Here is a 72,089-nt window from a genome sequence, read left to right on the forward strand (position 1 = left end):
ACTTACAAAAACTTCTACATATGAAACATTCAGGTTGAAAAATGCCGCTAAAGCAGGTGTGGCCAAATTATTCCACAAAGGGCCACAGTGGGTGCGGGTTTTCATTCCAAACCATAAAGAGGACACCTTTTCACCAATCTGGTGTCCTACAAGTGCAATCAGTGGATTACAGACTTGAGACTGGTAATGGGGTCTGTGAACACCAGGAAGGCTGCTGGCCCCGACGGAGCCTGTGCTGACCAGCTGGCTGGTGTTTTCACAAAGATTTTCAATTGTTCCCTGCAACAATCCATCATTCCATCCTGCCTGAAATCTGCCACCATTATCCCTGTCCCTAAAAAGCCAACCATGGACAGCCTGAATGACTATAGGCCTGTTGCACTCACGCCTGTGATCATGAAGTGCTTTGAAAAGTTGGTCGCCCGCCATATCAGGAATACAATCCCTCCCTCAGTTGACCCTCACATGTTTGCTTATAGAGCAAACGGGTCCACTGAGGACGCTATCGCCATACCTCTACACACAGCACTGAGCCACCTGGAGCTCCATGGGAATTACGTGAGGATGCTTTTCATTGACTATAGCTCAGCCTTCAACACTATAATACCGTACCTTCTGGCTGACAAACTCTCCCACCTTGGACTATCCTCTTCCATCTGCTGGATAAATGACTTCTTAACCAACCGACCACAAACTGTTAGATTTGGTCCCCACCTCTCTTCCTCCATTACACTGAGTACTGGCTCCCCTCAAGGCTGTGTACTGAGTCCTCTTCTGTACTTCCTGTATACATACAACTGTACACCAACCCACCAGTCTAACTCCATCATCAATTGCCGATGACACCACTGTGGTCGTGGCCGGATGATTCGCCTAAAGACGTTTCGCCGACGGACGTTTGACAGACGGACAGGTCGCCGAATGGACGTTCCACCGAACGGTCAATCGGCCGAACGGCCGTTCGGCCGAATGGAGCTTCGGCCGAGCGGAGGTTTCGCCGGCGCGCTCGCCCCGCCCCCGAATCGTGTGTGTACAAGTTTTGCAACCTCGGCCTGCGGGCCATACACGGCCTGTTAGGATTGTTAATCCGGCCCGCCGAGTAGGTAAATCAAATCCCTACGGTCATCGGAGGGGTTTCTCCCCGGGAACAGTGCTTCGTGGGCGGATTTTAATGACACATGCTGAGTTTCATTATTGAGCTCCATATATTTCCCGAGTTTGAGCACTTTAAAAATCGGCGGGGGTTCCCCCCGAGCCTATCCGAGAATAGTGCGCCATGAGCAGACTGGGTTGGACGATGCCCTGCTGAATTTCTGCAGCTCCAGAAATTTTTCAAATTTGAGCCCTACACACATTGGAGGGGTTTTTCACCGAGCACAGTGCTCTGTGGGCGGACAGGGGTGACACATGCCCCGCTGGAATCCTGAGCACCATAATTTTTTTCTAAGCGTGAGCACCACACACATCGGCGGCATTTTTTCCCGAGCGTAACCAAGGATAGTGACACGAGCGGATTGGGTTGGCTGATGTCCCGCTGAAATCCCAGGCTCCATAAATTTTTCAAAGTATGAGCACCACACATATCAACGGTTTGTTTCCCCAGTGCCTATCCGACATTTGATGTCGCAAATACAGATACTAGTATTTGTATTTAATCATTAAACGCTGTTTTTGGCTGGATTTGACCGAATTTGAGAGCATTTTGAGCCGTTTGGCGAATGGCTCTGTTCTTAAAATGGCCGACAAGCGACGACGTCGAGCTCCGTTGCCTCACAACGCGCATCGGACATCTAGTCTGTATACTCGAAGAATATGTGAATTTTCTTTGTCTTCTTTTAAATAAAATACTAGTATAAAATACAATACTAGTATTGTATATACAAATACTAGTATTTGTATTTAATCATTAAACGCATTTTGAGCTGTATGGCGAATGGTCGTATATATAGATGTGTTTTTGCCTTATCGCGACATCATCGCGACATTTTACCGAGGAATTCACTTCCCCTGGCTCGGTTCTAATGTCCAAAGAGCTCCAGTATTTGTATTTGATCATTAAATGCTGTTTTGGGATGGATTTAACATGATTGCTGTCATTATATGCCGTGTACTTGTATTTAGAAATATGCCCAGCGGGGGGCAGTACATGCCCTTGTTATTGCGGGGGGCAGTACATGCCCTTGTTATTCCTAAATGAATGTTATCTGAAACGGCCGTATATGGCCCGCGGGCCGAGGTTGAAAAACTTGTACACACACGATCCGGGGGCGGGGCGAGCGCGCCGGCGAAACCTCCGCTCGGCCGAAGCTCCGTTCGGCCGAACAGCTGTTCGGCCGATTGACCGTTCGGTGGAACGTCCATTCGGCGACCTGTCCGTCTGTCAAACGTCCGTCGGCGAAACGTCTTTAGGCGAATCATCCGAGCACCCACTGTGGTCGGATTCATCTCAGGAGGGGATGAGTCGGCCTACAGAGATGAGGTCAACAAACTGTCTTCGTGGTGCTCGGTGAAGAATCTCACACTGAACACCACAAAAACTAAAAAAAATAATCCTGGACTTTCGCAAACAGCACAGATCTGGCCCCACTCCTCATAAATGGAGTGTGTGTAGACAGGGTCCAGGCCTTTAAATTCCTGGGGGTCCACGTCACGGCTCTCCTGGTCTACAAACACCACGGCAGTAGTGAAGAAGGCCCAGAAACGACTCCATTTCCTCAGGGTACTCAGGAGGAACAACTTGGACACTAAGCTTTTTGTAACCTTCTATAGAGCCACTGTGGAGAGCATCCTGGCATACTGCATTACAGTGTGGTACGCTGGAAGCTCGGCAGCAGACAAAAAGGCCATGCAGAGCGTGATTAACACTGCCCAGAAGATCATCGGCTGCTCTCTGCCCTCACTGGAAGACATTGCCAGCCCTCGCTACCTCCGCAGAGCCGGGGACCCATACCACCCTAGTCACAACCTGTTCCAGCTGCTACCCTCTGGCAGACGCTACAGGTCTCACAAAGTACGGACAAATAGGCTTAAGGATAGTTTTTTTCCCACAGCCATCAGGACTCTGAACTTCCAGTAGCACGACACACAATCCCTTCTGTGTAATAACTTCAGGGTGAGGTAACATGAAGGACATTGGGCGGTGATCTGCCTCCTACTGGCTGACTGAAAGTAATTGAGGAGACAGTGAGAGGTAAGTGATCCGTTTTTTTTTCTTTGTTGGCATCTGCGAGGCAAACTTTTTCTGCAGTCGCCGGGATTTGGTTGCGCTCAGGGGTGATGTGATGTATCCATCACGGCAGAATGCCAACGAGTCTGAAATTATCACTTATTTGGGCCTTTTTCCGGGAAAGCGCACCTTGTGGATAAGCACTACCAATTTCGTCATACGCAGTTATCTGGGTATGATGACAATTAGGCTTTTGTCGAGTCAATGATGATGACAAAACCTATGTCCGATTATTATTGTTATTATTACAGTCAGGTGCTTCTTGTTTTCCGCAGAAATCTCATTGGTCAGTGCTGGATCGGTTGGAACAAAAACCTGCACCCACAGCGTCCCTCGGGGGCCGGTTTGCCCAACCCTGCTCTAAGGGAACAAATTTGTCCCTAGATAAGAAAAAAATCAAAGCTACGAAACATCAAATAAAAATTATCCCAAAATATAAATAAAGTTTATGTTGCCTATTTTTTCTGTGGTAGAGTTGCTTTCCCCTTTGCTATTTGCCAACACCTTGCTGGCCTCCCATTGGCTATAAGGAAGCTGCATCAGGTTAGCCTGCATGTTAGAGCTAGCCCGAGCACCGTATTCATCAAAGTGTGGGACAGGGTAGAACAGCACCGACCTGACCCGAAAACAACACGCTCCGGGCGGACGCCAGAGCCGGTCTGAGATTCAAAAGTTTCGAAACTTTTCAGACACTTTTTCATCTTTTTCCAGGACCATGGTAGAGCAGCTCTGGCCGGCTGTCAGTTTGTGATTTGTGTGCCTTTGACCCTTGTTTCTCACAGAGTTGTTTCTTGAGTTTTTCTGAGTGTGGATCTCATCTCATCTCATTTTCTGAACCGCTTTATCCTCATTAGTTTTTTCATGAATACATTTCTTTCAAATTGGTATATTCTTATCATTTTTTAAGGGTTTCAAGCAATGTTCCCTCTAATTTTTCGTTGGTCTGAGCAGAAAGTCAACCTCCCTGAGCGCACTGAGTACCAGTGTGAGCGACATCATCGGTACTCGGATGATTCGCCTAAAGACGTTTCGCCGACGGACGTTTGACAGACGGGCAGGTCGCCGAATGAACGTTCGGCGGAACGTCCATTCGGCGACCTGTCCATTTTTCATGTAAAACATGCTGTAAAACACGAAAAACATAAGTGGACAGAGCTACTGCCACTTGCTGCCGCTTAAACGGCGCCATCATGGGGAAAGGGGTAAAAAAAAAAAAAAAAAAAAAAAAAAAAAAAAAAAAAAAAAAAAAAAAAAAAAAAAAAAAAAAAAAAAAAATCCGATTTTTTTTTTTTTTTTTTTTTTTTTTTTTTACTGCGCGCCATATGATTGCTGCTGCGCAGCGAGGACGAGAGTAGTGCGCAATTGCGCACGCGCGCAGCTTAGAGGGAACACTGGTTTCAAGGGTAGTCATAAAGATCGTGTAATGAATTATACTATTTCAACGTGAAATATGTCTCTATTTACAAATAATGTAAGTTACGAAACAACTACTAGAATGAATTAATTTCATAGTAGAGGCACCAATGTGTATTTATTCATTCATTCATTTATTTTCTGCTACTTATCCTCACTAGGGTCGTGGGGGGTGCTGGAGCTTATTGCAGCTGACTTAGGGCACGAGGTAGGGGACACCCTAAATTGGTGGCCAGCCAATTGCAGGGCACGAGGCGACAGACAGCCTTTCACGCTCACACTCATACCTAGGGGTAATTTAGAATGTCCAATCAGCCTACCATGCATGTTTTTGGAATGTGGGAGGAAACTGGAGTACCCGGAGAAAACCCACGCAGGCCCAGAGAGAAGATGCAAACTCCACACAGGTGGGCCGACCTGGATTCAAACCTAGGACCCCAGAACTGTGAGGCCGACGCGCCAAACACTTAATCACAATTTCTCGGGTGGTCTCTTTGTTTAATAAATAGTACTATGGATATGATTTCTGGGTTCAGAGTCAGTGTTGGAATCAACCTTGTACCGCTTGCAGTTTCATTACAATGACTGCATGCCATCGTAGTGTGTACTAATTTAAAATTTGTGATTTTCTTTTATATTAAAACTGCTGTAGAGCTTTGTATTCATTCAGTCATCTTCCCAACGCTTATCCTCACCAGGGTTGTCTGTGTACTAGGTGGATACCTTTAATTGGTTGTTAGTCAATCGCAGGGCACAAGGAGCCGAACAACCAATCACGCACATGCACATACCGAGGGAGATTGAACTCGTCAACCACACGTGGGAGATAACAGGATTAGGTTATTAATATGAATGTTTTGGACCAAGAACTAGGTTCCCAGAGATTCCGGTAAGGAAATAATGCTTAGTAAAATAGAATAATTGTATTAATAACAAAACAATTAAAACCAGACAGTCCATATAAATCTGAATCAGTTGGTTCTGAGCACAGGCTCACCATTTTCATCCATTTGATACAGCTTAGTCTGTGTCCAATGAAGGGAATGGAAAAAATAAAATAAAACCCAACGAGGACATGGTGTGTTTTTTATCAACTCTGATGAATGCTAGCTCCAACCTTCCAGTTCACAGTCACTACAATCTGTTATGGTCCTCGACGGAGGACTCCAAAGCAGGCAATCGAAACGACTATGGCAGTGGCTATATATTTTATTGTTGAACCACACACAACTATCTATGGCACACCAAGCCTGTGCAAAAGTACAAAAGGCGTGGGTCAGGGAGAATGGTGAACTTGGAGTGGAGTCAAGAGCTGTGTGATCCGTAGCAGAAGCCAGGACAAAGATACAAGAGGGATTGGGCAAAACAGTGATTCTAGGGCAAAACAGTGATTCTAGGGCAAAACGAGAAGTTCAAAGATCAGGTAAACCAAACAGTAATCAAAATCACAAGAATGCACTAACAGTGAGCTGACAGAGACGATCCAGCAACATTGTGGAGATCTCACTGGCAGTAGTGATGATAATTTGTGGCACCTGTCTGGTGATGGATCTGTGATTGGATCGGTGGTGGGTTGTGTATTTCACACCTAGGCCTTCAGTAGTGCTATGTCTGAATCAATCCAACCATCAATAACTATTTTATGGCTATAAAACCTTTACTGCAGCTACAGCGGCTACACATAAAAAAGCATCAATAATAACCTCATAAAATTGAAATATTATTTAGGAATATAGCTACATTTTACTCAGCAAAAATACTTTTTATTTGTACACAAAATCCATCCTCCTTTCTTTCCTCAAGAATATTTCAATTACTCTGTTGTACAGATTATCCATGCGTTTCAGTTCCATCAAGAAGTTCTTTTCTATCGCCATCGAAGCAAATGCCGGCATGAGTTTTTATCAAATTTAGGGCTGAAAATGTCCGTTCCCGGTTGTGACAGGCTTGCTAGCTTCGGAGGTGTCCGACCTTTCGTAATGATGTCCATCTTTTCTTGAAAGTCTATCTTGAAAATGGCTTTGACATCAAATCTGCAACCAAATCCATTTCTTCTCCTCCTTCAGCCATTGTGAGTTGACAAAACCGCTATTCAATCAACACAAAAATATATTTTTCTGTGCAGTTCGCTGCAGATAGAGTTTTCTAGCTATGCCAAGTACAAACTTATCACTAGCCAATCATAGTTTGCGAAAACGCTGACGTTTCCCTATGCCCGCGAGATGGCCTTGGTGTCGCCAACTCGAAATCTGATTGGTTAAAGCAACAGTTTTATCTGCACTTATTTTATGCTACAGGGCCCGCAGAATTGATTGTGAAGGCCCCAGGGTCAATTTCTGAACCTGGCAACAAATAATGGCTGAAATGTGATTGGTTAAATGTTTAAATATGAAAACACACATCTGCAAGCTGCACAACCAGGGGAAAAGCAATAAGAGGAAGCTGACACACAATTTGGAATTATTTAATAAGTATTCATGAATAAAACACAATTAACATCAGTCTGTGATACAGATATTTTTTAGGCCAGCAGAGAAGCCCTTGCAGGCCCTGACGGTGTAACGATCGGGGATGGAGGACCCCAAAGCAGGCAAGTGCTGCGAGTCTGGTTTTCGAATCCTTTATTACAATCGTCCACGAGAAGGGCAAAGCACAAGAGGGGATAGCGTAGACGAGTCGTTGGTCCTAGAAGGATGGTCGGTCGCCGTGAAGTCCATCGGGAAGTCCAGAGTGGAGGGTACAAAGGACGAAGGCGAAGTCGTTGTCCGTGGTCCTTTTCTGTACTCTCTGTACACATATACGACTGTACACCAACCCACCAGTCTAACTCCATCATCAAATTTGCCGATGACACCGCTGTGGTCGGACTCATCTCAGGGGGGAGGAGTCTGCCTACAGAGATGAGCTCAACAAACTGTCTTCGTGGTGTTTGGTGAACAATCTCACGCTAAACACCACGAAAACTAAAGAAATAATAATAATAATAATCGGACATAGGCCCCTGTTGTAGTTATCACAACACAAAAAAGCCTACTTGTCATCACACGCAGTAACTGCGTGTGACGAAATTGATGGTGCTTCTCCATAAGCTAAATAATCCCGGATTTACGCAAACGCATTGGCTTTACGTGCTAGAGCAACTTCACCGCATTCTCTAGTCTAAGCAGGAAAAGGAAAAGGGACTAAGGAACTTTTGAGATGGTGTCTGGAGAGGGCGACATTAATTTATACTCGGACCAATTGAGACTATTATTACCTTTTACAAGGGTTTTTGAAAACCAAAATACAACTAGGTATTTCTTTTCACAAAAATGAATGTTTTATTTATTTGTTTTGTTTTTAACAAAAATGTTCCCACCATTTCTATATTGGGTTACACATGTTTTTGTCATATGGGAAGAAGCCGGAGAACCCAAAGGAAATGCATGCAGGGACGGAAAGAACTCAGGAATGCCGGAGCCCTTGATCTTAGAATTGTGAGGCGGATGTTCTGCACACTCCATCAATGTGCCGCCCTTGTTGTTCTTTTAGTTACTGAAATTGACTAGAATGTATACAGTATTTTCTTTATTTCTACAAATATGATTTTTTTTAATTAAATTGTATAACATTTGTGATGAGCCACATAAATATATATGGTATTCCTGAGTCTAAAGTTTTGTAAGTCTATTCTGTGTGTGCATTCTGATTGTTTTAGTGCCCCTTGTTTACTTTCTCTGTGTTTACTTGTATATAATGTCTCAGTGCCCATTCATTTTGCCTGTTGCCTGCCCCATGTGTGTCTACCAATCAACTTCGCTCAGCCACTCATGTCCTGTCCATGTCTTGCTCCTTGCCTAATCATTTTTATTGGATATAGTTTCACTTTTGCCTTTCTGCCTTTGTTGGTTTTAATCAAAATCCTGGTCCCTGTTTTTTTCTGCCTTGTTCTGTGCTCTGTCGTTTTCTCCCTCTTAAACTAAATTTAGTCCATGTTTTTGACATGGTACTTGGGGTTTCGTTTCAGTAGTTGGACTGCCAGGTGGCCCGGCAGCTTGAGTGGTTAGCAGGTCGGCCTCACAGCTCTGGGGTCCTGGGTTAAAATCCAGGTAAGTCGACCTGTGTGGAGTTTGCATGTTCTCCTGTGTGGGTTTTCTCCGGGTACTCCGGTTTCCTCTCACGTTCCAAAACTATGTATGGTAGGCTGATTGGACACTCTAAATTTCCCCTAGGTATGACTGTGAGCGTGAATAGTTGTCCGTCTCCTCGTGCCTTGCGATCGGCTGGTCACCGATTACGGGTGTCCCACGCCTCTGGCCCGAAGTCAGCTAGGATGGGCTCCAGCACCCTCCACAACCATACTGAGGATAAAAGTGGTTCAAAAAATGAATGAATGAATAGTTGGACTACCTTACGGCTCCCTGCTAAAAGGAAGTCCTTTTTTTCTGTTTTACCGATTTCCAAACTTCATTTTCGGTTGGAGTTGCCCATTTTTGAAATTCATTTCATGTTCTTTTTTATTTTAGCCTATTAACTGTGTATTGCGTAACTGAGTATTGATTATACATATGTTTTCTAACCAAGTACCCACTAGTCTTGAGAACAACAAACCAACTTTCAAGGACAGTCTGTTTATTCATCTAAAAGTTCATTTCATTCTGCATGGTGCACTTACGGAAAAATCTACTGGTCCTAGGTATTTATCAAACGCCATTAGTAATGATTTAAATTATGGCTTAAAGTGAGAGGATGTTGGCAACAAGATGAGGTATCATTCATGCATGTCCTATGCAATCAGACTGCTAGATTACTTGAATCTAGGTGCACTCAGGGGGGAGGAGAAAATGGAATAACAGAAAAAGCTTTAAAAGCTGTGAAGAATAACTTGAAAGGATTGCACTAACTCGGCACTGGAAGAACAATAGTAAATATATCAGGCGGAGGGGGGGAATAATGGTGAGCAGAGTGATGAATAAATGGAAAAGAGTTAGCAACCGATTTGCTGCTGTAAATGCAGAATCTAGGGCTCAATTGATTGAGACGTCTGTCATGATGATGGAGTGGAGGTTGTGATCAAACTTTAACGGAGCCCACTGCTCTTCAGAAATCAGAGAGAACAACATGTATTTCAAGGAGGAGACACATTTTCTGACCTTTCAAGGACAGCCAAGTTTGTATCCTGACAAATATCTCTCCTTTGGGATGAATGATGAGCCCTAATGGAAGTTTGATCTGAAATATAAAAGAATGTGACATCGCAATGATACATTTCCTCACTTGCCACAGCCATCAGAATATTTGGGGAACAAGGATATAAATGTTTTAAAGCAAAGGTCTTGCGGGTATGATAAATGGATACTTTCTTACAAGTAAAAATGTGGGAGAGGAGAGACAGGTCAAAAGTTGCAAGTTTCTGGGGAAAAAAAACTATGCAGCCAAAGTGTCATACTTACTGAGGAAATTGCATACTAGCATACTAATATAACATAAAGGAAAATTAGGGATGAGCTCTCCCCATTCGCCACATGGCGAATGGTGAATTGGAACAAAATGTGGCCGGTTGAATATATCTCATTTCCTCTCAAGGGCTGGCCCAAACTTGGAAACCATGTGAAAAGCCTTAAACTGAACCCAAAATATCCATCCATCCGTCCATCCATCCATCCATCCATCCATCCATCCATCCATCCATCCATCCATCCATCCATCCATCCATCCATCCATCCATCCATCCATCCATCCATCCATCCATCCATCCATCCATCCATCCATCCATCCATCCATCCATCCATCCATCCATCCATCCATCCATCCATCCATCCATCCATCCATCCATCTACAGTGCCTTCTAAAAGTATTCAGCCCCCTTGAATTTTCACCATATTTCAGGCTTCAAACATAAAGATATAAAGTTATTTTTTTGGTCAAGAATTAACAAGTCGGACACAATCGTGAAGTCAAACGAAATCTATTGGATATTTTATACTTTTTAACAAATAAAAAATTGAAAAGTGGAGCGAGAAAAATTATTCGGCCCCTATACTTTCAATGCAGCAAACTCATTCCAGAAATTCAATGAGGATCTCTGAATTATACAATAATGACTGATGTTGATAGGTAGAATCCACCTTTGTGTATTCATGTCTCCGTATAAATGCACCTGCTCTGTTTTAATCTCAGTGCAGATGTGCAGATGCAGAGAGCATTATGAAGACCAGGGAATACACCAGGAGAGTCCGGGATACTGCTGTGGAGAATTTAAAAGCCGGGTTTGGATAGAAAAAGATTTCCCATGCTTTAAACATCTCAAGGAGCACTGTGAAAGCAATCATATTGAAATGGATGGAGTGTCAGACCACTGCAAATCTACCAAGAGGCGCAATGATAACAAACAAAAGGTCAATGAAAGGCCTTGACTCTAAACTTTCACCTCGAACAAGACTGATCAGAGATGCAGCTAAAAAGACCCATGATCACTCTGGATGAACTGCAGCGATCTACAGCTGAGGTGGGAGAGTGTCCATAGGACAACAATCAGTCACACACTGCACAAATCTGGCCTTTATGGAAGATTGTCAAGAAGAAAGCCATTTCTCAGAGAAGTCTTGTTTACAGTTTACCACATGCCACCTGGGAGACACAGCAAACATGTGGAAGAAGGTGCTCTGGTCAGATGAAACCAAATCTAACTTTTTGACCACAATTCAAAATGATATGTTTGGCGGAAAAAACACACCATCCCCACTGTCGAACATGATAGTGGCAGCTTCATGGTTTCGGTCTGATTTTCATCAGTAACAAGGCAGAAGGTTAAAATTGATGGGAAAATGAATGGAGCCAAATACAAGACCATTCTGGAAGAAAACCTGTTGGAGTCTGCAAAAGACCTGAGACTGGGACAGAGCTTTATCTTCCAACAGGACAAAGATCCAAAAGATAAAGTCAAATCTACTATGAAATGGTTCACAAAAAAATGTATCCAGGTTTTAGAATGGCCAAGTCAAAGTCCAGACCTGAATCCAATCGAGAATCTTTCGGCAGACCTGAGGACTGCTGTTCACAAAAACTCTCTATCCAACCTCACTGAACTCAAGCTGTTTTACGAGGAAGAATGGCCAGGAATGTCAGTCTCTCGGTGTGCAAAACTGGTAGAGACATACCCCAAGTGACTTGCAGCTGTAACTGAAGCAAAAGGTGCCGCTAGAAAGTATTGCTGCAATACTGTATTGCACGCCATCCATCCATCCATCCATCCATCCATCCATCCATCCATCCATCCATCTATCTGTCTATCCATCTGTCCGTCCAGTACATATAAAATCAAGTTGCTGGCCCGGGGTCCGTGTGATTAGCATGTCGGCTTCACAGTTCTGGGGTCGAGTGTTCGATTCCAGGTCAGTCCTCCCTGTGCGGAGTTTGCATGTTCTCCCCTTGCTTGCGTGGGTTTTCTTGGGGTACTCCGTTTTCCTCCCACATCCCCAAAACATGCAGGGTAGGCAGGTTGAACATTCTAAACTGCCCCTAGGTATGCCCCCCACACTCAATATACAATCAGTTCAATAAGAACACCCTGCTGTATTGGAAGTTCTCATGGAGGCCTTTAAAACTACTACGATAGGTCAACTGTGAGAGAGATAATTTAAAAAGAAAAATCTAGAAATCATGTAGTATAATTTATTAACTAAAAATAAACACCAGAGAAAAACTAATGTTAATTTTTGGTACAGTAGCCTTTGTTTGCAATTACAAAGGTGAAACATTTCCTCTAGTTTTTCACCAGGTTTGCACACACTGAAGGAGGAATTTTGGTGCACCCTTTCACGCAGATCTCCACAGAGTTTCCATCGCAGGATGTTTAGACTCTCCCTACTAAGATTTCACTGTATTAACCAGTAACAGCAATGATAAATTTAATGCGGCTCGAAGAAAGGGCATTGTCAACTAAAAATGGATGTGTGTCCTTTGGGATTGTATCCAGGGACGCTCATTGTGGTGTAGAGTTGAACAGTGTGACAGCTACAGTTGTGGACCCGGCTAGTCTGAGAAAGGGGGCACTTTTGCAACTTTTAGAGAGGAGGAGGGCAAATAGATTGGCTAGGGTGAGGGTTGGCCTTCGTGGCTGGAAGTAAGGTATGTGGTGGCAAATTTTCACCCTCATCTGAAGAGATTTACAGTGGATGATGGTGTTAAATACTGAACTGAAATCTAAAAACAACCAATGTACTCACATGCTGTAAACAATCTTATCATCACTAGGTGAGACAGGCAAGTGAAGTTTCGTATAAAAGGCATATCCATCTATGACTTCGAGGACTTCACTTCTTGAATGTGGCAGTAAGTGTGAAACTTCATAAGTAAATTTATTATTTAATTCAATATTATTTATTCACTAGGGTCAACTGAGAGCGACTTCTTTTTTCCTATGACATCCTTGATACAACTACAAAATTATACACAAGTTCGAGAGTTCGATCCCAGACCCCAAGATACGTGGTATGGAAAATGAACGAACATTTCTATTGTTTGGCTGCTAGTTTGGAGATCAGAAAATTACCTAGAAAATAGCTTCCAATCGGTGGGAATAATTTCTGTGTAATCTTACTGAAAAAATAGCCATGTGTACATTTGTTATTGGAGATACAAACAAACATGTTAGCCACTTTACTGAAGTCAACGGAATCCTTAGTTAGGCCTAGCGAAAATCCCTAATGGATGTTATGCTTGGAGTAAAATGTCGCCACAGCTGTTTTAAAGGTCGTCAGGCCTGCAGTGTCAATAATGTCCCAAGTGGAAGCAGAACTTTGCATGAAAATATTTTTGGCGTGTTAAACTTAAATAAAGACTAATTTGGCATGGTATCCAAAACACATCGATTTATGCTGCATTTTTTTAAAATGAAATTTATTTAAGAACAGTGATCTTTCTCATGTTGGCCTTAAAAATCAAATGTAAACCCAATCTTGAATTTGACCTAGTGAGTTGCTCTTAGAATCTTCTTGCAAAAAAATGATGCTCACTTCAACTGGTTTCTGTACTCTTCTGGAAGCTTTACGATGTCTGTTACAAGCAGTGGCTAACAGTGAGAACCAATAGTGGTCTTGGCTAATATGCCAACATATTTACATCAATGGCTTGAACCACAGAAATATGATATAATAAATTTCAATATATAAATAACAAAAATAATGAACCTAACCAAATTCAGTACACACTGTAGGAGATGGTTTAGATGTCTTTAGCCCTTTTTACACTTGGTACGTAATTGTGTTCGGGATAATGGGATTGAACCTAAAATAGGATCAGCAACTATATCATCATAAGAGGTTTGTTCTAATGAGAAAAAAAATATTTGAAAAAAAATTGTGGGGGGGGGGCTCTTTTGCACATCTACTTAGATTACACCCTGGATGGTCAACCACATTGCCTGTGGTAAAAAATAATCCTAGTGAGCACTAAAATTGGGTCTTCAAAACCTTTGTGCACTTTGTGCTCTAAATTGCTTTGTGTGGACATCTTGCAACATCCGTTTAATAAATCTCAGAATCTCAATGCCAACATACATAGTATTTAGATTATTTTTTGTATGATAACATGAGGTGTGATGTCAGAAAAGTGTTTTCACCACGTCAATACTCGAATTTGACTCCCTTTGTCACATTAGTGTGTGCAGTAATATAAACAAAAACAAATAAATCTAATATAGTTTTTTTTCATAGCTCACGATGACTTACAGGCTGCATAACATTTAAAACTGAGTTCTTAAAATTCTTTAGTCTTTCAGTTGATTAAGAAAATTATTTAATTTGTCAGGAACATAGATTTGAAAGGCCACTTCTTTCCTACCACTGGTAGCGTATAAAACCTATGCATCGTCTGAGCAAGTATATTGTCAGGTTTGGCATATGCACATATATGGAAGTTACAAACTCGACATGGGCGGCAGCCAAATCAGGGATCCTTGGCGGACCGATCGCCCGCTGCAAAAACTGGCTCTTGGGACGTGTAATGTCACCTCTCTGGTTGGGAAAGAACCTGAGCTAGTGCGTGAGGTTGAGAAATTCCATTTTAGGTTTGGGTTTGTATTGTTATTTCATTGTTTTCTCCGTGTGTTCTTATGTTTTCTTCCCTACTCTTGTTTGTCCCTGCTCACTTGCCGTTCCGCTTGCACAGCTGCGCGTCATTGATAATTAGTTCTGTTTTGTCTATTTAAACCCCACAAATTATATTGTCATTTGCCGGATTGTCTGCTGATTTCGATGCTGTTGGAATCATTGTAAATAAGTTATCCTGATTTTAGTTTAGACTGTCGAAATGCTAGTTAATAGAATTAGGGATGTCTTGAGCCCTGGGGAAGTTTCACCTTATTCAACAAAGAGGAACTGCCCAGGGGTCTGCCCGCCTGTTTGAACCATTGTGTGAAGATTGCGGGAGATAGGGAAAGAGACTGTAAAGGTGTTACCTTAAAAGAGCATATGGTCATGATCAAAGAACCTTTTGTAACTGGGAGAGAACTCCCTCTTTCCTTTGATCAGCTTGAAACTTCCTGTAACTTGGACAATAAGAGACAAGGCGAGAGGAGACATCTTCAGAGTGTGTCGGAGGATTGCGACCGAGCAGTCCCCGAACCTCTCACTGCAAATAAAGTTGACTCAATTCTTTGTGTTTTTCCTTCTTTCAGATTGGTGATACAAATGTCTGGTGTTTAAACCTAACAATGCCTTGATTCAACGTTTCTTCGATCCATGTGACACTTGCCTCATTCCTCGTTTTCCCGTGTCTCCCCTTGTCAGGTTAGTTATGTTATTTCAACGCCAAGTCTTTTGTTACTTTCTATTGCCTCCAGTTTAAGTTATTAAAGTTTAGTTTGAGCTCCACTTCCCTTTTCTTGCCTGCTTCCCCGCAATTGGGTCCATTTCCCCGTTTCCTCGTCACGACGTCGAACGACGTGACATTCCAGCTCGACGTAGTCGGGCTCACCTATAGCTTGGGTTCCGGTACCACTCCTCTCAAAGGGGGTTGGTCACTCTTCCACGATGGATTTGCTCACGGTGAGAGGCGCTGAGCGGGTGTGGGCATACTTATTGCCCCCTGGCTCGGTGCCTGTATGTTGGGGTTTACCCCAGTGGACGAGAGGCTAGCATCCTTCCATCTTTGGGCGGGGGATGGAATCTGACTCTTGATTATGCGTGTGCACCAAATAGCAGTTCAGAGTACCCCCACTTTTGAAGTCCATGGAAGGGGTGCTGGAGAGTCCCTCGAAGGAGCACTCTCCAGCACCGTTTCTGCTGGTGGACTTCAATGCTCACGTGGTCAATGACAGTGAGACCTGGAGGGGAGTGATTGGGAAGAACGCCACCCTAATCGAAACCCGAGTGGTGTTCTTTTGTTGGATTTCTGCGCTTGTCGTGGATTGACAATAATGAGCACCATGTTCAAGCATAAGGGTGTCCACGTGTACACTTGGTACCAGGACACCCTAGGCCACAGTTCGATGGTCGACTTTGTTGTCGTGGCATCGGACCTGCGGCTGCATGTCTTGGACAATTGGGTAAAGACAGGGGCGGAACTATCAACCGATCACCCCCTGGTGGTGAGTTGGCCCCAATGGTGGGGCCAGATAACCATGCAGCCCGGGAGACCCAAACGTTTTGTGAGGATCTGCTGGGAACACCTGACGGAGTCCCCTGTCAGAAGGAGTTTCAATTCCCACCATTTCTCTCATGTGCAGGAAGAGGCCGGGGACATTGAGTTCGAGTGGACCATGGCCGTGCTTCTATTGCTGAGGCGGCAGACCGCCGCTGCGGCTACAAAGTGGTTGGTGCCGATAGTGGCGGCAACCCCAGAACCCGCTGATGGACACCGGTGGTAAGGGATGCCGTACGGCTGAAAAATGAGTCCTAAAAGGCCCGTTTGGCCCATGGGATTCCAGAGACAGCAGGCGGGTACCGGGTGGACAAGCGGCACGCAGCTCTGGTCGTCTCCAAGGCAAAAACCCGGGCATGGGAGGAGTTCGGTGAGGCCATGGAGAACGAATTACGGGTTGCTTCAAGGAAATTTCGGCCCACCATCCGACGTCTCAGGAGGGGGAAGCAGTGCACCATTAACACAGTGTATAGTGGGGATGGGGTGCTGCTGACATTGTCTCGGGATGTTGGGAATCGGTGGGCCGGATACTTTGAAGACCTCCGCAACTCCACCGACATGCCTTCCCATGAGGAAGCAGAGCCAGGAGACTCTGGGGCGGACTCTCTCATCTCTGGGGTTGAAGTCACTGAGGTGGTTAAAAAGCCCCTTGGTGGGAAGGCCCCGGTGGTGGATGAGATCCGCCCAGCGTTTCTGAAGGCTCTGGATGTTGTGTGGCTGTCTTGGCCTCTGCATCATCTCGTGGACATCTGGGAAAGTGCCTCTGGATTGGGAGACCGTTGTGGTGGTTCCCCTTTTTAAAAAGGGGGGGCAGAGGGTGTGTTCCAATTATCGGGGATCACACTCCTCAGCCTCCCCGGGAAGGTCTATTCTGGGGTACTGGAGAAGAGGGTATGCCGGAGGTTGAATCTCGGATTCAGTAGGAGCAGTGTGATTTTCATCCTGGCTGTGGAAGAGTGACTCAGCTCTAGACCCTCAGCAGGGTCCTAGGGGGGTGCTTGGGATTTCACCCAACCAGTCTACATGTGCTTTGTAGACTTGGAGAAGACGTTCGACCTTGTCCCCCGGGAGTATTGTGGGGGGGGTACTCCGGGACTATAGGGTTCCAGAATCTCTGTTACCTGGGGTGCGGTCCCTTTATGACCAGTGTCAGAGTCTGGTCTGTGTAGCCGGCAGTAAGTCGGATCTGTTTCAAGTGGGGTTTGGACTCCGCCAGGGCTGCCCTATGTTACCGATTCTGTTCATCACTTATATGGACAGGATATCTAAGTGCAGTTGAAGAGGTCCGGTTTGGTGGCCTCAGTATTGGAGCGTCTGCAGGGGTGCGGACTCTGCACCGGTCCGTCCTGGTGTTGAAGGAGCTGAGCCAAAAGGCAAGTCTCTATTTACCAGTCGATCTACATCCCCACCCTCATCTATGGTCACGAGCTGTGGGTCATGACCGAAAGAAAAAGATCCCGGATACAAGCGGCTGAAATGAGCTTCCTCCGCAGGCTGTCCGGACTCTGTCTTAGAGATCAGGTGAGAAGCTCGGTCATCCGGGAGGGGCTCGGAGTAGAGCCGCCTCTCCTCCAGATCGAAAGGAGCCAGATGAGTTGGCTCGGGCATCTGATCAGGATTCTCCCTGGACGCTTCCCCCGGGAGGTGTTCCGGGCACATCCCACCGGAAGGAGGTCACGGGGCCGAACTCGGACACGCTAGGGAGACTATGTCTCCCGGATGGCCTGTTTACGCCTTGGGATCCTCCCGGAAGAGTTGGACGAATTGGAAGCGAAGCTGCTGCACCTGCAACCTGACTTCGGATAAAGCGGTAGAAGATGGGAAGAGAGGAGATGAGATGCAAAACTCTAATGCTATACTAACATTGACACACTGATAATTAATTCATTCATCTATCCTCACACGGGTTGCGGGGGTTGCCCTGAGCCTGCCCCAGCTGACTGCAGCAAAAGGCAGACTACACCCTAGACTGGTCGCCAGTGAGCCGTAGGGGCACAAAGAGAGACAGGCAACCACTCACAATCACACAGCCACTCAGTGGGAATGGAACCCAAACCCCCTGCACCAAATTTAGGCGGAAGAACCACTTGACTCACACCGACAATATTTACTATTTTTCCTGTCCAATTACAAACCTTTTAGGCAAGTGGTTTCCATTTTGGCGTTACATTTGTGTGTCCTGCTGCAATTCAGACTAATTCTACAGTTACACTGACTGTTAAACGTGGAGCAATGGGGTCCGAGATAGGGGGGTAAAAGCCATGTTGCAATTTCTGATGTCATCAGGATATGCTTCAAGAACACCCTCCATTGGTAGTATGTTTAAGAAGACACAGTATAAAGAAAAGAGGTCGACACAAATAGCCAACATGTAACCAAATAGTCTGCTCATAATTTAGGACAATGCATGTTTTATTTCTGTGAAAGCAAACCACAATTTTCTACGTGATTCAACTTCAAAATTATTACGCTCTGTTTATTATGAATTTGAGGCAGTCCATCTCAACCGACCCCCCTTTCTTTCTTATTCTCATTGTCATGCAAAGTAATGGTTCCTTCACAAGGTCGGCTCTTACCTGTGATGTATAACATTAGCTACAGTTCACCGTTGCCATTTGGCAGAACAAATAAATTTGACTGCATGAAAAAGAAAAGTGCCTGCCAAATGGAGGAGATGTAGCACAGCAGATATACAGTGCATCTGAAATGTAATAAAATTGGTACATATTTTTATCCTTGCAATTTGTCTTGATACAGAAGTATTAAATATAGTAAGTGTGTTCCTATCCCGTTATATTGTGGTAAGTGTTGAATATTTTAGTTAAAAAAACTATGAAATAATAATATATCAATCATGCGAACAAGGCTGTTATATAACAAAACATAAAACTATTGAAGTGCTGGGAAGACATTCAAAAATGTACTGTTAAGTGAAGGAACAATGAGAGGAAGGAGGTTAATTTTAGAGAAGGGAATTTTTTTAACAAATGTGGATACTGCAGACATTTAAGGAACTATTTTCTTCTATTGCAGCAATTCTGTGGAAATAAGTTCTAATTATGTCTTCGAAAGCAGAAACGTCTCTTAAAATATTAAACTTAACCGTTTTAATGTCTATCAGCTCTCTTGATAAATGAGTCCAATCCCCATTCTTAAAAATGACAACATAAAATATATTAATACACACAATCAATATGAATAGCTTGAATTGAGATGAACAGGCCTTGGATAGATGTTTGATTTTTATCTTTATAAACAAAGAACACCGATTTAGCAGTTCATAGCATTTCATAGCATTTCAGGGGTACAACTGTGATAGTCACACTGTGAATGCATACGCAGACCTTTACAATATTTGAATTGGTGAACATGCATAGAGGAAGCCATAGCAACACACCCTACAGTACCAGCTTGACTGGTTTCGTTTCCATGGAAACCAATGATTGATCCCTTGAGTTATGCGGCGAGAGAAACAATATTAATGGCTGAGAAGCAGCAATGAAGGTTGGAAAGTGACGTTAGAAGTACATACCTAATCACTGTATGCAAACACACCACAAATAATATATTATAAAAAAATCAAGGAAAACAGCATCCAGAATAATTTATATTCCGCTCCTTTATAGGTGATACTCATGCTTCAGACTTTGTGGCTGTTTTCAATTGCTGCTCCTCTGATTCTGGTAGTTTTTTTTAAATTGAACATCATTTGTAAAATGTATTCATTCATTCAATTTCCATACAACTAGGGTTGTGGGGGGTGCTGGAGCATATCCCAGCTAACTACGAACACCAAGAGGGGGAGACTGAATTGGTGGCCAGCCAATCGCAGGGCACAATGAGACAGACAATCATTAGCGCTCACTATCATACCTAGGGCTAATTTCGAGTGATCTATGGTCAGACCCTCGATTTCAGAACTGTGGAGTGGACACGTTAGGCACTTGTTCACTGGGCCGCTTATAAAATGCAATCCGTAAAAAAATAAAAATATTTTTTCTTAAATTAAATCCATCCAAAGTCCACATTGCTTTCTTTTATCAAAGTATTGTGGAATGTGGATGGAGCGCACATCCTTGACTGGTCAACAGCAAATAGCAGGGCACACATAGCAATAAACATTTAGATAATGTGGAGTGTTCAAATAACGGACTAAGATTTTGTACCTTGCCCACTGGATGCAGTCCAATGAGAAGTGCTTGAGATATTCCCAATGTTTCTCGCAAGATCATGGTAAAACTTTGAATGAGACTACAGCTACAAGGCATGGGCTGCTACTTCCGATCCTCCAGGAGATAATGGGCACTGAACACATTTTTAATTACTGCTGCTACCATAATTTACCTGGACATGAATTTGCAACACATTATTTGGCAGTTGTTTCTTGTTTGGTCATTTTGAATGCAAATGGATGTTCCAAGTAAGAGGCTTTGTAGCTCTTTGAGACGAATATTGCATCAACACCATGATCTGACTGACCCAAAAGCAATGGAACACTACAACCTCAGCTAGTTTATTTATTTCTGCCTTGGCGCTATCTCACCAAAATTATTGGGCCTCTGATAAAATGTTTATTGTAGCACAAGTTCATGCTGTAGTTATGAAAAAAATCCTATTGAAAAAAAAGTAGTTTGCCCTGGTACCTCTGAAGGTAGCTGATGAAAGTATAGCCTGGGCAAGTATTTTTAAATAAAATACGTGCGAAGCAAAGAAGAGAGTGGTGTGCAAGATGGATGGATGGCTGCCACAGCCAACAGGACAACAGAAGAAGAGAACAGAATGCTTCAGACTGCACCCAGCAACAGTGGCAGTTTACTTATCCACATAACCTACCACACCTCAAGGGGTTGAGGATTATTAGTGGTAAAAGGGACATCAGATACAGCTTCTGCCTGCAAAAAAACATTTTTTTTTCTTAATGCAAACACTACCATTTCGGACTATCAGGATTAAATTAAACAACCATGTCGTATTTGTTAGATCGATTATCATCCACAAACCTATCAAAAAATCCTCATTTTCTGTATGCGAAATAAACAGTTGGGCAAGTTTACCATCAATCATGCTATGTAACCTCTCGTCAATGTCAAAATCAGTCTCATTGTTATCCTGCTCCTTAGAAACGATGCTGGCTTTTGCAGACGCTCAAACAGTGCATGCAGGCACATTTGGCCAACTGGGGCCACTTTGCTTTGTTTCTGCAGATACTCAGCTTCATCTTTTTGACTTGGCAAAGCTGGTTTTCCTATTTCTTACATATGCGAACCATCGACTGTGATTTGCAAGTTTGTCATGTCAGGTGCTATTTTCAGGTGTCCTTAGCCAAACCGTTGTTGTTTTTTTACAACACATGTATTATTGTATGTGTTCTGTCGATTTGTGAGCCATCATTGAAGTCAACTCCCCGTTGTTGATAGCAGCTTAACTCAGCCGCAGTCATTCTCTCACAGTATCATTAATATTCTATTTCGATGCTATCATGCATACATGATTGCTTACACTGAATAAAGGTCAAAAGACACTATAACATAAATACACTTAAAAAATATTACTCGCAGATACGACAAGAGCAACGACGCTGAAGTCAAAGAGATTGTTTGCAACGACATTTAACCTGTGATAACCATTTAGGGCGTTGGCCTTGCATGTGCTCGGTAACACTTAAGGCACAATTTTACAGGGAGCTAAAATTGACGAAAACTATTTACTTAACGGGGACGAGCCTTTAACATCGTCTTTTTCACCAACCCATCTCACTTTAACGTTCGCATGCTGCCCTTAGTAACGTTATCCTTTTCCATAGATAAAGCAGCGTGTAATAAGGAAATGCTCCTAGTCAGTGAAGCGGAGCACTCATCTAAGTCACACCAATTTTGGGTCTCGGTGCAAAAATATGCATAATAAGGCTCCCTGCCCATTTTGGAGAATATTTTGCACTTTGAAATGAACCTTAAGGTTGTGAAATTATGGTGGTTTAAGTGAACGATGCACTACTTTGAGTTATTAATTTTCTATTCATTTGTCCCATCTCATTTTCTGAACCGCTTAGGGTCGCGGGGAGCCTATCCCAGCTGACTCCAGGGGGGGCACACCCTGAATCGGTGGCCAGCCGATCGCAGAACACAAGGAGACAGATGGACAACCATCCACACTCACACCTATACCTAGGGACAATTTAGAGTGTCGAATCGGCCTACCGCGCATGTCTTTGAACTGGATTTGAACCCAGGTCCCCCACTGTGAGGCTGACGCGCTAACCAGTCAGCCGCTGGGTCATCCGAATTCATTTGTTTATAAATTAAATCTCCATACCATTTAATTTATCCTCTTGAGGGTCAGGGTTATGCTGAAGCCTATCTTATCCAGCTGACTATGGGTACGAGTTGGAGTACAGTCTGAACTGGTGGCGACCAGCTGCATGCCATAAGGAGAAATAAACCTTTCACACTCACAATCACACCAAAGGAGCATCAGAATACTGTGCATGTTTTTGGGATGTGGGAGGAAACCGGTGTAACCAGGCAAAACCCACACGTGCAAAGAGAAAACATGCAAACTGCACACACGAAAGCCATAGGCTTGGGGTTGGACCCTTGTTCTCAGAACTATAAGGCGGTTTGCATGTTCTCCCAAGGCCTGGTCTGTTCTCTCTACTCTGGTTTCTTCCCACATTCCAAAGACATGCATGGTAAACTGATTGGACACTCTAAAATTGCCCCTAGGTGTGAGCATGAATGGTTGTTTGTGTACTTGTTCCCTGCGATTGGCTGGCCACCAATTCAGGGTGTCCCCCACCTCCGGCCCGGAGTCTGCTTTGATAGGCTCCAGCACCCCCCACAACCCTTAGTGAGGGTGAAGCGGTTCAGAAAATGAGATGAGATGCCATGTAGGGTCATGGTGTGGTGCATAATACAGTTTATACGGATGCTGTACAACAAGCCAATTCTGCCCTCTTGTGTATAAGAACAAAATTGAACACATCACGACATAGGAAACCACACCATAGTTGCCTTGACTCACGTTTTACATGAAGAGAGAATTATTGCCGTCTCGTAAGCGATGAAGTAGTTGTTGGAACAGATTTGGGGCCTTTTGTAAAATGTGTTGCATTTGGCCCTTCTTGTTGAAATACTATTGGAAACCCATGTCTTGGGCCTTCAGAATATTTATCCATTGATTCATTTTCTGAACCGCTTATCCTCACAATGGTTGCTGGAGTCTATCCCAACCAGTGGCGGTCGGTGCATTTTCTCGTAGCCCCTTCAACGTATCAATCCAACCCTCAAAAACTATTTTATGGCTATAAAACCTCTACTGCAGCTAGAGCTGAGACACATAAAAATAATCAAGAAAGCAATGCACAAAAATGGGGTTAAATCCACTTCCTAGCAGCATTTCATGATTAAATACAAATACTGGAGCTTTTCACACATTAAAACCAGGCCAGGGGGTGATTTTCTTGGGAAAAGACAGCGATGAACGTCAATGGCGTACGGGCAAACATTGCCCGAAAATGGGGTAAAATCCAGCCGATAAAAAACATTTTTTGATTAAATACAAATACTGGAGCTTTTTAGACATCAGAACCGGGCCCGGAGTATCATTTCCCCGGTAAAAAGACAGCGATGAACGTCGATACATCCATACGTGAAATGACAAAAAATGCACTAAAATTAGGTAAAATCCACTTCCAAGCATCATTTATTGATTGAATACAAATGCTGGAGGTTTTGAGACATTACAACCAGGCCAGGGAGGTTATTTTTCCTCGGGAAAAGACAGCGATGGACGTCAATGGCGAAACGGCAAAAATTAAACTGGGGTGAAATCCACATCCTAGCAGCATTTAGTGATTAAATACAAACACTGGATCTTAAATACAAAAACTGGAGCTTTTCAGATATCAGAACCGGGCCCACAAATGAAATATTATTTAGGAATATAGCCATATTATACTCACCAAAAATTATTTTTAACTGTACACAATATCCATCCTCCTTTCTTTCTTCCTTTTTTTCTATCGCCATCGAAGCTAATGATGAAAGTCGAGCCTGTCCTGTCATATTTCCGGCATAGTCCGTTTTGAAAATGGCTTTAAATCAACACAACAATATACTATTTGCTTGTGCAGCTAAGTTAGCGCACTGAAAGTGCCGCACACACCATTTTCCCGGCTGTAACAAGCTTGCTAGCTTCGGAATTGACCGCCCTTTCTTAATGATGTCCATTTTTTCTGGAAAAGTCCGTCTGGAAAATAGCTTTGTGAGCGAATCTGCAACAGAATCCATTTGTTTTTGCTTCTGTCGGCCATTTTGGGTGGAGTTTGCGATCTCCAGGCTGCCTCACTATGACTTTGGCCCGCCTACTAGCCAATCATTGTTGGTGAAAGCAATGACATATCCCAGCCAGCAAAATGCTAATGCGTATGAAAAAGCATTGTGGGGTTGCCAACTCGAAATCTGATTGGTTAAAAGCAACAGTCTAGTTTAATGCAGCAGACCCCGCAGAACTGATTGTGAAGGCTTTGAGGCAGATCTGATCTGGCAACAAATAATGGCTGAAATGTGATTGGTTAAATGCTTCAATATAAAAACACACATCTGGAAGCAGTGCAACCAGGGGGAAAAGCAATGAAAGGAAGCTAACAGACCATTTGGAATAATAAGTATTGATGGACAAAATATAATATGATTCAGATATTTCTTAGGCCAGCAGAGAAGGCCTTGAATGCCCTGATGGCCCGCCAATGATCCCAACTAACTACGGGCACCAGGCGGGGGACACCCTGAATCGGTGGCCAGTCAATCGCACGGCACAATGAGACAAACAACCATTCAGGCTCACACTCAAACCTAGGGGCAATTTTTAGAGTGTCCAATCAGCCTACCATGCATCTTTTGAATGTGGAAGGAAACCAGAGTACCTGGAGAAAACCCACGCAAGCCCGGTGAGAACATGCAAACTCCACACAGGTGGACCGACCTGGGTTCAAATCCAGGACGGTCCACTGTGAGGGACACGCTAACCACTCAGCCGCCGGGCCGCCCGGTTTTAAAAACAATGATCAAATAAGTATTAATAATGAAAACACAAATAATGGCCTCACAGTTCTGGTGTCCTGGGTTCGAGTCCAGGTCAGTCCTCCTATGCGGAGTTTGCATGTTTTCTCTGGGCCTATGTGCGTTTTCTCCAGGTACTCTGGTTTCCTCCCAGACATGCAGGGTAGGCTGACTGAGCACTCATAATTGCGCCTTTACAGGCTTTAGGGAGTGTGCCTCCATTTTATTTCTCTCTCTTTCTAAAGGCACTCAGATCTATCAGTGTTTGTGTGCTGTTTACTAACATTGCCTGTTAACATTTCTAACATTCTGCACAAACAGCCCGGTGGGCCGAGTGGTTAGCGTGTCGGCCTCACAGCTCTGGGGTCCTGGGTTCAAATGCAGGTCACGTCCACCTGTGTGGAGTCTGCATGTTCTCCACGGGCCTGCGTGGGTTTCCTCCGGGTAGTCCGGTTTCCTCCCACATTCCAAAACCATGCATGGTAGGGTGTGAGTGTGCATGGTTGTCTGTTGCCTCGTTCCCTGCGATCGGCTGGCCACCGATTCAGGGTGTCCCCTGCCTCTGGCCCGGAGACAGCTGGGATAGGCTCCAGCACCCCCTGCAACTCTAATGAGGATAAAGCGGTTCGGAAAATGAGATGAGATTAGGTTTTTCGACTTTTCAGCTTTGAGCAACCATGTTTCACATAAAGGTCACTATTACTTTTACTCACTTTTGTTTTAATCATACTAATGCCAAGATAACTATAACTCCTAACTGGTATATTAATTCATTGCTGTCGATATATTTGACATGAAAAACACCTTTATTTGAATCAGCAAGCAAGAGAGGCATGTCTTCATTTACATTAATTTATGACTTCCCTTTTTAATGAGATACGAGAGTCCATGCTTGATTGAAAAAGAATTTAACCACTCAAGTCCCATCCAAATATCAAAGTGCTGTTAACTTTATTCGTTGGCCACCAGACAACACAGATCGGCAAGACCTCGAGTAAGAGTTTCAGCCACTTTCCTGGGGCCATTTCATTGGCCATCCTTTATCAAGATTCCAAGTATTACTGTGCTCATGAAGCTGTGAAATCTCCTCTAACACCTTAAGCCTCAGAAACAAATGGTGTCTGCATCTCCACTCACAGAAAGACAGCCTGACTAGTGTCCACACTGAATGCAAAGAAAGCCGACCCAAAACCCTCACACAAACATTACACGTGTTTATGTCTAAATGTTAATGTGACATGCCACCAATGCAATTTGTGCCACCTGCGGTCTCCCCACACGTCCCTTCAACAAAAGCGACAATTGATGTTGACAGCAGGAAGGACAAAACTAACTTGACACATCGTCGTAACCTTCCCTAAAACTAATGTCACTGTCAGGAGCATAGGGTTTTCTCAACTGACAGAAGCCATGTCCAATCTATCAAATGAGAAGCTGAAAAACTAAAGCTGACTCATGGCAAAGAGAGAGTCGCCTGGGAGTCTGGGACCCATTTAAAACAGAACAAATCGGAGTGCCCACTTGAAATGACCATACTCCAAGCTTTTGAGTCAGTGCAGCAAGTAGCCATCATCCTCATTCAGACAACAAAACATGACAGTCTGTGGTGGAGAATCCAGTCAATATGCAATACACATTGTACATTACTTTGTCACAGCAGTACACATAATTAACGGAAGCAAATTCTGCTACCTTGCGGCCTGGTGACCAAATGGTTAGCATGTCACCTCACAGTTCTGAGATCGAGGATTCAGTCCCCAGTGAATTGAATTTTATTGAAATGAAAGTCTTTATTGTCATTATAAAATTGTAATAAGATTTAAAGCTTCACCATGAAGTGCACAAATAAATAATCAATAAATAAGTAATAAATAAATAATAATAATCGGATAACCCGACATAGGCTTTGTCATCATCATTGACTCGACAAAAGCCTAATTGTCATCATACCCAGCTGCGTATGACGAAATTGGTAGTGCTTCTCCATAAGGTGCGCTTTACAGTGGGGCAAATAGGCCCAAATAAGTGATAATTTTAGCCTCTTTGGCATTCTGCCGTGATGAATACAGTCAACATAATATGTAGTCAACAATATAAATAAGTAGTCAACATTATATGTAGTCAACATAATATGTAGTCAACATAATATGTAGTCAACATCATATGTAGTCAACATCATATGTAGTCAACATCATATGTAGTCAACATCATATGTAGTCAACATCATATGTAGTCAACATCATATGTAGTCAACATCATATGTAGTCAACATCATATGTAGTCAACATCATATGTAGTCAACATCATATGTAGTCAACATCATATGTAGTCAACATCATATGTAGTCAACATCATATGTAGTCAACATCATATGTAGTCAACATCATATGTAGTCAACATAATATGTAGTCAACATAATATGTAGTCAACATAATATGTAGTCAACAACATAAATAAGTAGTCAACCTAATATGTAGTCACCATAATATGTAGTCAACATAATATGTAATCAACATAATATGAAGTCAACATGAATAAGTAGTCACAAAAAAACGACCATATTTATTTGAGTAGAACGCGCACCCATAATTTGTGACTAAAAATGTGCATATATTTTTTTTCACTTTTTCTCAGCTCACGCCAAGGATTGCACCGGTACTGGCAAATGCTGAACACATGTCACCATGACAAAACATTTATTCACAACATTGCTGCAGAGTTGTGAGAAATATTAACTTCCTTATGATATTGACTCAAATAATGTGCAATCCAGAAGACGATGTTTTCGATTCATCCTGTATCTCAGAAATACCATGTGCGATGATTTTTCTTAAGATTTTCCCTTCAATGTAACACATTTGTACTCCCTATTAAAGCCATGAATATGGAGGTGAAAATTGTGACCCAGGGGCATATATACGAGAGAAATTGTAAAATTCAACGATTATATAAGGCAATTTTAAGGGTGCGGCTTGTACACGGAGATGGCTAATATGCTAGAAAATACGGTACTACTTATTTCCCACCGTAACTTGAAAAGAAATTCTTAAAGGGTCATACAATGTTGTTGTTGTTTTTGTTTGTTTTTTTGTTTTGTTTTTTAAATCTCTCATAGTAGAGGTACAGTGAAAATTACAGGCCTCTCTCATAAAATAGGGGAATTTAAACAGTTGGTGGCTAACCAAAAACCTATTTGCCCCACTGTAAATCAAACCAAAAGCCTTTATTGTCATCAGACACAGCTGTGTATAACGAAATTGGTGGTGCTACTCCACAAAGTACGTTTTCCCAGTAAAAAAAAACATAAATAAGTAATATAAAAATATAAAGAGTCACATCCTGGCAAGGTAAATTCTAAAATATTGCACAATCTAAGATATTGTACATTGTTATTGCACACCCTGAAGTTATTGCACAGAAGGGATTGTGTGTCGTGCTAACGCAAGTTCAGAGTCCTGATGGCTGTGGGACAAACTGTTCTTAAGTCTATTTGTCCGTGCTTTGTGAGACCTGTAGCGTCTGCCAGAGGGCAGCAGCTGGAACAGCTTGTGACCAGGGTGGTATGGGTCCCCGACAATGTTGCTGCTGAGGTGGCGAGGGCTGGCATTGTCATCCAGTGAGGGCAGAGCAGCCGATGATCTTCTGGGCGGTGTTGATCACTGTCTGCATGGCCTTTCTGTCTGCTGCCGTGCTTCCAGCGTACCACACTGTAATGCAGTATGCCAGGATGCTCTCCACAGTGGCTCTATAGAAGGTTACCAGAAGCTTAGTGTCCAAGTTGTTCCTCCTGAGTACCCTCAGGAAATGGAGTCGTTTCTGGGCCTTCTTCACCACTGCCGTGGTGTTGGTAGACCAGGAGAGCTTGACCGTGACGTGGACCCCCAGGAATTTGAAGGACTGGACCCTGTCTATGCATATTCCATTTATGAGGAGTGGGGCCAGATCTGTGCTGCGTTTGCGAAAGTCCAGGATTATTTCTTTAGTTTTTGTGGTGTTTAGTGTGAGATTATTCACCAAACACCACGAAGACAGTTTGTTGACCTCATCTCTGTAGGCAGACTCATCCCCCCGAGATGAGTCCGACCACAGTGGTGTCATCAGCAAATTTGATGATGGAGTTAGACTGGTGGGTCGGTGTACAGTCGTATGAGTACAAGGAGTATAGAAGAGGACTCAGTACACAGCCTTGAGGGGAGCCAGTGCTCAGTGTGATGGAGCAAGAGAGGTGGGGACCAAGTCTGACAGTTTGTGGACGGTTAGTTAAGAAGTTCTTAATCCAGCAGCAGATGGAAGAGGATAGTCCAAGGTGGGAGAGTTTGTCAGCCAGAATGTCCGGTATTATAGTGTTGAAGGCTAGCTAGCGATACCGCGGCGTTGGGGATTTGCGGGTGTAGCCACGATTCCGTGATGAGAATAATGTTGCAGTTCCTGACAAAGCTGTTGGTAGCAAGCTGAAGTTCCAAATCGTCCATTTTGTGGGGGATGGATGTGGCGTTGGTCAAGAAGATACTCGGAAGCAGTGCTCTGTGCGGTTGTTTCCTTAGCTTAGCAGCGAGGCCCGCCCGCCATCCGCGGTTTTGCTTTCTTTCCCTCCGCCGCCTCCGTCGTACTCTGAGTGGGCTGACTATCCACGGAGATCCCGGTGGTCTCGAGATGTCCTCGGGGATATTGTAGGTCCGTTGGTAGTCTGTTGTGATGGATATATCGCATCTCCTCCCGAGAGTAATTAAATCCTGGCGACTGTAGAAAAAGTTTGCCTCGCAGATGTTCGTAAATAACGATAAGATTGAGAAAACAAAACACCAAACTGGAGAGCAAAGAGCCGCTGCACCCGTGCGCGCCGCCATCTTGGATCACAAAGTACAGACGCTCCCCTACTTACGAACATTCAACTTACGAACAACGGTACATACGAACATGTCTGCAAATTGCGTTTAAGTCCAAAAATGTTCGCAAGTCCAATTTTGTATTTCGCGCCTTTTTCGGAGTAGTACTTCTTTCTGCCGCTAATACCGATGCCTGGCGCTGTGAGAGCTCAGCTCACCCAGCATCTACCTTCTTCTTCGTTGTAATGCGGAAGTGCATGAATGTATCTCCAGTGTGCAAAGAACCTTTTTCATTTGTATCATTAAATATCTCATGCATCCAATATTGAATATGGTTGGTAAAAAGCGAAAGGCTTCTATTGAGGGAGTTGCAAGGAAGAGGCAAGCCATTTCATTTGAAACGAGTGGCAATAATAACGAAGCTTGATGCACGTGAGAGTGGTGAGCGTTTCACGGGCATACAACTTGAATCGTTCGACCGTCAGTACCATTTATAAACAGAAAGATCGAGCAGCAGGACCCAAATATTGAACGTTGCACAAAGTTTGCAAATCAATTGAATGATGCCATACAGTGGTACCGCATCATTTATGATGAAAAAAAAGAAGAAAACTGCAATCGTCATTAGGTCGCTTCTTTTGGCCAGTTTCTAATACATAAATCTCTCTCTCTCTCTCTACAGTACTGTACATATTCTCTCCATTTTATTAAATGTTTTTTTTTTCAGTACAAACCAATGCGTGTTACTTATACAAGCCTTAAACATACAAATGCACTTATATAAACCTTCAATATACTTATATCGGCCTTAAACATAAATTATAATACAAAATATAGCACTGAATCAACTTACAAACAAATTCAACTTATGAACAATCGCTCGGAACCAATTGCGTTCGTAAGTAGGGGAGCGTCTGTACTTCGCCAGATAGGCTCAATCACCCTCATGACGATGATTAAATGAATGAAAGGCATTGCTTTTCGTTTATTATGATGATTACTAATTACTATTAATTTTATTATTGCTTTCATTTCTAGTTTGTTGGTTTCTGGAAAAAATTGTAAACTATGCTGGGGGAACACCCTGGATTTCAATTATTAGCCAAGCGTTAACCATGAACAGGTTAAATTGAAAACCTCACAGCATTTATTAGGTTGCTTTGTTTTTAATTGATTCAATTAATTTTAAATTTTATTTCCATAGTGTAAAACGGTGGGTGGTTCGATCAAGGTTTTGGGCACTAGGGGGAGACCTTCATCAGCTACGATGAGGGAGAATATCACAGATACGTTTACGAAGACAACTCGTTTAATTCGACTGCGTAGAGTGGCCTTCCATTAGATTGTATTATATGTTAAATTACTTGGCATTTATTGAAGGGGCCAACTCCTCTCCACTGACCCTGTGGACGCGAGGCAGGCACATAGGCATTAAACCGCAGAGGGCGCCAGAACTAAATAATCGCCATCTTGCAACAGAAAACTACTCTGGTGGACATAAGATTAATCATTCCCTGAAATACTGTTAAATCGTCAAATTTTCGACAGATTTACAAAGGGTTTACTTTTCCACAAATAGTGGTAATATATTATTCATAATGCATGTTTATTTTCTTAATGTCATTTTTTTTTCCAGGAAGACAAAATTCATTAAATCTACTGCATGTATGTCGTTTATGGAAAAGTCAAGCTGTTTAAAAATCAGCTGAAATCTGACCAATGTATAGTCCTTTCAAATCATACGTGGCATGGACTTCAATGTTATGTGGCTTGAATCGTTACCGTTTTAAGAAGGTTGACACGTGATGACGTCGTGCCCCTGTGGTTCACAGATCGCACAAGATATCTAGTCTAATATCAGTGACGCAATAGCGTATTCTGTGTATACGCATATCTGTGGCAGACAGTCGGTTATTACTTCCGGTGTTCATGTAAGGTACGCTTTAAGTGAACTTATTACATTATCAACCAAAAACATATTTGCATGTTCTTTCTATTTACGCGTTATTGTTCAAATTGACTGCATGTTTCATACAGTAAATACTTTTTTTTATACGTTTGTAATTTTTTATCCATGATTTCTCGTGCTGGATGTTTTCTTCGAGTGGCATGGACCACTTGCCAAAGGTCATTATTTGTATTCAGTCATTTTCAAAATCATTTGATACAACAAATTCTGAAATACATATACAATTGGGGTATATGGAATTTTATCAAAGGGTGCAGCAGACTATGTTTTGAACAGATTAAATCCACTGTACAGCTTTATCACGTAGGACAGTGCTCCTAAAAGTAAAATCTGGATGTTACTCAAATGTTAAAATGTTTACTACGTCACATACTTTGGGGTTCTTCTCATCTAATTTCCGCTTTATCTTCATTAGGGTCGCGGGGGGTGCTGGAGATTATCCCAGCTGACTTCGGGCCAGAGGCGGAGGACACCCTAAATCGGTGGCCAACCGATTGCAGGGCACAAGGAGACGGACAACCATGCACACTCACACCCGTACCTAGGGGCAATTTAGAGTGTCCAATCAGCCTACCATGCATGTTTTTGGTATGTGAGAGGAAACCGGAGTACCCAGAGAAATCCCACGCAGGCCCAGGGAGAACATGCAAACTCCACATAGGTGGACATGACCTGGATTTGAACCCAGGACCCCGGAGCTGTGAGGCCGACGCGCTAACTACTCGCCCCACCGGGCCGCCGTATACAGTATACGTAATACAGTATACGTAATACAGATACTACAGACACCTACCACCTCCTCATCTCATCTCATTTACTGAACCGTTTTAACCTTAATAGGGTAGCGGGGGGTGCTGGAGCCAATCCTAGCTGTCTCAGGGCCAGAGGCGGGGGACACCCTGAATCAGTTGCCAGCCGATCGCAGGGGACAAGGAAATGGACAACCATACCTAGGGGCAATGTGGGAGGAAACCGGAGCTCCCGGAGAAAACCCACGCAGGCCCGGGGAGAACATGCAAACTCAACACAGGATGACCGACCTGGATTTGAACCCAGGACCCGCACTGTGAGGCTGACGTGCTAACCACTCAGCCGCCGGGCCGCCCACTTTGGGGTTGTTATCCTGGATTAACCACATGTATTAACGGAATGCAAAGCAGTTGCTCACGGCATGAAATAAGAGTAAAACAACACTCACCTAAACGCTTGAGCTCTATAAATTATGGACGCAAAGTTAAGGACAGCAATTTTATACTTGCATTTGATACTTAATTTAACATCTTGTGACATAGTACCATTTTCAAGGTGACAAGACCCCCCTAAAGATAGTCATGGTAGAAAATGTTGTGGACTGTTATGTATTGACTTGGATTTGAAATTGCGTTCAAGTAAGTAACTGCAGTTTGTCTTCCTTTAGAATGGGCAATTTTGCTTCTTCCACAACAGGTGGATCAGCAAGTACAGCATGTGTGAAGCTTGTTCACGTAAGTAGAGGCACTTTTATTTTAAAAATAGATTATATACAAATATTTATAATATATATACAACTATTTTTTCATTCTGTGAGTTATGTGGTTCTACTTGTATTCCAGCACAAATCAAACAAGTTTTAACTTTGGTAGACCGTTATCATGTCGTCTCATTGATATTGTATTTTTTGACTTGGATGCTTATATTACAACAATTTACTTATAGAGAGATTCAACATGTCTGAGCCTGTTTTGTCTACGAAATAAAACTCCAGTCCAGACACTAAATTGTCATATGACAATGCAACTGTAATCTTGCATCGATGATGTTAGACCAACAATTAAAATTTATACATAGTTTTTGATACAGTGTACCATGGACATAAAGTCTTCAGCTCTAAGTATAATCACAGGTTTGGTTTTTAGTCTTTAGTGATCAGGGGTTTACCAAAATTACAATTGTTGTCTGAAACCAAGAATGAAGAAACCAGACTGAGAACTGAAAAAAATCATGTCTGGTCAAATTGTATTCAATCATGTTCAGAAAATGTAGCACAAAGTGCTTAACATCAATGTTTCTCAACCTTTAATGAGTCAAAAGCACGTTTCATCTTTAACAAAAGCTCACGTGTAAAAATCACTTTGAAAAAAAATATGTCAACTCATCTACAAGTGGATACACAGGTTATTTTAGTACATTGTCTCTTGTGGAAGAACATTTAATCTGTGCCTTCGTTATTGGCAAGGGTGAATAAAAATGTGGTTATGTTGTTCATTTATTTTGTCCAAATAAATTCTGTTGAATAATTTACTTAGTTAGGCGCACATGGCACAATAATATGTAGGTGCTCACTCACGAGAATCACTTGTTTACATCGTAAACAGGCGCTAAATCAGAAACAATATCATATTTGAGCATAAACATTCACATCATTTTTATTTAGTCTTTCAAAAATGTGTATACAAATTATGGAACTGAAATGCAATGAGGTTTTTCTCTTACTAATGTTTAAAATAAATACTTTAAAAACTTTTTACCTAAGACTGGGAAGTCTGAGAAGATAACTCAGGAAATCACTCTGGATTTGCAATCTGTTCACCAGAAACTGGTCAGAATGCATGTTCAAAAAGTTTCAAGTGGTTTCACAACCCAACATTTTATTTCGAAAAGTTGAAGCCAAATTATTAAACTTTTTTTCCAATCAGATTTTTCATAATGGTAGTCATTTGAAAGCTAGCAGTCTAAATTATGAACAAAGTTAGAAGACCGTCACCATTTTACTTCTGTGCCAATTAGACCACTTTTAAAATGAATGATTTTGATCCTTATATTGTCAACCAGTCATGTAAAGTAACAACATTAGACACAGTGATTTAAAAAAAAAGATTTTTCATAGCCTCTCTTTTGAAAGAAGGCACATCAGCGTGTGTAGCCGGCAGTACACAGGATAAAGACGTTATTCTAACTTTATTCATCTCGTACTCAGGGAAATTCACTTTGTTGCAATAGCAAGAAGGTGCAAATAGGTGAAAACGCAGGCATTGAAGCATGTCTTTTTCACCGATTAATTGTTTAACTTTGCAGGAATTGGTGTCACAAAACTATGTTGTGATGGTTTCCAAATTTGTTGTTCGTTTGGGTTTGGTGTTGTGCTCATCTTTCCGATTCTACTGTCATTGCTATTTATGCACGCGGCTTCGCACCCGCCTTCCTCCATTAAATGATTGACATGAAAACTGTTGGTTTCACAAATGTAGAATGAACATACACAGTTGCCAAGAAAAATGGAATTATACCTCGTGTCATATCATATTGCAAACAAGGGAACATTCAACACTCCCGTGTGGCAAGTGCATGTGCAAACACATGAATGAGACACTAAATCGCAGCCGGATCATTTATCAGCCTGATTTTGACGTACCGTACAATTAATTGTTCTATTATATACTGCAACAGGCTAATCCCTTGCCTTTTTTTTTCTTACATCGTTATATGTTGCTCATTAAACTGAGCTAAGAAAATGTTGTTTTAGCTGCCAACCTCCGTCAACCCCATTTCAGGAGTACCCTTGTCCAATTTCAGGAGTTTTTCCGGAGTGAATGCGATCCCATCGATATACAATGTTAAAAAAGTAATGTAGGACAATTTAAATCAAACTGCTATCATGTTTTTACATTAATTTAAATATTGTGTTTTTGCAAACTATTGAAAAATGTCATGTGCAAATGTCGGTCCTTGTGGTGACGGCTTCATCATGGGATATTTCGTCGAATCCGAACCAATAAACTTCTGCGAGTGTCTGGGTTTCTCATTAGAAGTTTCATCCAAATTCCCATCCATTTTGCGCTTATACCGCGCAGGCATATATTGATAAGACTTACCAGTGCTGTGTACTCCTACGTCCTTTAGAACAACCCCTAAAATGGTAGGATTTGTTTCAAAACAACAAACTGGTCATTTAGTCAGCCTTAATTATACTTACTAACCCTTATGAAAAAAGCGAAAACAAAAATGTTAAAGTGAAAGAGGCTACCCATGCAAACGATTCCGAATCGATTGGTACAATGAAGTCGCAGAAGACTAATCATTTGTCAGAACTTGTAACTCGGATAATTCACAATGCACTTGTTACCGAATTCATCTGGTTTACAGTGCAGTTGAATCAAATGCGGAACATGCGGAAGCCTTAGCGATGTTGTGATTTTCGAGGCATTTAAATTGGAAATTTGGTACTTTTCCGAAATGGTTGCTTCACAAAAAATTTAAGTGACAATTTTTTTTAATTTCTGGAGTTTAGCGAGGTTGTAGGAATCCCGGAATTTGCGTTACTTGTCCGAAAATTCCGGAGAATTTAGCAGCTCTGCAAAAGACAATACTGTGTTCCTCCAAAGGATACTAAAAGTAGAAACTGCAATGTAAATGTACAGTTAGGGTAGGCTCCCGCACCCCCTGCGACCCTAGTGAGGATAAAGCGGTTCAGAAAAAAATAATGAAAAAGGTTTACTTTTTGTTTGCACTGAAACATGTCTTTTTCACCGATTAATTGTTTAACTTTGCAGGAATTGGTGTCACAGAACTGTGTAGTGATATTTTCCAAAACTACTTGTCCATACTGCAAAATGGCAAAGAACGTATTCAATGAAATAGGTGCCAGTTACAAAGTAATTGAACTTGATGAACACAATGATGGGAGGAGACTACAAGAGGCCTTGGCTCAGATGACTGGCGCCAGAACGGTAAGAACCTCATTATGCGCTTGCATTTGCAATTGGTTTGTCAATTTTGTATGTATGTTTTTATGTTTTTTTGTCATCCTGTTATTTCACCGGGTGTGTTGCTTCTCATCGCATTAGAAGTGTATGGTATCAAGCTTATTGCCTGGGCCAATGCACCACTTTCCACCGGAATGTTATTTCTGTGAAAAATGTGTTTTTGAACAAAACCATATTTTTTTGTCACATTTCAACTGAAAAGGTTTTCTTTTTTCCCCCGTTGATATTTGATGAGTTTATCTGCATTAAACTTAGGTATACGGTAGATTGAACTCAACCACATTAAATTGGGTGATTATCAGAAAATGTCTAACAAATTCAAAACTCATTCAAATTCAAAAATTGAAAACATAAAATACAGTGGTACCTCGACATACGAGTGGCCCGACATACGAGTGGCCCGACATACGAGCAATTCGAGATACGAGTAAAAATTTTGGGCAAATATTTATCTTGAGATACGATACAAATTTTGATATACAAGCAGACAGCGGACGCGAGATGCTGCTCATAAGAACATCATGGGCACTGTCTCTCTCTCCACAACTCCCTCGTGTAATGTCTCTGGTAGCAACTCCCTCTTTGTAATGTCTCTAAGAGCAATGGGCGGAGCGTTGCATTTTTTTGAGTGTTTTTTTTCCGTTAGTCAGTGCGAATGGCGTATATACTACTTCTCGTTGGCAAGTGGTCGTGCGTTATCCTATTGTGAGAACATTATTGTGCATCATTTTGGGAATATTTTGAAGGAAATACAAAATCAAATAACCCTCGATATTGACTGAAAGTCAGTGTGGAGGTGGGGCAAAAAGAACCAACCCGGCCGGGAGAAGAAAGGTATCAAAATGTCAAACAAAATTAGTATTAAGTTTAGTGTTAGGTTCTATTAAATTTATTTTTGAGTGTGTCTGCATCGTAATCCAAGTCCATTTAAATTTGTTCATGTTATTTTATCAGCGCATTGCCGTGCAAAAAGCACGAGAATATCGACATACGAGCTCAGTCCCGGAACGAATTAAGCTCGTATCGTACCTCGTCATACGACCGCTCGTCACACGATATTCTCGTCTTACGACGGAAATTTCGATCGAATAATTCGCCCGTCATGCGATCAAAATTTCGTGATGCGACCAAGCCTTTTTTGCATATCTTTCGTGTATAACAATATCTACGAGCACTGAACGATTAATTCAGATGAGTTTCTCCTAAGCATCGAGCAGGAAACGCACAACGCGCATGCGCGGGCAAAAAGAGGGCTTTCTGGGTAATGAAGTATACTCGTGCACACAACGCCGATAGGCAATGGCACTCTTTCTCAGAATGAAACTTCATTACCCACAATCAATACGTGGGTAAGCTGAGCTGTTGCATTTCCTGTTATTTTCATTATCTAATACGAGGAGTATTATATTACTTCTCGTTCGCTGATCTTAAGAACATCAGCGGCACTGGCTCGCAATTCCCTCTTTGTAATATTTCTGGTCGCAACTCTCTCATAGGCGCCGTTCAAAGCGGTTGCAACCAGAGCCATTACGACGAGGGAGTTGCGAGCTGGTCTTTATGAGCAGCGGAGCGATCGCTAAAATGTACTACAAGACTATTTCTCGTTGGCAAGTGGTCGTGGGTTATCCTATTGTGAGGACATTTGTGTGAATCATTTTCGGAATATTTTGAAGGGAATACGTAGTACAACAGCAAACAGCCCATCGATAGCGAACGTGAGGGTGGAGGCGTGGCAAACCGCCAACCCGGAAAACGAAGGTAACAAAAGATTACAACAAAATTAGAATTCAGTTTTGTTTAAAGTTACATTAAACGTATGTTTGAGTGTCTGTATATATTAATCCAAGTTAATTTAAATTTGTTAGTTCCGTTTACGAGTGCGTTGTCGTGGAAATAAAAAAAAAACGAACCCCACCCCCCCACACCCCCAAACGGCTCTGTCTCCCGTCGGCGAAATCTGCCCAATTTTAGTTAGATTAAACACATTTTATTACTATTAAACCACTAGTTATGTGTTACTTTGTTAATAGATGGTGAATTAGAAGAAATAAAACATTTTTTCCAATCCAATATCCTGTTATTGGTGGTTTTTCAGTGGGTTGGAACGAATTAATTTGTTTCCCATTCATTTCAATGGGAAACGTCCACTCGAGTTACGAGAATCTCGTCATACGATCTCAGTCCCGGAACGGATTAAGATCGTATGTCGAGGTACCACTGTAGTTGTTTTTAAATGTTACTATACTTTCAAATTACATAGTCCTAAAATAAATAGGACCAAACAAATATTTTGTGTTTTTTTCTTATATCCTCAAAAAGAGTAGTAGGCACTTAAATCAACTAAAATTATGAATAAAGTAAAAGAATAAGTATTAAACTAATAACAATAATAGCAATAACAACTACCATACCATAAAAATCAATGAAAACCAAATACATTAAAAATTAGATAAGAGAACTCACCAATGAGGCACAGCTTATAAAGAAGTTGATGGCACAAACCAGAATGCACTTCAGATGTTTGCAGTCTGTTAGCATGTCCTCTATTCTGTTGTTGACTTGTGACTCTTCTGTCATTCTGTTAACATGCATTAGCTAGCACAGCATTTATGAAACCAAGCATGATCATCATGTTTGTGATTCCTCAACCACCAGAATTCCTGAAAAAATGCAGTGTTACCATTGTTTTGAATGAAATAAAAATAAATATGAAATGTTAAAAGAAGGCGAAATTTGAGTGCCACATTAACACACATGCATTTGTGCAATTATTTTTCATTTTTTGACATGGCCGCCACTTCATCACACGGTTAAAACTACCAGTTAGAAGTTCAAGGGAATACTAATACATGTACACAAAAAACGTAGATTATAAAATTAAAAAAAGTTTGATCTTTTTTGGGCCAAATATCTCAACCTGATTAACCAACCGTTTGTGTGTGTGTGTGTGTGTTTAGGTGCCAAGAGTCTTCATTAATGGAAACTGTATTGGAGGTGGCTCGGATACCAAACAGCTTCATCAGCAGGGCAAGTTAGTGCCCCTGGTAAATCAGTGTGCTCCCTGCTATGTTCCAAGCTCTGAAGGCTCCGGAAGTGGACAGTTTGAATCTGCCAAATGACTAACCGTTCTTCTGTTTACTTTCATTCATTTATTTATAAATGTTTGCTAAGTCTTGTGTTTCAAATTGTATATTACTTGAATTATTTATCAAAGTGCAGTGAATGATTTATCATGCAACACATTTTTATCTACTCACATCATTGTAGAAACATCACCACAATGTTGGTTTTATTAGTGATTAAATACTATTAGGTCTTCTGCTTTTATTTTGATTCTTTACACAGTTCAAATTGTTTTCAAGGATAATCTCCATCCTCTATATTTGTCTAATAAAGGGAAAAAGTAACCTCTTATATGACGTACTGTATTTCATGTGGCCTATTATGGAAATGACTTTAAGTTGGATTTGTTTAATAAGGGACAGAACATATTAATGAACATATTCATCTTCATGTTAATGAAAATATATATGTAAATATATAAGACTGTAGCCAAGGGAGGTGGCCCGGTGGATGAGTGGTTAGCGTGTCGGCCTCACAGTGGGGGACCTGGGTTTAAATCCTGGTCAGTCCACCTGTGTGGAGTTTGCATGTTCCCCCGGGCCTGCGTGGGTTTTCTCTGGGTACTCCGGTTTCCTCCCACATTCCAACGACATGCATGGTAGGCTGATTGAACACTCTAAATTGCCCCTAGGTATGAGAGTGAGCATGAATGGTTGTTTGTCTCCTTGTGACCTGCGATTGGCTGCCCACCAATTCAGGGTGTCCCCCGCCTCTGGCCTGAAGTTAGCTGGGATAGGCTCCAGCACCCCCTGTGACCCAAATGAGGATAAAGCGATTCAGAAAATGAGATGAGATTTTGGAAACAACCCAACTAGGAGAAGAAATAAAATACTTTCCAAAGTCGCAGAGAACAAATAGTGAAGGATAAAAGAGCCACATGCAGCTATGAAGCTACGTTACGACTTCTACTACAGATCCCGAATGAGAGAATGGGGTGGCTAGATTAATTGCATATCTATACTCCTTAATTGTTTTGGGATTATCTATTTTCCATTATTTGTTGAAAATTGGCGTGGTGGTATTATCCTACCGAGGGTGGGTTGACCTAAGGAAGCATTTTATTTTTATTTTTTTAAGTCATATATTATAACAACGTTATCAAAAACAAATCATTTACGGGTGACATATTTGTGGGACTGTTATTTCATCCGTTGAATCTGTATGAAATGGTCGCTGTGGGTTTGCGGACGCCCTCGCTCTCACGAATCAGGCGCACCCACTTGGAAGCGTAGCACGGTCACCGGTGTCCATCCAGTCAGTGTTGAGTCTATGACATTAGCTTCACTGCAAGCTTCCTTGCTAAGCTAGGTGCCCCACCAGTTCATGTGCTCTCGAGATTAATACTACTGAATATTATTAGCAATCATGGCTGGAAGTGCGGGTGAGTGGTGTCTCATGGAAAGTGACCCTGGGGTGTTTACGGAGCTGATAAAGGGTTTTGGTGAGTTGTATTAACTTATTTCCAAATTGAATCGTGGTGATTTATGTAGCTAACTATCCTAGCCTTCTGCACTTCAGGAGCTGCACAATTAGCTTGTTTTCAAAACGGCTGATAAATTTAATAAAAGAAAAAAAAACAAGAGTCCAACACGATGCAATCTTGCGCTAGAGGAAGCAAAATTCGCAGTATTGTTGAACGTTTACCAGATTATCTTTGACAGCATTGTCTATCAGGCCAATTGGTTAGCATTACTCAGCGTTCAAAACTAAGGCGCGTAAAAAGCAATCCTCGTTCATAAGTGACGAACGCGCGTCTCGAGCCATTTCTTAAATTGCACAATTTAAGGGCAGTTCCGTGAATTACCCATGTATCTGTGTTATTCTTAGGCTGCAAGGGTGCCCAGGTTGAAGAGATATGGAGCATGGAGCCAGAGAACTTTGACAACTTAAAGTATGTTGACTCATTGCGCTCATCTTGCTGTCCATACCTTGACTAAAGACATACATTTTAATTTACAAGATCTCTTTCAGGCCTGTGCATGGATTGATCTTCCTGTTTAAGTGGCAGGCAGGTGAAGAGCCAGCGGGGTCTATTGTGCAGGACTCTAGACTTGATCACATCTTCTTTGCCAAACAGGTAAGATTTGTTCAAAATGTTTTTTAAACCCGTTGTTTGAGTAGACCCATCATGTTTTGAGACTCATTACCATTATTAAAAAGTTTCACAAATATTGTTCAGTAACCATAACGCAGGGGCGCTCACACTTTTTTTGCTCCAAGATCTAATTTTCAAGGAGCCAACCTCCCCTTATCTACTTCTCGTGTCGCAGAAGCCCGGGCCACGAGTTAGAATGAATATATTCACATTATATTACATACCTCATACAATTATTGGTATGATGTGCACCAGTGGTGTTCAAACTTTTTGATCCAAAATCTACTTTTCAGTGCGTCAACCTTCCACGATCTACATTTTTTCCAGACTTCTGACAAAGCTCAGTAGTTATGTATGTTAATACAGCTCACAACAGATTTATCAACATGTATGGTAGTGAGAGGTAATGGGGTGAAAATCCACTCTCCATTCATGCACTAGCTTACTGCAGATAAATTCAAAATAGCTTTGCTAAGGGAATCAACAGACTGACAAATCGTATTGTCTTGCGATCTACCTGTAAGTAGTACCTTGGCGATATACTGGTAAGTCGCGATCTATGTATTGAGCACCCCTGCCATAACATGTTTATATAGTGACAAAAGAAGAAAATAAATTCAGTTGGATAAGAAAGTGGTTCAGTGGGCAGCCCGGCAGCTGAGTGGTTAGTGCGTCGGCCTCACAGTGGGGGTCCTGGGTTCAAATCCAGGTCGGTCCACCTGTGTGGAGTTTGCATGTTCTCCCTGGGCCTGCGTGGGATTTCTCTGGGTACTCCGGTTTCCTCCTACTTTCCAGAGACATGCATGGTAGGCTGATTGAACAGTCGAAATCAGGGTTTCTCAACCTTTTTTGAGCTGCGGCACACTTTTTGCATTGAAAAAATCTCAAGGGACACCACCATCTGAAAAGCTTTTAATTTAAAACTATGTCACCTATATTAACAATAGTCATTCTCATCAAAGTTTTATCAGCAGGAATCACATAAACCTCCAAAATTATTCCAAAATCGAATTTTTCACACTGACCAAATGTCACCAAAAGTTTATCTCTGCGGACCCTGAACAATTTCTGGTTCGAGTGACCCAAAAATAAGTAATGTAATGTTTTTAATCACATAATTTTATGACTTTTCTACCAATATTACTTAGATCTAATATCACCCTCAAAAAATGTTGTGCTTACAGACTTCACATCAGCAAAAGTTGATGCCTTTGAAACCAAATAACTTTGGGTTCATTTTAGAGATAAATAAGCAACAAAATGACTGTTTCACAATTTGAATCATGTAATAGTATAAGTCCTTGTGCCCTGCGATCGGCTGGCCATCGATTCAGGGTGTCCCCTGCCTCTGGCCCGGAGACAGCTGGGATTGGCTCCAGCACCCCCCCGCGACCCTAATGAGGATAAAGCGGGTCAGAAAATGAGATGAGATAATTGTATAAGCTATAATTTAACGTTCATCATATTTCGATTTTAACCTTGTAATAGTTCAATTTTAATCTTGTTATATTCATATTAATTTTTCTCTCTGAATATTACATTGAATGACTTATTGCCATTTCCCGCGGCAGACCTGACCATTGCTCATGGCACACAGTGGTTGGGAAACACTGCTCAAAATTGCCCCTAGGTATGAGTGTGAGCATGAATGGTTGTCCGTCTCCTCGTGCCCTTCGATTGGCTGACCACCAACTCGTGCCTGAAGGCAGCTGGGATAAGCTCCAGAACTCCTCACGACCCAAGTGAGGATAAAGTGGAAATGAAGAAGAAAAAAAAGAGAAAGTGGTTCAAAACCTTTAACTGCTGGTGTATTGTAATTGGTCTGGCTTGTAGTCTCAAATAGAAGGTACAGTCAAATCTCATTACTATGCCACCTGTCGGGACCGAGCAAACGTTGCATAGTAGCGAGAGCAGCATAGTAATGAGGGGTTTTAAAATCGGTTTTATTGTAAAAAAATAAATAAAAATAGCTTTATTTTCCTCACGTTATCCATCACCTCAGCCCAAAGCTTTCAAAATGTGTCTGCTGGCGCGTCTTCTTTTGCCAGATCTTGAGCATCTCATTGTCTAACTGATCACACGCTTGCATCACAGCGGGCTTCTCTGCTGCATGAACTTCTGGATGGTGCTCCATGCGCGCTGGGCTTCCTCGAACGGAACGATTTCCTCCTCGACAATTAGTACCTCATCTTTGTTTTCCACTGGCTCCTCGGGCACATTATCTCCTTTGCAAACTCCTCCAGTGTAAAAGACCCACCAGTCGCGAGACGCCCGTCAGTTTCGAGAAAGTCAGACAGCCTGATCTCCTTGTTCTCGTGCATCTTTTCCTTGGCAGGCAGAGCTTCCCAAATCTCAAGTAGCTCAGCATCCTCTGGCTCAGTCTGGATCTCTTCTTCGATGAACTTGGCCTTTGTGAAACAGTTCCTGATCGCCTCGATTGCATCCTTCTTGCTGAGAATGCCCTTCACTTCACGGTGGTTCTCTTAACTTCGACGTCCCATTTCTTGCTTATCCCCCTGGCTAGCGGGGACTGATTCGACTCCTTCGCGGCATCGATTATCTCCTTCTCCTGCAGTGTAAAGTCGGTTCTCTTGCGTTTCTGAGCTGATGTTGTGGGCTAAATTTGAAAAATAAATGAATTTGAAAATACAACACACACAATAGTGGCATAGCAGCGAGATTAGGGCGTGGCATAATAAATTTATTTTGTATTGAATTTTGTCGGGGCCGAGCAAATGTGGCATAATAGCGAGATTGGCATAGTAACGAGATTTAACTGTATATCATTTCAAATACTGTATTTTCCAGAGTAAAAGTCGCAGGTTTTAATGTATAGTTTGACCAGGGGTGTGATTTATTCTCCGGTGCGATCCATGAAATTAGACCTGCGCAATAAAACGATAATGATAAATATTGTCAAATAATTTTTGTCAACAATTACAAGAAAAACTTTCGATAAATTTGAACTGTAATTACACCACCAAATACCACAAAGAACAGGGGCGCTGATTGAACGTGAACGCTAGTTCTAGACCAACGTTTAGTAGACGAACAAACAAGTATTTTTAGCATTGTTAGCTATAAAGCAGCTTACACAGAGCATGAAAGCAAAATGACTAACACAATCAAAATGAGTGATTATGGGAGTGTGTGGATGTGGAGACCGACGACCCAGACTTCATGAATTTTATTTACTTAACTAATTTTATTCCACTTGTATGATTTCAGGTTATCAACAATGCTTGTGCCACTCAGGCAATCGTCAGCGTTCTACTCAACTGCTCCCATCCTGACATGTTGCTTGGACACACACTAACGGAGTTCCGAGAATTTTCACAGAGTTTTGATGCTGCTGTAAGTTTATTCACACTTTCTCTTATTATTGAACAGTATCTCACTAAATTGAGTACCTTACACATCTCACGTTTCACCTTTTATGTTTCCTCTTGGAACAATTCAGGAATTAATTAGGCTTGGGTGTATACGTTGGTTAGTGTCATATTTTAAAGAAGTGTTAATTTATTGTCGTCTGAGAATAACCTACGGAAACAAAGCCTTCTTATCCATGCATGAATTTACCCTGGCACATTTCAAGTCAGGAACTCTTGAGATTGCATCTGTAGTCATGCGCACGTCATTCAAATTGAGTTCACATTTAATGTCATTTACATTTTACAAAATGACAAATTTGTGTGCACCAATAACTGCACGCAACAACAACATGGAAGTAAAACATCTAAACAACCCGAATTGTATAAAATGTCCAAATTATTCGTAAATTTGTGCACCACTAACAGGACACATCAGCAACATGAAATAAAACAATGATAAATAATACATGCAAATATTTAATGTTATGGTTACTTGTCTCATGCTCTTGCTTACTTTCTTGTTCTTTTCTTTGGGGAGTTTCACTGATTCATTAGCGATCCTCTGACCCCAGTTTTTTAGATATGTTTATCCCATGGCTGACTAAATAGATTAATCAATTGCAAAATAAATTGATACTAACTACTCTGTTTTGGATGTACAGAGCAGAAAAAAATTTGCTAGGTATATTCTAGGGATGTATATTTATCAGCCATTTTTAATTGCTGTTTCTCTCAGAGATGCATAATAACATTACTTGATTGCAACCCCATTTTTGAATGTTATCTTGGAGAGGAAGGCATTTTCTTTTGCTTGCACAATTAAGACAAGCTGTTTATGAGGTAACGTTTCCAAAAGCACAGTGCATCTTTTTTATTTTTTTTAATAAATAAAACTCCTTTAATTGAGTTTTGCATTCCTCTTCTACTGCCCAATGTCGGCTGGGATTAACTCCAGGCCCCCCACCCCCAACCTTGTTAGGATAAGACCAGCGGAAAATCAATTAATTATAGTAATCAATACTTTAAACACTTTAAAGACTTTTACATGAGTGATGTAACAAATACATGGTAATTAAAAAATGTACAGTTTGTTTAGGATTTCAAAATGTCTGATTTTCATATAAAGTACATTCAGACATGATTTTTTTAGTAGTCTTCCACAAAAACAATAATGTCAATTTCAGCAACAAGTCAATTGTCCTATCTTACATGTATGTACCTGTTTCTCCCTCAGATGAAAGGTTTGGCTCTGAGCAACTCTGAGGTTATCAGACAAGTTCACAATGGATTTGCCAGGTAAATACATGCTTGGTTTTTATTTCAAACTGATTATTTTTCAGGCTAAGATGACAAAAAAAGGTCAATGTGTATTCAAGTTTCATTTCAGTTTTCATCTGATTTGGAATTTATTTTCATTTACAGGCAGCAAATGTTTGAGTTTGATGCAAAGTCATCTGCAAAAGATGAGGATGCCTTTCACTTTGTGAGTTATGTTCCTGTAAACGGTCGACTTTATGAGTTGGATGGACTTAGGGAAGGACCAATTGACCTAGGTAAGAATGACATAGCAGGTGTCACTATGGGTTTAATAGGAATATTAAAAAGTCATTTCAAGCCTTTAAATTTCCACCTGTTGGGCATTGGTGTTTCTCAAAGTAAGAGTAATATAATGGAGTTAGTATAGTTTTCTACATGATGATATGCCAGTGTCCCGAAATAACATGAATCCATCAACCAGCATAACTTGAATATTTGCGATAATGTAGCTACTTCCAAAACATGCATTACATAAAATAGCAACTAATTTTATTATTTGCCATATTTTCAGTGTTTAAATGAACACTTTAACATGGATTTGGATTTATGAGCCTCAGGAAATCGTAAATGGTGGTTTAAAGTGAATTGCAACACTGTATTAGTGATCCACCGATGTGGGTTTTGCAGTACTAATACCAATCATCATTTAGTTTTTACATGATGTGCCCAAAACGCACCGTGTGGCTGATTTGTCCTAACGTAGGACGCCTTTACCCGTCATATACAAACATCATTTTTGGAAGATATTAATTAGAGGATGCTAATAACTGATATTGGAGGCGATATTCATTGGCAGTAAACATGTAAAAAGTGGTGGAAAAAAAAAAAATGCAAGCTCTGAACTTCATAGAACGGTTTGTTTACCGACAATGAATATCGGCTCCAATATCAGTTATCAGCCTCTAATTCAATTCTTCCAAAAATGACATTTGTATATGACGGGTAAAGGCGTCCTACGTTAGGACAAATCAACCACACGGTGAGTTTTGGGCACATCATGTAAAAATAACGATTCATACGTCAACTCTGCTCTCTGTTTACACACTTAAATAAGGTGAAGAAATTCAATCACTCGTCTATTAGGATCCGACAGCCATGTCTGGCCACCATAAAAGATTTCAACTCTCTACGTTGCACGGTTTGGACAAACGTAGTGAGAGAATCTTTACATACACATCAGTTATCAGCCTCCTCTAATGGACAAAACGTAGAATTTCCGCCAGCGAGTTTCCCGGTGCTCCCGAAACACTCCAAACCGTGCAATGTACAGAGTTTAATTTTTTTATGGTGGCCAGAAACGGCTAACGGATCCTAATAGACGAGTGATTGAATTTCTTCACCTTCTCTAAGTGTGTAAACCCAATCTTTTATTTGTTAAACACCCATTTTTCCAAAGATTTTTTTTTAATAGTGCAAATATTGTCTTTTGGTTCTAAACAAGCAGGGGGGACCGGCAGAGCCGGTCCCCACTGCTTGCTACCAAATAAAGGGCACTGAATGCAAGCATAGCAGTCGCAACAACATCAAAGCCCTCAACTTAACGAGGAGCTGTGCAGGTCATTTAATGTTAAAACATGAGAGAGCAGGCAGGAGCGACAGGAGAGTGGCGCGGCTCCATCTGTGCCGAAATAACCCACTTTTAAATTGATTTCTTCGTATCGGCCGGTCGGACTTAAAAACGTCAGGTGCCAATATAAACCAATTGTCCAAATATTGATTTTTACACTGTACATAAATGTTATACTATTAATCTTGATAAGTGTTGAAAGGCATTGAATTTCATTGGGTGGGATTTAAATTCCTTAAAATTTATATTGCACTGCTTTGCATAAAATTGTCTCAAACATTTTCTGACATCAGGTTTTGTGTTTTGTGCGGTTGACAATGAAGTTATCCAATTGGTCAGTCTTGTTTTGTGTTTCACCAGGTGCCTGCAACCAAGATGACTGGATTAGCGCTGTTCGTCCAGTCATTGAAAAAAGAATACAAAAGTGAGTTAATGCAGACGGCAGGACTAATTAATTATCCTTTCACCTACTTACTCATCCTGTTGTGAACATAGCTTGAATTTTATATCTTATAATTCTATATCTTTTAATTACTTATACAAAACTCAACACCAATCCACAATTGTCTAATTGCGCTCACCTGCCATTTTATTAGGTACACCTTCCTATTACCGGATTGGACCCCATTTGCCCTCAGAACTAATCCTTTGGGTCATAAATTCAACAATGCATTGGAAACATTTTAAGAGGTCCACATTGATCACGCGGTTGCTGCAGATTTGTCGGCTGCACATACGTACATGAATCAAATCTCCCATGCGATTGCCCTGTAATTAGCTGATTTGAATTGCCCTAACGAGCAGTTGGGCAAGTGTACCTAATGTAGTGGCTGGTGAGTGTGTATGATTCCCGATTGACTTGATTGAGTACAATCTAATATTCATTCATTTTCTGAACCGCTTTATCCTGACTAGGGTTGCGGGGGGTGCTGGAGCCTATCCCAGCCGACTTCGGGCCAGAGGCGGAGGACACCCTTAATAGGTGGACAGCCGATCACAGGGCACGAGAAGACGGACAACCATTCACACTCACTCATACCTAAGGGCAATTTAGAGTGTCCAATCCGTTTACCATGCATGTTTTTGGAATGTGGGAGGAAACCGGAGTACCCGGGGGAAAACCCACGTAGCCCCAGGGAGAACAAGCAAACTCCACACAGATGGACCGACCTGGATTTGAACCCAGGATCCCAGAGCTGTGAGGCTGACGTGCTAACCACTCAAGCTGGCGGGCTGCTTACAATCTAATAGATTAATGTAATTTTTATTGAATGCATTTTCTTTAAATGTGACATTGTTATATTCTTCTCAGGTATAGTGAAGGAGAAATTCGTTTTAACCTCATGGCCATCGTATCTGACCGGAAGATGATATATGAAAAGAAAATTGCTGAACTACAGACTCAACTTACTGAGGTGAGCAAAATCACAACAGCCAAGGACATTAACAATTGATAAAATTTGACATCAACTTTTTACGGTTGAGTGGACGTCAGAAAGACGAACTACATCCTCTTGCTGTAGCCTTAAGCTTTTTATAGTTTTGGGCTGGCAAGAAAAATGTAATGTGCATTTATGGGCCTTTAACATTCAATTTTCACTGTTAGTCTGTTTTGCATCTAAATAGCTACCATTAGCATACCCCTGCAAAATAGCTCCAACTGCACAGACTCACCTAGTTGCTAAATTCCCTGTTTGAGCCAATACGTTTTATATTTTTTCAGCATAATATGCATGTTCCAATCTCTCTGAAATCAATCTGGAGTAAGACCACTTTGGTAAATAGCTCCAAAGTTTTGTTGGCTGTCCCTGAGTTAGTTTGGGTGTTGTTTAGTTTTATCCGATCTTGGTTACTCAGCACTTTTTTAATAGTTCTGATCCTTATTCATTTCTTGAACAGATACTAAAAATAAAAAAAGCACACAAATGTAGTAAACAAATAAAAATACCCGGCTGTCTGGCGGACCAGTGGTTAACGTGCCGGCTTCACAGTCCTTGGGTTGAGGGTTCCATCCCCGATAGTCTTGCATGAGTTTACTTACAGGTACTCTGGTTTCCCCCCACAGCCCAAAAACAACAGAGTAGGCTGATTGGACACTATAAATTGCCCCAGGCATGGGTGTGAGAGTGCATGGTTGTATGTCTCCTTGTGCCCTGCGATCAGCTGGCCACCGATTCAGGGTGCCCCCCAGCTCTGGCCCGAAGTCAGCTGGGATAGGCTACAGCACCCCAAAAATTGTTATCACAATAAAAAAAAAGTATCAGTCTGTCGAAAATTATCACTAACTGTCACGTTTTTCTTTCAAATTTGAAACTTCAAACTTCTGTGAATAAGTAAATACATTACTTTCCTCGTTATTCAAATATGAAAGTAACTGCTACCTTAGTTTTAAAGAAAAGAGAATCTAAGATGATTTTAAAAAGTATTTTTGTTGTTCTGTTGTGCAATACAGATAAGAAAACTCTTTAGACTATGTAGACTATGAAAGGTAATGAATAATAAAACCCTCAGAAATTTGGACAGTGGTCTTTATTTCTATAAATTTGTCTTCAAACCAAAGGTTGCTGTGCAAAATGAAGTAAATAAAATAATCAACTGAATACATCATTTTCAGCCTCACTAAAAGAAACAATGTACTGTGAGGCCGATACTCGTCCCACCGGGCCGCCCATTTTGGCTGTGTTAATAGTCTTTTTTGCTTTCATGCTCTGTGTTAGCTGCTCTATTTCTCACCATGCTAAAAATAGCTGTTTGTTCCTTACCATTTTCTTCATCTACTGAACCTTGTTCTGGAACTAGGTTCACGTTGCATTGGCGCCCCCGCTCATTGTGGTGTTCAAGTGGTGTAATTGCAGTTTAATTCTATAGAATTTTATTGAAGGTTATTATTGTATAAAATTATTTGACGATAATTATTATGGTTTTATCGTCCAGGTCTACTTGTGAGGGTAAGTGGTTTATAAAATGAATGAATGAATAAAACAATACAGTGGTACCTCGAGATACAAGCTTAATGCGTTCCGGGACTGAGCTCGTTTCCCATAGAAATGAACTAAAAACAAATTAATTCGTTCCAACCCTCTGACATAAAAACCAAAAACAGGATATTAGATTGGAAAAACCTTTTTATTTGTTCAAATTCGCCATCTATGAACAAAGTAACAAATAACTAGTGGTTTCATAGTACTAAAATGTGTTTAATATTACTAAAATTAGACGGATTTCACAAAGGGGGAGGGAGAGGGACAGAGGGGGGGTGACTTTTTGCACGGCAACACGCTTGTAACATAAACAAATTTAAATGAACTTGAATTACGATGCAGACACACTCAAAAATAAATTTAATCTAACCTTGCACTAAACTTAATTCAAATTTTGTTTTAAATTTTTATACCTTCTCCCGGGTTGGCTCTATTTGCCCCGCCTCCACCCTGACTTTCAGATGCAACCTATCGAGGTTTGTTTGCTTTTGTCTTCCCTTCAAAATATTCCCAAAATGATGCACACAAATGTCCTCACAATAGGATAACGCACGACCACTTGCCAACGAGAAGTAGTATATACTCCGCTGGTATTATCGAGCAACCTCATCCGCCATTCTGCACTGACTAAAAAAAACACTGAAAAAATGCAACGCTCAGCCCAGTGCTTGTAGAGATTACACGAGGGAGTTGCGACCAGAAAGACAGTGCCCATGATGTTCTTATGAGCAGCCGCTCACGTCCGCTGTAGGCTCGTACATCAAAATTTGTCTCGTAAATATTTGCTCGAAATTTTACTCGTATCTCAAATTGCTCGTATGTCGGGGTATTACTGTACCAACAATCAGTTTTGTGCTGTTTGGCTCTGTAGCTCATGAAAAGAACCACAACAGTAATCCCTTGAATTTAACGGGTAATGTAGACCAATAGACGCGATAATCGAAAAACAGTGAAATTGAATCATCCCTATTACATTTTACATGTTATCGCGCTTATATCAAAATACAAGTAGGCAAGTTCAATTATCAATAAGTGTATTTATTATATATTACAGTTATAGGCATATGAAAAGACTAACATTGTAAATACTTTAAGTATTGTACTCACTGTGAAAATAGTTCCCCTCTGCTTGATTAAAAAAAAAAAAAAAAAGGTTATTGGAAGCTTTAGTCCTCTTCGTCAGATTTGAGAGGCATTGGACCATCGATGGAATCTTGAGGTGTCATAGGTGCAGCAGGAGGAGCTTATGCGAAAGGTTTTCAGCGCACAAGTAACATGGCGACCGCCGTTTCTTTTATTGTACAAATATGCTTTTGTACAAGGACATGACACTGTCAAGACAATTGCCAAATTCAATGGCCCCAAACTTGTGGCTCTCGAGCTGTGTGTTGACATCCTCTCGTCATGTCAGCTTCATGGCCTTATCTACGGCGTAAATCCCTCAGAATGGTGATTTTTTTATTTTATTCCTAGTGGTTGCCACTTGTTTGGTCTCCTTGGAAAAGGATATTGTTGCACTTCACAAATGTTCGCTTCTTCTTTCTTGGTGTAACCCACGGTAGATTTATTTATCCCGCAATGGCGTGCTAAGCCTTTAGCATATCTAGCAACGTCATTTTTTGGGTCACTGCCATCATGTCTAATTTTTTCTTGGGGCTCATTGATTGCTTTGGAGGGCCCAGGACGCTTTGGGGGCATTTTCAAGCGCGATTTTAAATCCAAACTAACCTGGAATAGGCTCTGCGTAGTCTTCCTCCAGGAGCTTGTGTGCGCAATGGGAAATTCAGTAGGAACAATACAGGAAAAGGCAAGATGTCGTCCTTCTCGATCTTTTTATATTATTCGGCGCATCATTCTTCTATGGTTCTTATTTGGTTTGGAGTGCCACCCAATTCAGCGCCGAAGAAGAACTGTAAATGTAAACAAGTGAAATGTGCTACCTAACATTCATATTACATGAAACAAAGGCAGTATCCTCACAAGGGCCATGGAGGCACTGGAGCATATCCTAGCCAACAATGGGCAGTAGCCAGGGGAATTGGTTGCCAGCCAATCGCATGGCTTTTTTTTCCTCAATATTTATTTATTCTCCAATTCCATTTAGAAACTACAAATAAGGGTGTCTGTTGTTACCCTTTCTTTCATCAAATGTCCAGGTGTTTGAGGTGTAATTTAACACATCAGAAACATCAATTTTCATGTTTCCCTTTTAAATCCAGGATGAACCAATGGACACAGACCAGAGCAGCACATTTCTGAGCTCCATTCAGTCCGAGATTGCAAAGTACCACCTCCTAATTGAGGAAGAAAATCAGAAACTTAAAAGATATAAGGTTGGTGTGCCCAAAGTACCTTTAAGGAAAAGTATGTTTTGTCTTGTGTGTGTTAAGCCACTAACAGTCTTAATAACGGGTGTCGGAGTGTTTCGATGAAGATGCTACTTTTGATATTTGCAGGCTTCTATCCACTTGTGAGATTGTTCCACTGTAACAACAACACTTCACACTTTAAAATCTATATTAATTTCCTAGTGATCATATTTAATTTCTTAGCAATAAAACGGGTTATATACAGATACAGTCATAGCTCTACTTATGAATGCCTCTTGGTACGAAATTTTCAGGTTACGAAACCTTTTGAGTGCCTCAAGATATGAAAACAAGATCCAAGTTACGAAAGCATCGATACCCAAATCCCTCGTTCGCAGATATTGTAGACCAGCCATGTCCTCTAATCGAAAAACCACGATGGAGGATCACCCCTTTTATTACTCCATACCATACTACATGTTTTCGAGCCAATGCAAAAATACAAGCCCTCTTTACCTCACAACTTTTTATTTATTTGCAGCACGCTTGCATCTCCAGAGGAGAAGTGCGTTCACTTCCTGTGTCTCCATTTTGACTGCACGGCGGGGCCCATTAATATTGGTTCCTACCAGCTGAATCATTTACAAAAGAACGCCACAGTGTAGATTCATTTATGCCGCAATCGTATGCTACTCATTTAGCATATCAAGGAACGTCGATATTTAGGAAACTCAAAATAAAATAGGCAAAATTCACTCGCAACAAAAGCGGAAATGGCAAGACGCAATCTAGGCACTGTATATATGATATTTGGCACGCCCATTCTCCCTCTATTGTAGATACCTTCGTCGGCGTATGTTTGGAAGAAGCTGTGGCCGAGTGCCTTCGACGGAATCGCAGTCGACAACAACTCTTCATGTTTCAAGATTCTTCTGGGTTTTTTTTACCGTTTGGAACGAATTAGAGAATTTACATTTAAAGTACTGCTCTACTTACAAAATTTTCAATTTATGAAAAAAGTTCTGGAACCAATTAATTTCGTAAGTAGAGGTACAACTGTAAATGACAAACCTTTGTTGCCTTAACAGAAAAATGATTTGTGCATCAACCTTGGGTGATGAGCCAGATATAAATAGAAACAATACAAACACTATGTTACAATGAGACGGCTATACTAGCAACGGCATATGACTAGCTCCCTACTGCACAACGTGCACATATTACTGACAACCAGAAGCAGTAGCCTGGCCAGACACAATATAATTTGGTGCTGAATGTCAATGGCCATGTCAGCTGTACTTAAGATGGTCATAAATGGATTGTTTTGATCTTGATCATTTTGTGAGAAAAGTACATACCAATTATCATTGCTGTAAAAAAAAAAGAAATGGTATCCATTCTCTCGACTGAGGCAGCAAAGGCCAGAAAGTCATTTTTTTTTAAATACGATTAAGACTTGAACAATATTGGGAATAGACATTTTTCCTCGTTACAATTGTCATAATAGCGCCTTTTTACACAGCACAGAGATCGTTGTGCTATCAAATATCATCCCGGTTTCTTAACGATGTATTGAAAGCCATTTCTGTTTAATTTTTGGCGGATCCTTGAGTGCTCAAAGGAGTTCCTCATCACATTCCACTTAGCTTATAACCATCCCGTGACTACAGCGTCACTCACTCATTGGATACTTAATGCAATTTTTTTAATTGCTCAACGGTCTCTAAACGATGGCCACTCTTTTCTGAATGGGGTTTGGGGTTTAAGCAATTTCAATCAGTATGGTAGTTTGAATATGCCTATTCCTCTACAGTTTTCTTGTTGGTAACCCCCTCCCTTTGGTTTTGTTTATTGTTGCAGGTTGAAAACATTCGACGGAAGCACAACTATCTTCCATTCATTATGGAGTTATTGAAGACATTGGCTGAGCACCAGCAGTTAATGCCTTTGGTGGAGAAGGTGACTGTCATTTGTGACTAGAATTGTCTCTAGTAGATTTTGTTCTACATTTTTTTCCATTATTTTTCAGAATCTCTGTTGTCTGTCCTTTTGTGTTCTTTTTCAAATTATTCTTGTTAGTCCCTTTTGCTACATATAAACAGCCAGATTCTTATTAGATATTTTCCATTGAGGTTGGTGGGAGAGGCAAAGGTGGAGGCAAACATTTGGCAGCCAAGTAAACACACACGCACATAAGCACACAACTTAACTTGAAAATAAGTTACGTTTTGTGAAATATCGAATCAACCACGATTGCTTTGTGTTGGAGTAAATATACAAGAATTTAACTAAATATATATTAAAATAAATAACTGCTGAAACGATTAAATGATTATTATCAATAAATAAAATTGAATTAAATGCATGAAATGGAAATTAAATATTTAAACTATAAAAATCTTATTTAAACCATACATGTGATTTTTTTTCAATTGTATGTTTATTTAAATATTATTGAAATTTCAGCTGGGCCATACGACAAAAATTGTTATCACGGTAAAAAAAAATATCATTATCGATAATTATCAGGATAACTATCACATCTTTTTTCTTTCAAATTTGAAACTAAAAAACTTCTGTGAATAAAGAAATTACTTTCCTCATTAAATTATGAAAGTTTGAGTTTGATTTATTTAATATCGGAGAGCACATACTAATGTACATATTCATGTTAATGAGCATATTTATGTTAAAATTTAAGATTGTATTTTAGTTGTTCTGTTATGCAATAAAAATAAGAAATCTCCTTACACTCAAAAGTAAAGCATAACACCTGGCGAAATTTTGATAGGCGTTTTTATTTTTTAAATTTGCCTTCAAACCAAAAGTTGCTGTGCAATATGAAATAAATAAAATAATCAACTGAAGACACCATCATCTTTGGTAAGCAGGCTATTTTCAGCCTCACAAAAAGACAGTAAATTAACCTCACATATGGCCATTTACAAAAAATAAAGTTGGCATGTACTTAACCTATTTATACCCATTATAAAGTGTTTGATTTTTGCGTTTCATTTCAATGAGGCTGCTCTTTGCACACATTAGAGGCATTTAAAAAAATAATGATAATAAATAAAAAATACGCCTAGGAGAATTCGCTTTGATCTTTTAGTGGATTGGATCTGTGTTGTCATGCATCTCATAATCGCTTATTTTGGCCATTATTGTTGTTTTGCGTTTATGCGCCGTTTTAGCCTCTTGCTAACATTCTAAAACATATTTTCTCTTCTCCTGAGCATTGGTCTAGAACTAGCTTTGTTCTTTCAACAGCGCCCCCGTTCCCTCTGGTGGTTGGGTGGTGTAATTGCAGTTTAAAATTATAGAATTGTTATCTAGTTTTTCATATCATTGACCAAAATAATGTCGCAATAATTATCGTTATAGTTTTATCGCCCAGCTCTAATTGAAATTATATTTCAACATGGCGGAAGGGTTTTGATAATATAACATTCTCATTTTTTTGGTCATTTCATATTGGATGTTAGCTGTAAATCTGGAGAAAAAATGAGTCGGTAAGGTCAATAACCCAAATTGGTCGACACCCAATCTCTGCCATAAGAGGCCTGGTACCATCATAGTATTCGTGTCCATCTTCCCCTCACTTTAGTATTCTGAAAACAGCTTGAATGTCTCCTAATAACCCCATCAAAGTGTCATGGCATTTACTAATGGTTGGTACTTGGTTAGTGCACATTTGAATTAACATCAGGGGGGAACAGTATAACCAATGGGTGCTATACAATACAGGTTTTTCAAATGTTGTCAAAGCACTTCCGCCCGTGCGCAGCCACCTTGGACTAAGCTAGTACATGCTTTGTACCGGGGTGGCCCTGTGGAGCGAGTGGTTATTGCGTCGGCCTCACAGGTCTGGGGTCCTGGGTTCAAATCCAGGTCGATCCACCTGTGTGGAGGTTGCATGTTCTCCCTGGGCATGAATGGGTTTCCTCAGGGTACTCCAGTTTCCTCTCATATTCCACAAACATGCAGGGTAGGCCGATTGGACACTAAATTGCTCCTAGTTATGAATGTGTGTGTGCATGGTTGTCCGTGTCCTTGTACCATATGATCAGCTGGCCACCGATTCAGGGTGTCCTCTGGCCCGGAGTCAGCTGGGATAGGCTCCAGCACCCTCCGCCACCCTAATGAGTATAAAGCGGTTCAGAAAATGAGATGCTTTGCACCTTTGCGAGGCTCTAAAAAAGTCTGCAATTCTGAAGCCACATAGGCATGTGATTGTGAACAACTTCTATACTATATAGATGGAGTGTCAGCGCCATAGTGCCGACGTGACGCTCCTATTGGTGCATTCGAGACTCGGCTCTGTCACCAGCGGTTTAAATACATGTTTTACCTCACAGGTTAGCAAAGAGCCACATGCACCCATCAGAAGAGCCACATATGGCTCCCGAGCCATAGGTTCCCTACCCTTGTGATTGGGCATTCTCCATCTTAACGATAATTTTATTCCTCATGGTTGCCGAATGTTTGCTTCTTCCTTCTTGATGTAACACATGGTAGATTCATTTATGATGCATTAGATGACAAGGGATGTTTAAGAGGCATTTTCAACAGCAATTCAAAATCCATATAATGCTGGAAAAGGCTCAGTGTAGTCTTTCTGTGCGCGATGCGAAATGTATGTAATGTAATCTGAAGAAAAGGCACGACACTGTTTGTGTTATCGGCGCGTTATTCTTCTCCGGTGGAATTTCATTTCCTCAGCACTGAGTGCCACCCATTTCTGCGCCAGCAAAGAAGCGCTGCCCTGACTTGCGCCATTTTTCATCTCCTGTCTTGTGCTTGCAAGTTTCAGCGGGATTTTGACGTTTTAATATACTTAAGATAAAAAACGTGATGCACTGAAGCTGCAAATGTTGATGTTGGAAATATTGAAGGATCACAGTAGATTTCAACCTTTAACCAGGTCACACAATTTCACATTGCTTTGAACAATGAGTAAAATTGACGAAAGAGGGTGGAAATGTTCCTGAAACACTATAAAATCGTTGTTTTTTTAATGTATTTATTTTATTTATTTATTTAATTTAATGACTATTCTTATTTTCTCTTTTTCAACAGGCAAAGGAGAAACAGAGTGCCAAAAAAGCCCAGGAGGCTAAGTAATCCTCATCAACAAATTCATCTTGATCACTTGGCCATGCACGCACATAGTTGTCCAATCATGATTTTGCCTGTGAGCCACCTACATACTCCGTTAATGGCAATGGGTGCCCTCAAGCATGTCTTCACTGGTATTTGGGTATGTCCACATGTTAGATTTGCATACCTGTCAACTTACACGTTTTCCCGTATTTTATCCTTTTTTTATCATTTCAAATTGTGTACGCCGTATCAAAGCTCAGACTGATCTCGTCTTAAATCCGGATCGTCTTGGTGTGCAATCATGCTTTAAGCATGATATGCGCACGAGCGTCATGTTATTTCCACTTTCGTATATTTTTAGGTGCGTCCCAACCCCCCACCCCTTTCACATCCGCATCCTGTCTTCAGTCACGTCCGCCTTTTAACTATATAAACTTAGCGCGTCCGCAAGCAATGTACCCAGACAGTCAAGCTGTCAGCGTCATACAGCGACTTATACAGAATCTTGAATTTAGTGCATACAAAACACCGACTGATTGGGCACCCCGTCCACTTTGGGGCAAATTTTAGACTTTTAAGTGCGCCCTATGTGAGTAATTATGTGCCATGTTGTGTTTGGGTTGTAAGGGGAGCAATTGGCCGAGGTTGACAGGTATGGATTTACATTGCAGGTGTAGCAGACAAACCTCATGAGTTCACCAGATCGCGTGCATGATGAAGAAAATGTTCTGAAATTGTCTTATTTTCATAATAAAATGTCAAGAAGTTTGCAAACTGTTGTATGTTTTTGTCAAAGGATTTCAACCAATTTTTTTAGACAAACCAATGTTTTTGAATATATCTTTATACTATTGATCAGAGTTGTCCAAACTATTGCCTGTGGGGCACATCCTGCCCACTACCCAGTTTCTATTTGCCCAGATCTAATTCTGAAGATTTCACGAGATATCGCTCACAAAAGAATCTTAAATGCCGTCGACTTCTGTTGGATTTCTCAACTTTAACACCAGATGGAGGTAGTCAGCTAAACAGTGCTTCTCTGTTGTTTCCAATCAATGTAGGAAACTGTAAAATTTCAGTAATTTCTTTTACATGAATTAAAAAAATAATAATTCAGGAAGCCTATACCAGCCAATTATAGGCACCAGGTGGGGGACACAATTCTGGGTGCCAGCCAATCACAGCACAAGGAGAAGAACAAAACATTCATGCTTACACTCAGCGGCAATATAGAGTTTTCAACTACCCTACCATGCATTTTTTGGCATGTGGGAGGAAACTGGAGAAAACCCACGCAAGCCCAGAGAGAACCTGCCAACTCCACACAGGAAGGTCCAAACCTGGGATTGAACCCTCAATCTCATAACTGTAAGGTCGATACGCTACTCACTTGATCACCTGGCCGCTGGTTGCCTACAGCATTCAAGATATTTAATGTTAAAGCTTAATTACAAACAAATTACAAATGTGCTGCCTGCATTACAGCAGATGCCACTTCCCCTTTTCATGATGTTGTTTAGCTACAATTTGATTCATTACCTCATCACCAATGTTCCCTCTAAGATGCGCGCGTGCGCAATTGTGCACTACTCTTGTCTTCTCTGCGCACAGCAAATCATATGGAGCGCACAAAATAAAATCCCTTTTTTTTTTTTAGCTGTGAGGACGACGCGCGAACCACTCATCCGTCGGGCCGCCCATTCATAGATATTAATCATTAAATTTTATTATTACTAAATCATTTATGTGTAGTAGACATGCACCTGCTTATGGCAGGTGTGATACTGGTGTGTGGCCATAGCGAGCAATGATGATGTTGCTCATACCGGTACTCAGTGTGCTCAGAGAGGTTGTCTTTCTGCCCCAACAAACAAAAAATTAGAGGGAACATTGCTCATCACTATTCATCCTTCGTGCTGCCACTAGAAACACAAGTGTAGTTCTGTCCGACCGCAGGCGACCAATAGATCAGGACCCAACTCTGGCGATTGACCACCATCTAGTGTAGGGGTCGGCAACCATAGGTTCTGGAGCCGCATGCGGTTCTTTAGCGGTGTCCTAGTGGCTTCCTGGAGTTTTTTCAAAAATGTTTGAAAATGGGGGAGAGAAATATATTTTTTGATTTAATATGATTTCTGTCACAAACATTCTTAATGTTTTCCAATATTATTAGAATGTGTAGAATACATATTAAATTTCAACATTTCTGTCAACAACACACGTTTCTATCAGCGGGTTGCTGTTGTAAACAAACCGGCTACTCTGAGATAGGCCATGGAGCCCAAGGAGAAAAAAGAAAAGTAACTCAAGAAAACAGTGGATTCATCGTTTCTTGGACCAAATCATTTGCATTCATTGCCAATGTGGAAGGATTCCCGGAATTGAATTGAATGCTTTTGTTGTCATTTCAAGCCTCACCACGAAGTGCACAGTAACAATAAAAAAAGACAAATAATAACATTAATAAATAAGTAGTCAACAACATAATAGAAGAGCGCAAAAGTAGATTTTAGAAGGGGATTGCCTCTCCAAACTCCACTCAAAAGATGGTGAAAGGACTCATTATGCATGTTTCATTTTGTTCTTTTGTCGAATCCTCAAATTAAAAATAACATCAAAATTTGATTTCTTTAATTTCATCAAAGCAATGAAATAGAATTCATTAATATTGTAATGAAGTTAAACGTGCGTCCTCTCCAGAATGCAGTGCGGGGAAAATAAACATTTAATCAGGAATGCTTATGATGTATTTGTAGCCAACTTAGTCATTTTGATAGTAGACTAACAGATATTTACATACAGCATATGGTGCCTTCATTGAAAGGCTTTTCATTTTTTGCGGCTCCAGACATTTTTTTTTGTCCAATGTGGCGCTTTCAACATTTTGGGTTGTTGATCTAATAGTGGCCACGTGTACACACTGAATTTATTGCTGCAAGCTAGAACGTGACAGTGTAGTAGTTAGTGTACCTGCTCTTATTTGTGGCTCCATTGTTTACACAAACACGTGGTTTGGATGACCTGGCTTGTCAAACTCACGTGGCAAAGAAATGAAAACCTGCAGGTTTAACTAGAAACAAAACAATTAGTTACAAGGTTTGACTGCCAGACTGACGTCAGATCACACTGACAACAAAGTGTGCATTCAATGTGACAGTTTCACAGTGCTGATGGCCTTATCTAATAAATACAGTGGGGCAAATAAGTATTTAGTCAACCATCAATTGTGCAAGTTATCCTACTTGAAAATATTAGAGAGGCCTGTAATTGTCAACATGGGTAAACCTCAACCATGAGAGACAGAATGTGGGAAAAAAAACAACAGAAAATCACATTGTTTGGTTTTTAAAGAATTTGTTTGCAAATCATGGTGGAAAATACGTATTTGGTCAATACCACAAGTTCATCTCAATAACGAGTGGAGACCTTGTTAGAAGAAGTTAGACCTCTGACAGCCATAAATCTTGCTTGTTTGTAGGTGACCAAATACTTATTTTCCACTCTAATTTGGAAATACATTCTTTAAAAATCAAACTGATTTTCTGTTTTGTTTTTTTCCACATTCTGTCTCTCATTGTAGAGGTTTACCCATGTTTACAATTACAGGCCTCTAATCTTCTCTGGTGTTTGACTAAATATTTATTTTCCCCACTGTATGAAGTGAACTAATGGTTCACACCATCGCACTCATAATGGGGACAGAATACCTCATCTGGAATTTAGACCCCATCACACGCCCAACATTTTATGTTATAGCTCTATTCCAAAATTGATTAGATTGATCGTAATGTAGTGTTTTTGGCATCAGAATGAAGAGATTATTCAGGGTTGTGATAATGATTAATTAATGTAGAAATCCAGAGACATCTTGAAAAGTTGATGCAGAGCACATTAGCGTTCAAAAGCAAATTTGAATCTAAGACTGGGTTTCCAATTGCCAGTTTTCAATTTCTCACCCTCAACATGTACTCTATGTTAAGATTTAAATACACTGAGACAGCTAGTATGACTGAAGATCATCTGTGGTTGCCACATAATAAGCAATAAAATTGTGCCTGGCCTCTGTCATTCTCTTCAATTGAGTTCATGGCTTCTATAATAAAACATCGATCTCAAGGGACATTTGGACACCAATCAGGTCCTCTCTTTGAATTATAATCATTTTTGAAAATACGCATCAAAATGATGATGACACTGCTAGCAAAGAAATGTCCCTAAAAGTGGGAGGATTTTTGGGTGGATTACAATGACAAATGTTACTGAGTACTCGAATAATGAATAAATATTAATGATAACCCGGTGGCCCGGTGGCTGAGTGTATGTATAAGTGTGGGTGTGAATGGCTGTCTGTCTCCTCGTGCCCTGTGATTGGCTGGCCACCAATTTAGGGTGTCCCCCGCCTCGTGCCCAAACTCAGCTGGGATAGGCTACAGCACCCCTGGTGACCCCAATGAGGATAAAGCTTTTCAGAAAATGAACAAATGATAACCTTTAGAAATATATGCATTGAGTTGCTTAATTTTTTCATTTGATTTTTTATTTTATTTATTATACACCGTCTCCATCACAAGGCTACCCATTCACTAACAGGACTGCTGATTTAGTTTATTTCCGAAGATGATCATCGACACCCGTCACGATTGAGGTACAAATAGACCGTGGCTGAATGACCCAAAAGTACTCTTTTAACATTGCATTTCAATTCTATCTAATTTATAAAACACTTTAAATATAACAGACATCAAACAAATAGTTCTGTGCAGGCAACATAAAAACATAAATATTAAATGGAATATAACAATGAATCAGCACAATGAGAGATGAGTCTCGGCCAAGGAATAAAAATCGGTTTTAGGACGAGTTTTTAAAAAGGTGCTCATCTAATATTAAAAGGCAAACCAAATATTCGACGGAGATTCTCTTTCCCCTCTGAGCCTTAGTTTGGACTTTAGTCGGCCTGTGGCCTGAGAAATATGAGAATGGAGAAGCTCAGAGGGGCACCGTGGTTTGAGGCCAATTAAATATTTCACACCTAATGAAATCATCTTAAACTGGACTCTAAAATGCAAAGGCAGCCACTGGAAAGAGGCTAAAATGAGAATGTGTTAATTCACCAGCAAACAGGCCCATTTTTAACCATCTGATGTCAAGAGAGGGAAGAGAGGCTGCTCCAAAATAAACCACTTTACACGAATTAGCCGATTCATGCTAAGAGCATGGGAAACTGTTTGAAAGTGTTCATTTAAAACAAAGGATTTAACATTAGCAATTACCCTGACCTAGAAATCCAACTGCCTGCAGCTATCCAGATGCATCATGACTATAAAAACAACTCAGACAAATCTCTACCGGTTGCTTTTGGGCTAAGAATGTCTATGGCAAGACAGAGGATTTTAGATTGGATTGGATAACTTTATTCATCCCGTATTCGGGAAATTTCGTTGTCACAGTAGCAAGAGGGTGAGGATGCAGAAATAGGAAAGGCATTTTAGACATAAATAGATAGGTAATAAGTAAGTTAATACATAAATACATAAATAAATATATAAATAAGCGTGTTGCTGAAATATATATATATATATATATATATATATATATATATATATATATATATATATATATATACCAGTGGCGGGCGGTGCATTTTCTGGTAGCGCCTTCAACGTATCAATCCAACTTTCAAAAACTATTTTATGGCTATAAAACCTCTACTGCAGCTACAGCTGCGACACATAAAAAATAATCAATAAATTAATGCACAAAAATGGGGTAAAATCCACTTCCTAGCAGCATTTCATGATTAAATACAAATACTGGAGCTTGTCAGACATTAAAACCAGGCCATGGGGGGATTTTCCCGGGAAAAGACAGCGATGAACGTCAATGGCGTACGGGCAAACATTGCCCGAAAATGGGGTAAAATCCAGCCAAAAACAGCATTTATTGATTAAATACAAATACTGGAGCTTGTTAGACATCTGAACCGGGCCCGGAGTATCATTTCCCCGGTAAAAAGACAGCGATGAACGTCGATACGTCCATACGTGAAATGAAAAAAAATGCACTAAAATTAGGTAAAATCCACTTCCTAGCAACATTTATTGATTGAATACAAATACTGGAGCTTTTGAGACATTACAACCAGGCCAAGGGGGTGATTTTTCCCGGGAAAAGACAGCGATGGACGTCAATGGTGAAACGCCAAAAATTAAACTGGAGTAAAATCCACTTCCTAGCAGCATTTTGTGATTAAATACAAACACTGTAGCTTAAATACAAACACTGGAGCTTTTCAGATATCAGAACTTGGCCCACAATTGAAATATTATTTAGGAATATAGCCATATTATACTCACCAAAATTTCTTTTTAACTGTACACAATATCCATCCTCCATTCTTCCTTCTTTTCTATCGCCATCGAAGCTAATCATGAAAGTCAAGCCTGTCCTGTCATATTTCTGGCATAGTCCGTTTTGAAAATGGCTTTAAATCAAAACAACAATATACTATTTGCTTGTGGAGCTAAGTTAGCGCGCTGAAAGTGCCCCACAAACCATTTTCCCGGCTGTAACAGGCTTGCTAGCTTCGGAGTTGACCGCCCTTTCTTAATGATGTCAATTTTTTTCCTGAAAAAGTCAGTCTGGAAAATAGCTTTGTGAGCAAACAGAATCTATTTGTTTTTGTTTCTGTCGGCCATAGTGGGTGGAGTTTGCGATCTCGGCTGCCTCGGTACTGCTTTGGCCCGCCTACTAGCCAATCATAGTTTGTGAAAGCAATGACATGTCCCAGCCAGCAAAATGCTAACGCCTATGAAAAATCATTGTGGGGTTGCCAACTCGAAATCTGATTGGTTAAAAGCAACAGTCTAGTTTAATGCAGCAGAGCCGCAAGAACTGATTGTGCAGGCTTTGAGGCAGATCTGATCTGGCAACAAATAATGACTGAAATGTGATTGGTTAAATGCTTCAATATGAAAACACACATCTGGAAGCAGTGCAACCAGGGGGGAAAGCAATGAAAGGAAGCTAACAGACCATTTGGAATAATAAGTACGTATTGATGGACAAAATATAATATGATTCAGATATTTCTTAGGCCAGCAGAGAAGGCCTTGAAGGCCCTGACGGCCCGCCACTGATATACACACACACACACACACATATATATATATATATATATATATATATATATATATATATATATATATATATATATATATATATATATATATATATATATATATATATATATATATATATATATATATATATATATATATATATACATACATATATATACATACATATATACATATACACATACACACGTGTACATACTTTGGAACTGGGATCACACAGGAAATTTTCCACAAGGTGGGGACCTTCTGCAGAATGAGTTTGAGGTTGAAAATATGCAGAATCACTTTGCCAAGCTGATCCACACATTCTCTCAGTAGTCTGGAGCTGAGTCCGTCTGGACCAGTAGCCTTCCATGCCTCGATCTTTTTTAGCTGTTTTATCACCTGATCGAAAGTAATGCAGAGACCGGTGGAAGAGGGGGAGGAAGAGGAGGAGGAGAAAGAGGGGGGAGAGATCCCGAAGGTCTCGAGATGTCCTCGTATATATCGTAGGTCCGTTGGTAGTCTGTTGTGACGGATATATTGCATCTCCTTCCGAGAGTAATTAAATCCTGGCGACTGTAGAATAATGAGCGACACCAAACTGGAGAGCATAGAGCCGCTGCACCCGTGCGCGCCGCCATCTACCAGTTGTCCAGCCCATTGTCCCTCATTTCCACATCAAGTTATGGGCATAGACTGTCTGCTCTGCAGCAGAGTTTGCAGTGAGGGTATTGTGGTATTTTCGTCAGTGAAGTTTTATTGGAAGGCTAAAAGATTTCTTAATTTTTTTTCTGGCTGTAACAATTTTTTAGGATAATAGAGTTGATGATCACACATTACAGTAGGCCACAACATATGTCACTGAGCTTACCAATCATTCAGAACACATTTGATATCAAGTGTAAAAAGAGCAAAAAACATTTGCTACAGTTGTGAGCACTGAATTCAGATTGTGTTAATTATTTTTAAATATTTTTGTATTTAAATTTATTCGATTATACTTTTGGGGTCAAACTTTTGTTAACTATACAATGGTTTTTATATGTTGGCACATTTGTACTCTTCTGCTTAGTAAAATGTACCTTTTATTTGGATTGTATTGTATTTTATAAAGATATATAACTTAAATCATATATTTTTGTGTTTTTTGGGTTTAGTAATTAGCCAGGGTCACCTCTGACTGTACCAATTTCAAATGGAAATAAAAATTCCAGTTTCTCCAGGCTCTGTGAAAAGGGTTATAATCCTTATTGCTTGAAGCCAGTAGTACTTTGGGGTGACAAATCTTCTGCTGCTGTTGGTGAAGTATATCTTTAGAAATCTACATTCAATGCAGCCTCTTCAAGCTTCCCTCCGTACACAAGCTGTATGGGGGTTCCAAGTTTGCCTTCGAGTAGGTCTTGACACCTGTCAACATTGCCACTGTGGGCCACATTGCCCAGCAAGCCATCTGACTTGAACTCTCTAGGAATATAGGAAGTTGTCAAGAAGATAAGAGACATTAGGTCCAATTGTTTACAGTGTAAACTTTTGCACTGCCACAGGCCCCCAACCACAGTACATCCATGTATTAGTTCATGCTAAATTAGGTCCAACCATGTAGTGTGCAGAGAAATACTAATCATCAGAATTTGTACTTTTGTAAAATCCTTTTTTAATTGGACTTATTGAAGATATCAGTATTTTCTGGATAATGAATTTCAGGTTTCTATTATCTGTAAGGTATATTATATATCTTGCAAGGTATATTGCAAGATATAGAATTTTGAAATTTTCAGCTTTGTGTAACAATTCTACATTAATTCTGAAATGTCCACAAATGGAGAGAACTTTTTGTACCAGATTCCACTAGCTATGATGTCACGATTTCAATGGGCAATCACATAGACAGGTTGCACAGGGGGGAAAAAAACATAACAAGACCAATCACTAATATTAGATTCCTGACCATCTATGTTAAACCTGTATAAAGTGTTGGATTTTTTGTAGTATAAGTCAATATTATAATGATAAAAAATAAAAAATACATTTTATTTAAAGCATTTAGACATGACATTCACAAAACTGCAAGGTGACAAAGATGAAACGCCATAACGCAAGACAATGCGGCCGATACAGTAATTTATTTCAAAATAGAGAAAAGATAAAACGGATAAAACGCTAAACAACATTTATTTTGACGTCTCTGAATGAAAGTCAATAAAAAAAATAATTCGGACGGTATCTCAGAAATACAATGTGCCATGATTTTTCTTAAGATTTTCCTTTCAAAGTACTTGTACTCCCTATTAAAACCATGAATATGGAGGCAAAAATTCAATGATTTTGAGGCATTTTTTAAGGGTATGGCTGCTACGCGGGGGCATCTTAAAAATACGGTAATATTCAATCGTACACCTTATGTGCAAAGCTGCTCGCAAATAAATGAAGAATAAACAATGACGTTAAATGTTAATTTAAAAAAAATCAAACATGATGCAAACTCTAAGACATTCACCATCTGCTTTGAATTCAGTGTTCAGTGTACAATTACAGTATCATACAGTACAGTAAAGTATCCTAGAAAAGTATAATGTACAAAAGATAACATACATTTCATCAGACAGTCACATCCTGCGCCTTTATACACATGGCATAAAAGCAATTTAAGGAAAATTAGAAGCTTAAAACAGCTTCATATACTCAGTACTTTTTTCCATGTTTGAATGTTTGTGCTCACGAACATGATGTCCCTAAAGTCCCTTTTATTGAGGCAATGCTGGAATTTTATTTTTACCCTCAAGCCTTTAACTCCTTGCATTTGCCAGCAGTTCTTTGTAGAAGTCAGAGTGAATAAACCTTGGGTAGGAATTATTCTCCATCAAACTGTAGACTTTTCCTTGAGCTGCTAGAAAGCTGGCCACATTAGGCTCATTGAGACTCTGGATTATTTTTCTTTTTGTGTAAAAGTCAAGGTTTACCTGTAAAAAAAAAAAAAGAGTATTAACAATAAAACTCTGCCATACCCTATTTTGGAACAAATAATCAGTTATGCATGTTTTAACTAAAGTTATAGCATTACGTTGGAAGCTACATAAACTAGATCAGGAGCAACAAAATCATTTTGGTTCACAGGTCACATTAATGGGAATTAAATCCCATGTGATATGAACCAGTTTATTTTTTAGACGTTTCGACAAGTTAACTTGTTGGCTGCAATTAACAATCCATTTAGACTGTCAGATTGGAGGTCTTTTGCCGTCAATGACACTGGACAGCTGGTCCTCCCAGTTTAGGTGAACTGTACATTGATCATTGTCAATGGAAGCCATGGTCTTCATTGTGGGTGACTCCCTTGTAAATTTAGAGTAGATTAGAATAGAACTATATTTCATCCCGTATTCGGGAAATTCCCTTGGTTGCTGTAGCAAGACAGTAGCAAACACAGACGCAGAAGAGTTTACAAACTAATGTATATTTACGATAATTTTCTGTTGGATATAGGACGCTACTTGTTCATTGGTCACTTCCTGTTGATTTAATGGCGTTTCCAAGTTACTTCCTTTTTGTTCCAGGTCTCTTCCTGTTGATTTATAGTGGCTTTTCCCAGTTACTTCCTTTTTATTCCAGATCACTTCCTATTAGTTTTGAGGGATTTTTAGGTAACTTCATTAACTAATCAGCAGCCAATGACAATGCTAGACGTACCATCCATTTTGACTGGGAGTGGGCAAATGAGCGACTGTGACTGCAGAGACAAAAGTGAGCCAAGTGCAGTCATGCACACACAACTCACAAATCTCCAGATTTACAAGGCTATCGCTAAAATGAAAAGACGGGATTCTGTACGTACACTATGAAGGAGCTATAACATGCCAGTCCGGTAGAATGACTCTTAAGGCCCGCGGGCAATGTTCTAATTTTTTGTTTGTCTGGGCAGAAAGACAACCTCCCTGAGCACACTGAGTACCGGTGTGAGCAACATCATCATTGCTCGCTATGGGCACACACCAGTATCACACCTGCCATAAGCAGGTGTATGTCTACTACACATAAATGATTTAGTAATAATAAAATGTAATGATTAATATCTATGAATGGGCGGCCCAACGGATGAGTGGTTCGCGCGTCGGCCTCACAGCTAAAAATAAAATTACAAAAATTGGGATTTTATTTTGTGCGCTTCATATGATTTGCTGTGCGCAATTGCGCACGCGCGCATCTTAGAGGGAACATTGCCCGCGGGCCATATGTTTTACATCCCTGAGCTAGATGGAGAAAAAATAAACTGCATGTTAGCAATTTACCTCTTTGGGAGCCTCATTTTTAATGAACTCCTCATAAATCCTGTTGGCTTTGGATGTCAATTCTTGGTGTGATGAAAGCATCCTAAAATCCTCACACGCATTCCAAAACTCAATGTTCTCCTCACAGAACTCCATCTTTAGGAAAACAAAAAACGCGATCTTGCCATCTAGGGGAAAGCAAACAAGACAAAAGAGACATCATCCTCTCTGCACTAACCAAATTAGTACAGAACATGAGTACAGAGCCGTCACAGTCACAGGCTTGGTTTAATTGATGGCTATAAAGCTATCTCCTTTGATGCTTACATTTATGACTGAGTAGTTTGTCAAGTGACTGTGCCCACTGGCTCACATCATCTGCAGTTGTCCTGAGGAAAGACACATCACTCATCAGGGTTTGTCAAAGATATGCAGGAAATTGATCATAGTCAGGAAACGGGATGCTGTCCAAATGCAATAGTGTAATATATACATGTTGTCTATTTGTCTGTATTAACAGACGTGACACACGATTCTCTTTTAAAATATATTTACTATATTTTTTATTTTTCAAATGCAGTATGTTATATGTTTTCCCTGTCAAATAGGAGTATGTTGTATGTTGTCTTTCTCAAATAGGAGTATCAAGCCATTATAGGAATGAATAAATATACCTGCGTGATTTGATCTTCATTAAATATGAGATTGAATTGCCTGAGTTCTTCTTCAAAAGGAGCCCAAGTCTGCTTTTCCAGTTTCTTCCCCTGAGAACAGAAACAAGAAAACACACCTTAAGTTTTATGCAGCAAAAGTTAGACTCACCGTATACTGGCCTTAACTCACATCATCGTATTTTTCACTTTGGACTGCTCTGTAGATTTTGACCAGTCAGTGAAAGCCATCCTCCAGTTAGACGTACTAGTAAGATCCTCCTTCATTCTTCTATCTACTCTGCTTTGACCTGCTGCCTAGTGCCGAACTTTATAGTTTGCCTCCAGCAGTGATCTGCCACTGACAAAGAGGAGGCGGGGCTGACACAACAGGTCTTTCTCACAAGTGGCCCTTTGCTTTAAATGACAAACATAGTTATGACTCAGAACCCTAGGAAACAGTTGTCAATATCACGTAAATAACACACCACACCTCACTCTTGTGAAACATTTCTGTCCCCTTACCCCCTCCAAAATCTATTCTCTATCAGGTTTTTCTTCTTCAAAAATGTTTACAACTAATTTTCCCTCGGATTAAACTGTTCACATTTACACACGGGCGGCCCGGTGGTGAGTGTGGTTAGCGCGTCGACATCACAGCTCTGGAGTGCTGGGTTCAAATCCAGGTCACGTCCCCCCTTTGTGGAGTTTGCATGTTCTCCCCGGACCTGTGTGGGTTTCCTCCCACATTCCAAAAACATGCATGGTAGGCTGATTGGACACTCTAAATTGCCCCTAGGTATGGGTGTGAGCGTGCATGGTTGTCTCCTTGTCCCCTGCAATCGGCCGGGCAACGATTCAGGATGTCCCCCGCCTCTGGCCCGGAAACAGCTGGGATTGGCTCCAGCACCCCCCCGTGACCCTAATGAGGACAAAGCGGTTCAGAAAATGAGATGAGGTGAGACATATATACATTGCAAAAACACAACCTTGCCACCAAACTACAATTTGCTGTGTGGGTTAGGTGTAACATTGAGACACCAGACAACTGAGGAGTTGCCCTCATATCTATTTGATAATGACCTAAAGCCCTAACAATTTCTGTATTTTTCGGATTATAAATCGCAATCTTTTTCATAGTTTGGCCCGGGGTGGGATTTATACTCTGGTGTGACTTATGTCTGAAATTATTTAACACATTATTATATCATTTCACGTTATTTTCAAATAGTGAAATATGCAGCTAAAAACGGTAATCGAGCAGCAGAAAGAAAGTTTGGAGTTAGCGAGAAACTTGTAAGGGACCGGCGTAAAGCGGAGGTTACTATTA

The 72,089-nt window shown here is 40.8% G+C and overlaps 2 protein-coding genes across 7 annotated transcripts; one reads left to right on the top strand and one right to left on the bottom strand.

Moving 5' to 3' along the window:
• Nucleotides 1-32,023: 32,023 nt before the first annotated feature.
• On the top strand, nucleotides 32,024-59,497 carry uchl5 (ubiquitin carboxyl-terminal hydrolase L5). 6 transcript variants are annotated; one of them, XR_013298452.1, is made up of 13 exons: nucleotides 32,241-32,273; nucleotides 33,533-33,599; nucleotides 41,808-41,871; nucleotides 41,952-42,057; nucleotides 45,304-45,429; nucleotides 46,681-46,742; nucleotides 46,869-46,999; nucleotides 48,691-48,754; nucleotides 49,643-49,745; nucleotides 53,531-53,644; nucleotides 55,481-55,579; nucleotides 58,700-58,880; nucleotides 59,395-59,497. XR_013298452.1 is itself a non-coding variant. In XM_077594664.1 (12 exons), the coding sequence occupies exons 2-12, from the start codon at nucleotides 33,581-33,583 to the stop codon at nucleotides 58,742-58,744; spliced, it is 933 nt and encodes a 310-aa protein (XP_077450790.1). In that variant the 5' UTR covers nucleotides 32,024-32,082; nucleotides 33,533-33,580; the 3' UTR covers nucleotides 58,745-59,497. The 6 variants fall into 6 exon arrangements, 5 of the variants coding, with proteins under 5 accessions (XP_077450790.1, XP_077450788.1, XP_077450792.1 ...); XM_077594664.1 differs by lacking the exon at nucleotides 32,241-32,273 and adding an exon at nucleotides 32,024-32,082 and having other exon boundaries at nucleotides 58,700-59,497; XM_077594662.1 differs by having other exon boundaries at nucleotides 58,700-59,497.
• Nucleotides 59,498-67,856: 8,359 nt separating this feature from the next.
• Nucleotides 67,857-71,104, bottom strand: LOC144069400 (regulator of G-protein signaling 2-like). The gene is made up of 5 exons (XM_077594789.1): nucleotides 70,953-71,104; nucleotides 70,784-70,873; nucleotides 70,437-70,498; nucleotides 70,131-70,297; nucleotides 67,857-68,804 (listed from the first exon to the last, which is right to left on the bottom strand). The coding sequence occupies exons 1-5, from the start codon at nucleotides 71,045-71,047 to the stop codon at nucleotides 68,631-68,633; spliced, it is 588 nt and encodes a 195-aa protein (XP_077450915.1). The 5' UTR covers nucleotides 71,048-71,104; the 3' UTR covers nucleotides 67,857-68,630.
• Between the last annotated feature and the right edge of the window lie 985 nt (nucleotides 71,105-72,089).

Source organism: Stigmatopora argus, chromosome 24 (assembly GCF_051989625.1).
Source record: "Stigmatopora argus isolate UIUO_Sarg chromosome 24, RoL_Sarg_1.0, whole genome shotgun sequence".
Lineage (NCBI taxonomy): Eukaryota > Metazoa > Chordata > Actinopteri > Syngnathiformes > Syngnathidae > Stigmatopora > Stigmatopora argus.

What these genes read in the sequence shown, in the direction of transcription:
- uchl5 (XM_077594662.1), top strand. An exon ending in ATTGAAAAAAGAATACAAAA is followed by an intron (nt 48,755 to 49,642) that starts GTGAGTTAATGC and finishes TATTCTTCTCAG; the next exon opens with GTATAGTGAAGGAGAAATTC. An exon ending in TACAGACTCAACTTACTGAG is followed by an intron (nt 49,746 to 53,530) that starts GTGAGCAAAATC and finishes TTTTAAATCCAG; the next exon opens with GATGAACCAATGGACACAGA.
- LOC144069400 (XM_077594789.1), bottom strand. Translation starts at nt 71,047, where the DNA reads ATGAAGGAGGATCTTACTAGTACGTCTAACTGGAGGATGGCTTTCACT. An exon ending in CAAACTACTCAGTCATAAAT is followed by an intron (nt 70,298 to 70,436) that starts GTAAGCATCAAA and finishes GCTTTCCCCTAG; the next exon opens with ATGGCAAGATCGCGTTTTTT. An exon ending in AAAATGAGGCTCCCAAAGAG is followed by an intron (nt 68,805 to 70,130) that starts GTAAATTGCTAA and finishes TTTTTTTTACAG; the next exon opens with GTAAACCTTGACTTTTACAC.